Genomic DNA, 72,089 nt, shown 5'->3' with positions numbered 1-72,089 from the left:
TCTAAATCAAACTCTCTATTATTATTTTGTTAATTACGATTCTTCATTATATAAAAAAGGTAGATAGATTACTTTCCAGTATTACTACTTAGATAACTCTTACTTTAAAATCACAAGATTTTCAGATTTATACATAGATAATTTATTCTGAGCATTTACATCGTTATCTTTATTTGTTAACAATTTTTTGGCTTATTTGAGCAAAGTTTCTATTTCAAATAATAGAACAGAAAAAATTTTAAAAATACATGCGGATATAAAGCAAAGAAGGCACTCCACTTACTAAAATGAAATGCATTAAAATATTTTATAATAGAAGTACAATACTTAGTAAAAAATGCTTGATTATTTAAAAATAAATTCATAATCCTTAATAAGAGCATCCGCAATGACGCCCGTCCCGATGAACGTCCAATCGACGTGCCGGACGTCCGCCATTGTGCAAAGGTGACGCGGATACGGATTTCCGCTGCAGACACCGGAGTTCCGCGGCGTTCCCGGGACGTCCGTGGCGACGTCCATTGCGGACGTCCGACATTGCGTTGACCCCACAGAAGTCCGCGGGAACGTCCCGATTATTTATTATTATTTTTTCGAAAATTCTATAAATACGGCTCGTTGAATTTCATTTCATTCACCCCACTTGTATTAACGAGTATCTCTCTCTCTCTCTCTCTAAATACTTTTCTTTCGAAGATAAATGGAGCACCAGGATAATGATTCCCCCGCCACGAGCAAGTCACAGGGACTAATCTTTCCCGTTGGCGGAAGTACCCCAATGTCCGCCACGATGTCTGGAATGGCGGGGATGATGCCCGGGTACTACTACATGTACCCGCCTTGGTATGGGATGATGCCCCAAATGCCCGAGGTGAGTGCCGGAATGACCCCAATGTCGGGGTTGATGCCGCCCCAGATGCCCAGGATGATGATGCCGGGATGATGCAGGGCTCGCCTGTCGCTGCCGGGGGGAGTATGCAGGGGGTCCCCCAATCACCAGTGGACAATGTTTATCGCCCCTATATGGATTTACTGTCAACGGACAACCCCCCGAGTACTCCTCTCGAGACTCAGTTCACTGGCATCGAGACCTTCTCGATGGAGGAGTTGGGGCTATCTCCGATCCGGGATTCTCCCACAGACGCACCAATGGCGACAGGGAGGAGGGGGAGGACAAGGAGAGGGAGGGGCATGGGACGAGGCACTACCTCGCATGCGGCGGGGTACGATGGTGAGGCGGGGGCCGCTGTGTGGGGGAGAGATCCAGCGGAAAAAAGAAGACCGTCTGGAGCACAGAGGAGTGCATCGCGCTTGCGAAGGCGTGGATCAGTATAGTGGATGATCCATATATCGGGGCTAACCAGCATATCGACAGGATGTGGTGGCGCATTAGCCAAAGCTACCTCCAATTCAAACCGCCAGGGGGGAATCCTCACAACGGAGAGCAATGCCGGAAACAGTGGGAGCAGCTGAAGAGGCAGCTCAGCCGATTCGCCGACATTTACACAAACAACCTCCGCTCGGCAACCAACGGCATGTCTGCCGAGGATGTGAAGCTTTTGTCTCACCATCAGTTCAAAGACGTTGCGGCGGGCTTCGGGGAATTCAAATATTGGGATGTGTATCTTGTGGTGCAGACTTCGGCCAAGTTTACTGCGGGTGTTGAATCTGGCTGGCCGAAGCGGACGAATATCAGATCCTCCAGGGAGTACAGTAGCAGTGCTGGTTCCCACGAACTCCCCCCCCCCCCCCCGAGGCAGAGTTCCCGACACCTTCATCGTCGGCCCGCCGCCGTCGCCCGGTGGGGCAAAAGTCCGCGGCACGGATGGCGAGTGGAAGTGCCAGCGGGTCCGCTTAGGCCAATCGGCAGCTCCTACCCAAAACGATCCCGAGTTCCCCTCACTCGCTCGCGTCGCACAACATGAAACCCTGTTACGTGCAATGGTTGAATGGCGGACATCGACTGATCGCCATTACAGGTCGTCGCTGAAGGATATCATCAACAGTATGCGGCGCGATTTGGGGTTGGGAGACATGGCGGAGAGTGGCGACGAGGGGACTACCGGCGGGGACGACGAGGGTACTGGCGGCGGGGAATCCGATGAGTAACTATGTAATTTTTATTTAATAATTATGATGTTTTTTTGTACTATGTATGTTTTTTTTAAATAAAGTGGTTGCAATTTCTCCGTATTTGTGTCGCAATTTTAATTCCGTAAATTATTTAATTCCGTAAATTGTTTAATTTGGTGAATTTGTGAATTTTTATTATTGTGGGAAGTCCGTCGGGATGTCATTGGGGATGTCCGCCACTGTGCAGTGGGATGTCCTTATGACGTGGCTGTGCAGTGGGAAGTCCTTATGACGTGGCAGAAGATGTTTTTGGGAAGTCCGCGGGGATGTCCGCCGGGACATCCGCACCACTGCGGATGCCCTAAGAGAAGTAATGGATTGTAAGCTACTAAGCTGGTGAAACTTGGTAATCCTTTATTGTTAGATGCTCTTATACAAGTTTTTGTAAGAGGTGACTTTGGCTAAACTAGTTTTTGTTAGGATAATTAGGACTAAGTTTTCTTATGCGCTTGAATCTTTTAAACTGACCTCAGTTTAGTTCATTAATACTTTACCCATTAAAAAATTAATACTTGTATTATTCATTCTGAATCATATTATGAATATGATTTCTAATAATTAACTATTTGTAGTGTTTAAGATATCAAATACTAGCATCTACCAATTAATTTAGCAACTTTAAATATAACATATTTTATAAGTAAAATATTTCCAAACTGTATTATGTTACTGAAAATAAATTCAGTTTATCAGTTTTGTGTTATATAAGTACCAGTATATTTAATTTCCAAGTTTGTGTCCTTTTACATTCAAGAAGTATGTCTGGAAAGGACACAACAAATACTGATGCATCTTTCAATTGCTAATATATATATGCGAGCTTCATGTAGGAGAGTTCTTTAGGATGGTTATGAATGTTTCTGATGAATCACTTTTGCTCTATTTACTAATCATACTATGGCATGATGGTTTATAGAATTTATCCTTCACATATGAATGTTTCTGATGAATCACTTTTGCTCTATTTACTAAGGATACTATGGCATGACGGTTTATAGAATTTATCCTTCACATGAGAAAGATGTATTTAAATTGAAGTTTATCTTTCATTTATATAGGAATAAAATCATTTTGTATAGATAATTTTCTTAGTTTTCCATTTCTATTTGTAATGTTTGAATTGATGGTATGTTATCTAAAGATATTAATATCACATGTTTGGTTTGTTATTTAAAGCCACATTATAGTAGGAAATTCCAAACTCATGTGTATTTTTCTATATTTTCAAGGCTAAAGGTTATATTAGTAGATTTCACGTAATTTAAGATTGCTATAGTATTGTACATATTATTATCAATCAATTTTTCATGATAATAAAACACCATTTTTCACTCTTAATTCAACGGGTCCTTGCCCATTGAGCGAACCACATAGAAAATTTAACCAACATATCAAACACTAAATTGAACCATTAAATTCACTTTAAATGTGTACCAATTCAAAGAGTAAATACTTATGTCATGGCTAATAATTTATACTACTACTTGAATATATGCTCAAACTAAATTAATGAAGTTTAAGGGAGTCTCGATTGCCTCTTCTTAATCTAAGAGAATATTTGAATTTGTTTTCCCTTTTATCATTTACTTCTTTTGATTATAGAGTGAACTGCATAAAAGGTCCCTAACTTTTTGCCGTGTAACAGCAGAGACTCCTAACATTTAAAAATCTCATCACAGGTATCTAACAAAATATATAATCACAAACCTTGTATTTTTTGCCATATTCCGGACGAAAATGACCAAATGGGCTGAAGGGCAGTTTAGTCTCTTTACCTACCAAACCTGCACCCTATGTTGCACATCTAGTCTGCATGTGTAAGAGATGTCTTGTCAAACAGAATAGACACTATTTTTTCCATTCTCCTATTTTCTTTCATCTTTCCCTCTCTAAATGGTTTCATTCCCTTCATTTTGTTCGGCATCTTTCATCTTCGTCGGCTTTCATCTTTCCCTCTCTAAACATAATAGCCGATTTTATTTTGTTCGGCATCTGGAATTTAGGGGATTGCATTTGTTCGGCTTCTGTTCGGCATCTGGAAGTTAGAGGATTTCATTTGTTCGGCATCTGGAATTTAGGGGATTTCATCTGGATTTCGCTAAATTTAGGGTATCCGCAAGGGTTTAGGCGATTTCATCTGGAATTTTATTTTCAATTGTTGGTTGAATTTTATTGTTGTAGGGTTACTGTCGGGCATCTGAAAAACTATTTTACAATTCTTGGTCGAATTTTATGGTTGTAGGGTTACAGGCGGGGCATCTGGAAAATTTTGCAATTCTTGGTTGAAGTTTACAGTTGGGTATCTGGAATTATGATTTTAGTTTTTGTGCTATGTTTCGGCGAAATTGCATTGCTGATTTGAATTTTGTACTGTCGAATTGAATTCAGGTCGTGTTGCAATGTCTTCTTCTTCTCAATCTTTCGGTTCAAGCTTCAATTGGAATTGGCCTCGTCCCGAAATTGTGAATTGTAATCACGATGTTGAGGCTGAGCTTGTGACATCTAGGACGGCTGCTAACCCGGGTAGACGTTACTATCACTACCCAATATGGAAGGTTAAAATCATGTATTTTATTCGTTTTTCCATTAATTTTATTGGCAAAAAGATTAATGAGAAAGTATTATGCAAGAATATGATTGCAAGTTTTTTCGATGGGTTGATGCGAGTCTATCCCCAAGCCAAGACAGTTACTTTCAGAGAGTGAAACTTGAGCGAGACCAATTCGAATCTGAACTTCGAGCCAAATCGCTACTTGAAGGTGTTCTGCAAGAGAAATTGCGCATGAAAACTGTGGAGTTTGAAGCCTTGAAGTTACAACTGGGCATGAAAACTGAAGTGTGTGAAGCATTGACGCTAACAATTGCTACAACGACAACAACTTTCCGAAAGTTAAAAATCACAATCTTGTTCTTATGCATTGTAATTTTTCTACTTTTATAACAAAGCTATGTCTTGTTCACTCCGTCGTTATCTTCTGATGTTGATTGATTACGTTTTGTTTTCATCTATGCCTGAAATCACGAATGAAGTTACTCAACTATGAAATCACAAATGAAGTAACTATGTACTCATATGAAATCACAAATGAAGTTACGTTTTATAACAAAGCTATGCCTGAAATCACAAATGAAGTTACTCAACTATGACTGAAATCACAAACTATGTACACAAATGAATACAAACCGACGAAGTACTCTATCAAATGCCACCAAAATATATCATGATATCATTTCCACCAAAATACTAGAGTAATTTGTTACAAACTAGTCTGGCCAGTCAACCTAGTTTGTAACATACATATCATATCATCACTGCCACCAAAATATAACAACTCGTCGTTAACATACATATCATACGAACTGTGCATCCAACCTAGACAAACACAAAGTTTTTAGAGTAAGTAAGGCCTGTCAATCTTGATCACCGCGGTGGCCACATCTCTGAGGCTGAGTCCTGGTCCGAGTGCTTGGTCCCCGGATCTGAAACATTAGGCTGCAACAATTAATAGTATAGTAAGTATATATGAGAAAGCACAGTGTACAAGTAGAGAATATAGTAGCAGATGCATATTGCACAGTACCTCTTGGCGTCGGCGATTGTTTGACGATTCAGGCAAAGTAATCTCACCACGCTCACGCGACCCGTTGTGCTGCGACGTCTCCCCAACCTGAGAACGAGCATCTGTCCGAGGATCATTGATGCATGTCCTCCTATTATAACCTTCTTGACCGCACCGCCGACATTTTATCACGAACATTCGACGCAATGACTCACCTTCGTCCGCATGAATACGAATCTGGGGCTCCTCACATCTCAGTTTCTTCAGCCTACCACGCTGTCGCTTTGACCTAGGAGGCGCCAGTTCCACCACACCATCAGAAGTAGTCTTGGGCCAATTGTCCACCCCATTGATTGGGTAAAGGACATTCTCGTACAGCATGATCATTGTTGACTTCAAATAATAGCGGGAAACGTATCGCGTCACATCGTCGCCATTCTTGTTGGTTGTTGCGATAGCATGTATCCCTCCACGATGAAGCCCGCGCGTACCACTTATCCATAAGCTCCTTGATAACAGGAGGGACTGCGTGATCGTAGCTTTTGATCCACTAGCCTCTGATCTGAATCCTTTCCATTTGACTTGTTCGAATGTCCTCCAACATGCTGATAATTGCTTTCTCTCGAGCCAATGTAATCTTCGAATTGAATGTCTCACAAATGTTGTTGAGGAGCACATCACAACAAGTGTGTGGAGAGAAAAATGCCTTGACCCACTTTTCTTTGGGAGCAACTCCAGAAAGCCACTGATGTGCTTGGGGATACTCGGTCTGCAAAGCATCCATCTTGTCCACATAATATTCGAGTGCAGTACTCGCGGCAATCTCCCACAACCGGTCTTTGAAATTTTCTCCGACAAATCTCTTCTTGAAATTGTTGTATATGTGCTGAACACAGAAGCGATGCTCGCTCTGTGGGAATTTCTCAACAATCAACTTTGCAAGGTCCTGCTGCAACACAACAAAACAAAAATTACCACAAAATCACAGTTTCAGTACATAATGTATTGATCAAATCCCAGATAAAATTAAATCACATACCAAGAACATTATGTAATATTGAAATCACGACGGCCATACCTTTTGTTGGTCAGACATAAACACATATCGTGGGCCATTTGCATGCAAGTTAAGGTCATCAGACAAGTACTCCAAGAACCACTTCCACTGGACATAACTCTCGGCCTCAGTCACAGCCCAAGCAATCGGCCACCAGCCATTGTTGGGATCAATTCCCATTGCTGTCATGAGTTGTCCTTTGTACATTCCTCGCAAGAAACAAGCGTCGAAGAAGATAATTGGCCGACATAACTGCATCCATCCCTTTTTCAATGGTCCTAGACAGCAGTAGAACCTCAGGAATCTCGGACCCAGGCGCCACAATCCCTAGTATTCTCATAATGTATATGTATGCTGGAATCAGGGTGCGTCCGCTCCAATTCGGCTTTGTAGTAGAACAAGTTTCTGTATTGGTTTACCGCAGAGCCGAATACGTCGTCCAGTGCGTGCTCTCTGGCCCTATATGCCTTCATCCTACCTATCTTCAGCCCAAAATCTTCATCGACACACTGCCGTATGGCTGCAAGTGGAATGTGAGGGTTGGCTTTGATCTTCTCCATATAATGCTCACCTAGCCACTTTGTCGTCAGCCACTTCGAATCCAACACCTGAGAGCATGTGTGCGCGTGATCGCGTTGCATATTCATCACCACGGAATCCTGACCGTTGTGTATTTCGTGCTTCCTCAAGTACACATACCACTCACAGCCTTGCCCTTTACAAATCGCACGAAGTTTGTCGCCGTCATTTCTTTTCACGTGCACCCGCCTTCTGGTCATTATTGCGTACTGGCTCAACACGTCATAGAAGAAATGTCTATGCTTAAAAACATCACCAGGCTTCCACAACGGAAGCTCATTACTCATGAGCTTGAACGGGGTATATTTTATGCCTCTCTTCTTCAAACACTCCAAATCCTCAAGGTCATCAATATCTTCTAGCTCGTGCACAAATTCTTTCTTGAAAAGTGGGTTATCTGTCATGTTCCTCTTGTCCATATAAGGCAAATACGTCCTCTGTCGTTTATCCCCTGACCCCCCTGACCCCGGCTGGTCTTCGCCTTCACCCGGCTGGGCTACATTCTTTGGCTCCTGTCTCACATGTTGTTGTTGGAAAATGGATTCGTAATATGAGGTAAAAAGCTGCTCATCTCGGCACATGTGTGCCAACGAGATAAAATGGTCCATCTCATCATCTTCATCATTAGTCGGCGGTCCCTCGTTATGGAAATGGCAGCCGTCCGGAACGTACTCAAATGATGGAAAGTATACCTCCTCTTGAGGTTCTACTTCCGACCCCCATCATGTACTTTCGGTCCACCCTGTACTTCCGGTCTAGCTGCACTTCCGGTCCACCTTGCACTTCATGTCCAACATGTTCCACATCACGTTCAAGTCCGGACATTAGCAATTCATCCGGAATCTCCTCGATAATGGGAACTTCCGACTGCAGTTGACATTGAGGTTCGTCTGAAAAATCCAGGGTCGGGTTGTACACACTGTCTTCAACATGTTGAACATCTTGGCTATGAATAGATTGCCCCATCTGATTTAACATAAAATCACAAATGAACACCATACATACAAACATAAATCACAACTCTAGTACAAAGGTGTGCACTAACCTCTGCCACGCCATCAGGGTCTACAATTGTTTCATCTTCATGCTGTAATTCTTGGTGGTAGTGATCTGATTGCCCAATCTGACAAAAAGATGAATCACATATGAATACCAAACATAAATAACAAATCACAAACATAGTCCACAGTGGTGTACTAACCTCTGCGGGGTCTACAACTGCTTCAACCTCAACCTCAGGTTGTATAACTTGTTCACCATGTCTGACTTGTTCAACTTCATCTTCTACCTCAACCTCAGGTTGTATATCTATAACAGAGGGGTGAATTGGAGTAGGCAATGATTGCCCAGTAGGAGGTCTTGACATGGGGTGTATTGGGGTTGGGACATCTTGCACCACAACAGCTTCGCATGCATGGACCTCTCCTTGTCCAATAACTCCATCGACTGCATCATTCTCTTCAAGCTCCACCACAAACAGCATCAGCTTGTTCTGCACTACATGAAGCAAATGCATCCATCAAATTCTTACGTGTTGTCTCATCTTCCCTCTTCTATTCCCGACGTTTGTCTTCTAAACTTTTGGCCAAATACTCTTCAAACTCGACATCCCTAGGGTACCACTCAAGCATCAATAATGGTGCTGATGGTTTCCTCTGCTCATCGTGCTGATGTTTCTTCCTTTTCGGTTTACGCTTCGGCACAATTGGTTTCGGTTCGTCAATCTCTTCAATGACCACCGTGGTTTTTTTACAAGCTTTCACAAATTTTAGAAACTCCTCCGCTTCTTCCTTTCGCTTCTTGAGCAAGGCGGCCGCCTCTGTCATCTCCACGAGATAAATGTAAACTAGCTTTGTGCTAGTAGTCGCGACTTCGAGAAAAGGGGCCAGATGTGGATCGTCAGTAATGGGCAGCAATGGACCACCTATGTCCACGCCCATACAGCCATCACTGTACCTAGTATGAACGTAATAGAACTCACAGATGGTTTTGAAGGGGTTGGCAGCGGAAGCGTGCATAAATATCCGATCACATGAATTTGATCTATTTAGCAGATTATCCAGACAAATTCTATTCACGCAATTATCACATGTATCATGCTCATAACTTGAATTAAAACATGCTTTAGCATATAAAATCCCTAAAACATGCTTACTACGGAATTAGCCAATTTACCTCGTTGATTCAATCAAGAATCGATGATGGCTTGCTCCGTCTCCACGTGAAGATCTTCAATACAAGACCTCGGATCTTCTGACTGGTGTCCCGGACTATACGCTGATATTTGTGTGGGCAAATCTCACCAACGCACTAGGACTCGAATAATGGAAGACAGAAACTGCTCACGGAAGAGGCACAAATTTCGAACTCTCTCTCTCTAGAGGGGGATGAAATTTTTATGTAGAAAAAGGTGTTTTCTATCTCCTTTATTCTCCTATTTATATTAAGTAACAAATTGGGCCCAGTCAGGGATCTAAGGAAGAATTGGATCAGGCCTCACCCAATTAGCTTTTTACTAATTAAATTGAACCCACAATTTAATATAAGCTTATATTGGAATATTACAAGCAGCCACTACAGAAGTAATATTGCACTGCCTTTCCAAATCCGTCATTTATTTGCGTTCAATTCATTTCCCGCGCTTAAGATAGAAACATTCATTAATTAATTAATGTCTGCTATGGACTTAATTAATCAACATATTTAATCTCCAAGAGTGGACTTGGCAAGAAACTCTTATTTATTATTCATATAGTAATCAAACTCCAACTAGCTAGGTTCCGAATAATAAAACCTGGTTTCGAGCTCCTCTTGTGGATGTTATCAAACGAGACTCTCCTCGCGCACGATTCAACGTAATAGCAATCCTACCACCGCTAGATAATGATCACCACTATCCAATATACCTGCATCGTTGGGTTACGAAAAACCCGCACCTTTGGTAAGTCAAAGTAGTAGATACTCAATGCTAACGTACATTGATTAAGAAATTATTATCAAGACCTCGTCTTTCAGTAGATAGCATAAAGACTCGTCTTGTTGTTAGATCCATTCGGTGCTATACCACACCAACGTCATCTTATTTCAATAAGGCTTAGAAATAATCGGACTGACATTGCAACCTTTCACGATAGGTAGTCTAGGCCTATCTGGGTAGTGAAATTCTTCTTTTTCTTTGTTCAGAACTGACGGTGTTACCTTAAAGTGGACGACGCCCACAACCGGTCTACTAAAACAAAGACTTAGACTTTGTTACGTTCTTATACATTTAAATATGCAATAAACAACCATTAAATGTAAAACATAACAACATTATGACAAAAATAATCTGTTTTATTCATTGGAAAATAACAAGTAGAGTTTTACAGTATCCAATCACTCGAAAGGTGATTTCTAGTATACAAAACCCTAACAATCTCCCACTTATACTCAAAACAGCTTTCGAGTATACAAAAAAATAGTGCACACGTCTAAATTTCTCCCACTTATACTGAAAGCGAGTTGAGGTCTTGAATGAGTCGAACTCCCATCCCTTCAACGTGGCATTCAAACGGTTTCACCGCCAAAGCCTTTGTAAAAGGATCTGCCAGGTTGTTCTCTGACGCAATCTTGACCACTTGTATGTCTCCTCTCTGCACTATATCTCTAATGATATGATACTTCCGCTCTATGTGTTTGCTCGCTTTGTGAGCCTTGGTTCTTTCGAGTTTGCCACAGCACCAGAATTGTCACAATAAATGGTGATGCTCTTGGGCAGATTCGAAACCACACCTAAATCCATAAGGAAGTTCTTGAACCATACTGCCTCTTTTGCAGCCTCCGAAGCGGCCACATACTCGGCTTCCATGGTCGAGTCCGCGATGCATTTCTGCTTCACACTCTTCCAAATTACGGCTCCACCTCCTAAGGTGAACACATATCCTGAAGTAGATTTTCTCGAGTCCTGATCAGCTTGAAAGTCTGAGTCAGTATATCCCAAAGGACAGAGCTCGACTGCATTGTAAACTAGAGCATAGTCCTTAGTCCGTTTAAGGTACTTGAGTATGTTCTTTACGACAGTCCAATGTCCTTGGCCCGGATTTGACTGATATCTTGCCACCATGCCAACAACAAAGTAAATATCAGGTCTAGTACAAAGCATAGCATACATGAGACTTCCAACTGCGGAAGCATATGGAATCCTTCTCATTTCCTGTATCTCAGATGGCGTTTTAGGGCACATCTCTTGAGATAAATGGATGCCTTGTCTAAAAGGTAAGAAACCTTTCTTGGTGTCCTGCATGCTAAAACGACTAAGTACTATGTCGATGTAAGGTTCTTGAGATAAGCACAACATCTTCTTTTCTCGATTCCGAAGAACCTTGATCCCGAGGATGTGTCCCGCGTCTCCCATATCCTTCATCTCGAATTGGTTCGACAACCAAGTTCGTACTGATGACAACATATTTTTATTGTTTCCAATTAGAAGAATGTCATCTATATATAAAACTAAGAACACCACATTCCTCTTATCAACTTTCTTATACACACAGCTTTCACTTGGGCACTTTTTGAATCCAAACTTGCGAACAGTTTGATCGAAACATTGGTTCCACGATCTAGATGCTTGCTTGAGGCCATAAATGGCCTTCTTAAGCTTCCAAACCATGTGTTCTTTGCCCTTTATGGCATATCCTTCGGGTTGTTCCATGTAGATGGTCTCCTCAAGACCGCCGTTTAGAAACGCAGTCTTAACGTCTATCTGCCATACATCCCAATCCATATAAGCTGCAATAGACAATAGTATCCGGATCGATTTGAGCATGGCCACTGGGGAGAAGGTCTCATCATAATCGATGTCTTCCTTTTGGGTATACCCCTTGGCCACTAGTCTTGCCTTAAAGACTTTAACTCGCCCATCGGGTCCACGTTTACGTTTATATATCCACTTGCTCCCAATAGCAGTACAGCCTTCGGGTAGGACGGACAAATCGTAGACGTCTTTGTCTATCATAGATTGTAGTTCCGAATCCATTGCTTTCACCCATTCGCAATGATCGACATCTGCCAGCGCCTCCGCAAAGTTCCAGGGATCTAATACGTTGCTGTCCGAGGAGTGATCCATAGATTCCCCCAAACCAATGTATCTGTCGGACTCATGCGAGACCCTCCCACTGCGGCGCGACACTACAATATTTTGAGTAGAAGTTGAAGTTTCGGGAATTGATTGTACACTTGGTACTTGTTCTTGGTTAATGGAACTTGTGACAGAAGTCAGCTCATCGAGAGCCACTTCACTGCTGGGTTTATGATTCATTACATAGTCTTCCTCTAAGAATGTCGCGTGAGTACTCACAATGACTTTCTTATTTCGGAGACTAAAGAATTCATAACCTTTTGTGCCTTTGGGGTATCCTATAAACAAACACACCTCCGTCCTTGATCCTAGCTTAGATGGATCTTTTTCCAATACATGAGCCGGACAACCCCAAATCTTGAGATGTACTAGATTGGGCTTACGCTCAGTCCACAACTCATAAGGAGTAGTAGGTACGGATTTCGATGGTAAATTATCTAAAATATGGCTTGCAGAAAGCAAGGCATGTCCCCAAAAATGAAATAGGCAGACGTGCATAACTCATCATCGATCGAACCATGTTTAACAAGGTCATGTTCCTTCTTTCAGCCACGCCGTTCTGCTGGGGCGTGCCCGGCGCAGTCAGTTGGGATTCAATTCCCGACTCCGATAAGTAGTCCAAAAATTCGGCACTGAGGTATTCGCCTCCACGATCAGATCGTAGGCATTTGATATTCTTTCCATGATACTTCTCCACAAGAGTCTTAAAGTCTTTAAACTTGTCAAAAGACTCTGACTTGTGACGCATCAAATAGACATATCCAATTTTCGAGAATCATCAATAAAAGTGATGAAGTATCGAAAACCACCCCTTGCCTCTGTAGACATTGGTCCACATACATCGGAATGAACGAGCTCAAGTACTTCCTTGACCCTATTGCCATAAGCCTTAAAAGGCCTCTTAGTCATCTTGCCTTCTAAGCATGACTCACACTTATAAAAAGTTTCCTCCTCTAGACCTTTAATAAGATCTTGTTGAATAAGAGAATGGATCCTCCTTTCATTGGCATGACCAAGTCTAAGGTGCCATAAGTACGTTTCGTTCATTGAACTTGAAGGTTCCTTTCGTTTCTTTGAAATTTTCGATGTTGTATTGAGTTCTGATTTGCGATTATTAAATTGTGTAGAAGTGATTGTGTACAAATTGTTTTCCATGATACCACGACAGATATAAGAACCATCTTTCTTAATAACACAATTGTCATTAAAAGAAATCGAATATCCATCAAAAAACTAATTTAGAAACTGAAATTAAATTTCTTCTAAAAGAAGGTATCAACAAAACATTTTTTAAAATAAAAAATCTATCACTACTAAAAGGCAAATAAATGTCTCCCACTGCAACGACCGCCACTTTGGTAGCGTCGTCCAGCTGGACTTCGATCTCACGATCATGTAGCCGTCTTGTCACCTGCATTAAGTCAAGTTCAAAACAAATATGATCAGTAGCTCATGTGTCAGTAACCCAAGTGCAAGTAGATGTCGAAGCCAAACAAGACTCGACTACTAGAGCTTAGTGCATACCTGTAGCCTTGCCCCTTTTAGGACAGTCTGGCTTCCAATGCCCCTTCTCACCACACTTGAAACACTTACCCGAGGGCTTCTTATTTGCCCTTTTCTTCTTCTTTCCCTTAGCCACTTTGCCTGATTCTGAGTTCGGTGCCTTCCTTTTTCCTATGCTAGGCTTGAAGCCCGAGGAACGAGGTGCCGAAGTCATCATGGCAGCCTTAGCCTGGACCATAAGGTCCTCTGCTGACTGAAGTTCAGTCAATAGTTCTGCCAAGGTGTAATTCATTTTGTTCATCTCAAAGTTGAGCTTGAACTGCTGGAAGCTAGGGGGAAGACTTTGAAGGATGATTGTTACCTGGGACTCGGGATCGATCGTTCCTCCCAACACCTCAATCTGGTTGAGGTCGCCCATCATCTCGAGGACATGGTCCCTCACAGACGAGCCTTCCTTCATTGTCTTCGACATGATACTCCGAAACGTTCGATTCTGAGTACCAAAAAGATTCTTGAGATTCTGCATAATCTCGGCGACAATTTCCATGGCAGAATGCTGATGCTTGAGTACTGATGACATAGATGCCAACATGTAGCACTTAGTCATCTCATTCGCCTTATGCCACCGTCTATGTGCATCTCTGAGTCCTACCGCAGCGTTAGCCGCTGGCACTGGAGGTCACGGGGTTGTGAGCACAAAGTTGTACTCTTCAGCTGTAAGAACGATGTCCAAATTTTGTTTCCATTCTATGTAATTTTGGCCCTCGAGTTTGTTTTCTTTGAGAATTGCAGAAAGAGGATTGAACGACATATTGACGATTTGGTTTGCACTGCAAAACAGAATATTTACCATTTCTCATAAACTTATGTAAGAAGTTTGATTAGATTAACCATAAAACTTTTCAAAATCTTACAACTGTAAAATTAAAATTTTGTACCCTCCAGAGGAAGTCAATACGCATTAAAATCTTACAATTTTACTGGTCACAACACCGACGAATAGTCCAGAGACCACAAAGTGGCATGGCCGCCTAATGTTGCCTAAGCAAGACCATCTCTTTAGTATTACAGAGTCTCATTTCTACAACACACTCCCATAATAATGTTCATGTGCTGCTAACAAGATCAAGCTATCTCATAAATCCTGTGTGAACTTGTGAATCTCGTAGTTTCTTATGATTATTGTCCCCACAGAGCAGGTGTCGATAATATTGGAAATTACATTCTAGTTCATACTATTTATATTTGAGAAGCCCGCCCTCATGAACTTGCTATTTTCTTAGGATTATTGTCCCCACAGAGCAGGTGGCGATAATATTAGAAAAAGACTTCATAAATTGCAGACCAATTGATGGAGACCATATACAAAAGTTGAGTTCATAATTATAGCTTAGATATTTGGGTAATGGTTTTTCTTTAATTACCCTTAGCCTTAGGGCAGAGAAAGGCTTGATTAAATTTTGTTGGTATTTAATTTACTGGATAATTAAATCTTTATATTAATGTTGTTATCTTCCTTTAGGAAATTGTTGTTCTAGAATTTAATTCTTATTCATGTCTACTATAAGGTATATCTAAAATAAACAAATTATTTAATCCTTAATAAGACATGAAAAATGAATTCAAATTATTTCCTTGTTCAAGATTAGGAAGAGATATTTTATTATTTAATGTATTCATACATATCTATCCTTATTAGGATCTTAGATATAAAAATATTAGGAAACTATTAAATTATTCTTATCCATATCATCTAGGAATCAAAATAATATTATTTATTTCCATAGATATAGAAAATAATAAAAATATTCCTTAGATCTAGACTAATATTAGGAAACTATTAAATTATTCTCATCCATATCATCTAGGAATCAAAATAATATTATTTATTTCCATAGATATAGATAATAATAAAAATATTCCTAAAATCTAGGCAAATCTTCCATGAAGATTTTATTTCCATTAAATAATAATATTTTAATGATATCTTTTAATAAAATAATTAAATAATCATTAAAATAATCCTTCATCGTTATCTCATCGTACGAGGTTCGCACGAACGATGAACGACGAAAATCCGACGAGTTCTTCGTCGGACCACGACTCATGCAGCATCTCGGCCACCGGCACGCAGGTGGCGCGCCAGCATCTCGGCCTGCGGCTTCTTTTTGCGCCTTGAAGAACTACTGGCGGAGGACGCTCCAGCGGAACTTCGTCTCCGTTTTGGAGGCATTGATGAAAATGGCGTGAATGGCAGCGAAAATGATGAAGTGAAAGTGGATTGGAGGGAAATAGGAAAGAGAAACAACCGGCTAAGTGTTTTGTAATTCACATTATCTAAAATTTCAATGCATGTCTGAAGCGGCGTCTACAGTGGGTAGAGAAGAGAGAGAACAAAAGACATGATGTTTCTGTCACATCAATTGCTTTCGGCGTCTCGTCAACAGTACATGCAGCAGGTGGGATGCAGTGGCGGCCTTACAAAAGGTAGAGTTTGCCCTTTCAAGCCCTGAGGGTGTTATGGTCCGAAAAAACCAGGTTTATGATTATATATTTTGTTAGATACCTATGATGAGATTTTTAAATGTTAGGGGTCTCTGCTGTTATAAGTCGAAAAGTTAGGGATCTTTTGTGCAGTTCACTCTTGATTATATTGCCATCAAGATTTTTAAATTTTGTAGTAAGTATCATACTAGTGAATACCAGTATAAATTTTTTACCATCAGCATATTCGTTTTTTGCAAGTTTTAATTGAATACATGACAATATATATACACATTTCAATCTTTTGAAAAGCACAAAAAAAATATGAATATATTATTTTGGAGAAGAAATCAACATCAAGTTGCAGACTTTGTGGAAAATTTAGGTCACTAGATGTGAACATGCAACTTGGGCTAGTGGTGTTTGATGAGGCACCGAGTGAGACTATGAATTTATTACTGAATAACCGGCTGGGAATAACCAATGGCCGTATTACCCAAAGTAGGGATGGTGTTTGAACTTTAGGACAATGATCTCTTCTTTTTATATATATAAAAAGAATAATATATTTATATAAAAATAATTTACTTTTTATATATATAAAAAGAATAATATATTTATATAAAAATAATTTAATTTTAATACAGATATATTTATATAAAAAGAATAATATATTTATATAAAAAGAATTTAATTTTATATAAAAAGAATTCAATTCTATGTATAGAACTTGCAGTAAATACAAATATATTTATAAATATAAACCTTAAATAATTTTAATATACAGAGTACTAAAGAATAATAACAAGATTGAATACAATAAAATATACTTATAAATATAAACCTTAAATAATTTTAATATACAGAGTACTAAAGAATAATAACAAGATTGAATAAAATAAAATATACTTATATAAAAAGAATTTAATTTTAAACACATACTCCATAGTAGTATTATACAAATTTCAACAAATTAAAAGTATAGAACTTAACTAAAATATACCCGAAACTAATTAATTAATGTCTTAATTACCAATAATATATTCCCTCCATGTCCTAACTGTATAAATATAAAACCCTAATGAAAGAGCCTCTCTGTTTCATTCTCTCCCCTCCCCGCCAGTCTCCATTGCCGTCGCATTACCGCTCGCCTATGTTTATATATAAGCTCCACAAACCTAACTTTGCTTCCCCGACGAATTGAATTTTCATATTCAATCGTCGAATTTATTCCAAAATGGTAAGTTTATGTTTTCGTTTTTATACTCAATTCGAACCTCTCCACAGTATTGTAAAATTGAGTTTCTACGTTTCTATTGTTAATCAAGGCTGCAACTGAGATGGTGCGCTCGGTCCGTTTTGGCTTCATGACTGATAAAGAAGTGAGGAAGCAGAGTTTAGTGAAAATCACAAATCCTAATTTGCTTGATACGTTGGACAAGCCAATTCCTGGCGGACTGTATGATTTAGCTATGGGACCTCTCGTTGACGGCGCCGAGTAAGTTCAAAGTTTGTAGAAGGTGCATTTTTGTGTCTGGAATTCATGATTGTCCTGTGTTTTGCAGGTGTAAATCGTGCGGCCAGCAATCGTTTAATTGCTCCGGTCATTGTGGCCACATCGAGCTTGTTTCGCCAGCTTACAATCCATTGCTTGTGAAAATGCTGAGTAATATTCTCAATAAAGCATGCTTTTATTGTTTTCATTTTCGATCAAGCAAGGCGGAGGTGGGTTGGTGTATTTTTTTCGTTGCTCAAAATGTTGTGTTGTAATCACTATATTGAGAGTGTATGTTTATTAGCCTAACATTCTTTGTGCCTTGGTTTAGGCTGAGAACTGTGTTTCTCAATTGGAAAGGATAAAAGAAGGAAACATTGTTGCAGCGAAGAAGTTGAGTTTGCGACAGAAGGTGATAGACAAGAAAAAGATGGACTGGGCCGATGTAGACGATGTAGTTGATCCAGAGGATAGTCAAGGGAGTAATGTATCACATTCTGGAGTAGATTCTGATGTCGAAAATAACCACAAGCATGAGAAAGAGGCATTCTGGGACTCCACCTTGCTAACTGAATCTATGTCAGTTTTGAATGAATTTTTAAAGGCAAAAGAGAAGAAGTGCAAGAACTGCAAACGCAGTAACCCAAAGATCACCAAACCAACATTTGGATGGTTTCATGTGGTATGTTCAATCTGACTTACATTATTTTAACAGCCAGTTCTTTATCGATAGCTAGAATTACACATTTAAAGTTTCATTCTTGTTCTTTTCACCATCTCAAGCTTCCCCTTGTCTTGCTTTATTATAACATTTGCGATAACTCAGGTTTTTATGTGATAAAATAACTGAGGTTCATTACCCACTATAAAAGAATGATACAAATGAGGCTTAGGCAATTTTTATTTTTTTAATAATCTCCAACTCTTCATTACCCACTACATTATGCAGAAAGGAATTTCTAGTACCCAATTGAGAGCGAATGCCATACTAAGCAGTGGGTTGGACGTGACGCACAGCGGAGGTGGTGAGGATAGACCTTCCTCTGAGGTGTTAAATGCTAGTGATTGTTCATGGAAGGATGGCTCTGACACAGCTGAAGCCCATTCATATGCTGCCTCAGATAGCCTCAAAACACCCAGCAAAAAAAGGCAAAAGCAAACTAAAATTCGAAATCCAGGGTTTGAGGAGAAAGTTGATTTATTTTCAGGACCTCTCTTACCATCAGAGGTGGCTTCCTTAGTACTAATTTCATGGTTTCTTGCCTTTTGACAAATTATAGCTATTAAAATGTTTTTATGCCCCCTAATTGGCAGGTTAGAGGTATTCTGAGACGTTTGTGGGAAAATGAAGCTGAGCTTTGCTCATATATAAGTGATATTCAACACCAGCATGATACTATTTTTGAAAAAATAGCAGGCTACTCAATGTTTTTTCTAGAGACTGTTCTTGTCCCTCCTATTAAATTCAGACCTCCGGCCAAAGGTGGCAATTCTGTAAGTCAGACAAATTCTTTTCATGCATGCTTAATTTAACTACGTCAGTGGTCTCTTTACCTTCAAATTTCATATGTGCCATTGACACAATCTCTTGTTGACATTTACGTAAAGGATTTGCTCTTCACAAAATCTTGTGTTTTTTTCTCTGCATTAGCTTTTGTTCTTATTTGCCATTAAAATGTTGTTGCTACCAACTTATGCTTACATAAATTTTTATGATCTTCCCTTCAGGTGATGGAGCATCCACACACTGTTCTATTAGGGAAGGTGCTGCAGGCAAATATCGCTTTAGGAAATGCTCACACAAATAATTCTGAACGCTCAAGGATTATTAGTCGTTGGATGGATCTTCAGCAATCTATCAATGTATTAGTTGATAACAAAAATGCGAGTAGTGAGTCAATTTCTTCCTTCACCTGTGCTTGCTTCTTTTCAAACGACTTGCATTACAGGGGTGCCTTTTGAGTTTGAGAGCATCATCATTGTTGGTTATTATGGTTGCAGTAGTTAAGTACCTAGAGTATACTGAATATGAAATACCTTAGCAACTCCATAATTATCGAACTTAAATTTATTTGTATCTGTCCTGTGATTCAGATAGATAAAAGTGTTTTGCAAGCCATCTTCATCACCACGTTTTCATCCTGTGTGGACAGTTTTTGGTGCCGCGGTTAGCCCAGATGTGTGATATACTGATATGCATTCCTTAAACTTAGTGTGCCAGAACAGTAGATGATTTATCTTGTAATATTAACCTAAGATTGTAACCTCACATTTACGTCAGGTACGGCCCAGTATAAAAAGTACTCCCTCCATTTCCTAAAAATAGAAACTCTTTCCTTTTTGGTCCGTTTCCTAAAATAAAAAACTTTCCATTTTAGGAAATGGACCCCACAATCCACTAACCCTAATTCCACTTCTTTCTCTCTCCCACTCTCTTACTTTACCCATTTTTTCTCTTCCCCTCTCTTACTTTACCAATTTTGCACTAAAACCCATGCGGTTTCCAAAGTTCCTATTTTTAAGAAACGGTAGGAGTATTATTTCACTGTAAATCATGATCCCGTTGGCCCAAACATCCTGGACTTCAGATGCATCTTCATGTTTTTTGTGTTTCTCTTTTTCCAGTGTAGTGCCATTAGTGCTTGTTAAATTCAAACTGCTTCTATGGAGTGTAAAGTTCTATTATAACTATTTATCTTGTAATTTCATAAGTTGTTCTGTCTGCATCCGCAATGTAGGTCAATCTTTAAAAGACGGTGTTATGGGAATTTGTCAGTACCTTGAAAAGAAGGAGGGTTTATTCCGCCAGAAGATGATGGGCAAAAGGGTCAATTTCGCTTGCCGGTCTGTCATATCTCCAGACCCTTACTTGGCAGTTAATGAAATTGGAATTCCTCCATACTTTGCTTTGAGATTGACATATCCAGAGGTATGGGTGAAGGTTTTATTTAGTACTCCCTCCATCCCAAGGAAGATGACCCCTTCCTTGCGCGGCACGGGATTTTATGCAGTTTTATTTTGTGTATTAGGTGGAGAGAATAAAATAAGAGAGAGGGAATAAAGTAGAGATAAAGGAGTTTCCATTTCTAGTAATGAGTCATCTTGGATGGGACAAACTAAAAAGGAAAACGGTCATCTTCAATGGGACTTGGGGGAGTATGTTTTTGTAATACGTCAAGTCACTGTCTCTTGTTATTGTGCCGTGTGAGTGAAAGAAACGACATTGGGTACATGAGCATGTATGGAGATTGGAGAGGCAACATGGTAGTCAGCGATGCTCTTTTTTGTCTGATAAAATGATTGCAGTCTTTTGTGATTTCTCATGTCAGACTAGCATATATTACTTTCAAAACTCCTTCCTTTATTTAGTCCCTAATGTATTTCAGAGAGTGACTCCTTGGAATGCTGGAAAATTGAGGGATGCTGTCATTAATGGGCCTGATATCCATCCTGGAGCTACAACTTATGTGGATAGTGTATCCACTGTAAAACTACCTAAAGATAAAAAGATGCGTGTATCAATATCTAGAAAATTACCCTCGTCACGGGGTGTCGTAACCCAATCGGGGAAGATCGACGAGCATGAGTTTGAGGGCAAGACTGTCCTTCGCCACTTGCAAGATGGGGATATTGTGCTTGTAAATCGTCAGGTACTTGAAAGGATCCATTTAACCGATAATTTATTTGATATTCTACTTTTAAATATATGTAAAAGATACTTTTGTTTTATTTGTGTATATATATAGGGGTGTGTTAAAATCAAAACAGTCTTATATGAAAAACAACAAACCATGTACACTATATGCATCCGTAATTTTATGTATATAAAATGGACGGCCTCTTGTAATATTATATATATATATATATATATATATATATATATATATCAGGTAGAGTATTAGTGGTGTACCTTGTAAATGATAAGGCTTGAAATTTTATTTACTAGGAAAGGAGTAGATAGTATCACTTTCAAGTCCAGTTTTCCATTGAAAGTATCTTGTTGGATATTATATTGTCCAATCTCTTCTAGGGTTCATATATGCTTTAAGCTTTGTTTCGAATTTCTTTTCAGCCCACGCTCCACAAGCCAAGTATAATGGCTCATGTTGTTCGTGTATTGAAGGGAGAAAGAACTCTGCGCATGCATTATGCAAATTGCAGGTTGGCATATTTTTGTCTATTATATATACAGTCTTTTTCCTTGATAATCCATAGATTGACATCTTCATTTGAAATTGGCTTTAGCTCATACAATGCAGATTTTGATGGTGATGAAATCAATGTGCATTTTCCTCAAGATGAAATTTCTCGTGCAGAAGCGTACAACATTGTTAATGCTAATGAACAATATATTGTTCCAACAAAGGGCGACACTGTGAGAGGCTTGATTCAGGTTCCAGTATCAGGACAGCATGTTAATTGCTATCTTCTTTCCTAAAATTTGTTGGTGATTGCGATGTCCATTCCTTTTTTGTGCCTCCCACTTTATTTCTTGCTACATTTCTTCCTCCACCTGCGCGATTATCTAATTCAAGCTTGTGATTGTAATATTGCAGGATAATATTGTCGCTGCTGTGCTTATTACAATGAAGAATACATTTTTTAATCGGAGTGAATTTAGTCAGCTGCTTTATGGGTCTGGTGTATTTGCAGCTGGGCCTGGTTCGCGTCCAGGAGAACAGAAAGTTTCAGTATTAGATTCTGAAGGTCTGATGGAATCTGTCTTGCCTGCAGTGTGGAAACCAGAGCCTCTTTGGACTGGGAAACAGGTAAAAAATTTCAGATGCTTATATGCTTCCTGATATGCATGGCTTATTTTGCATATTACTCCCTCTGTCCTCAAAGAATTTGCACTTTGGGGTCGGCACGGGTTTTAATGTAAAATTGATGAAGTAAGAGAGAGGTAGAGAGAAAAAGTAAATAAAGTATTATTAGTGGAGAATGAGTCCCAACTCATTAGAGAGAAAAGACTTTCCAAAATTAGAAAGTGCATATTCTTCTGGGACGGACTAAAAAGGAAAGAGTGCATATTCTTGAGGGACGGAGGGAGTATTATATTACAGAAATTCTACATGATGACGAAGGAATACATTGATATCTAGAAGTATTTCTGTGATTTGTTAATTTTTTTTGGCCTTTCTAGGTCATTACAGCATTACTGAATCACATCACTAGAGGTTGTGCACCTTGTATTGTTGAAAATCAAGGGAAAATCCCGAAGAACTATTTTGCTAGCACCAATTACAAAAAAGGAGAGGAGGATCAAGATCACAATGCTGAACATGATTTATTAATTTGGAAGAATGAGCTAGTACGTGGTGTCATCGACAAAGCTCAATTTGGAAAGTTTGGCTTGGTTCACACAGTGCAAGAGCTTTATGGATCTAATAGTGCAGGAATTTTGCTTTCTGCATTAAGCCGGTTATTCACACTCTTCTTGCAGGTGCTTGTCATGCTGCTTTAAAGTGTTTTGATATATATGAGCGTCTCATCTGTCTACTCACAAATTGTTCTCTGTTCATGGCAGTTTCATGGGTTCACATGTGGGCTAGATGACCTTATCATATTACCCAATTACGATATCCAGAGAAAGGAGAAACTTGAAGGAGAAGATGTAGGTGAAGAGGTCCACTGTGATTTTGTCAAGTTCAAACCTGGGCAAATAGGTATGGTACCGGAATTTTTTTTGATTATGATGTACTTCTCCATGTTAAGATTTTATGATTCTTCTTCCATGTTTTGCCTGACATTTGTTCTTCAAGGGTTTGGCTTTTGTCTTTGATATAAATATTATGTATAGGGTAGTGATAAAAATATAACTAATTCCTAATGCATAACTAAATAACCAAACACGGAGGTCATTTTTAGATAATAATTAGGTGATTTTTTGATTGATTTAGTTCAGAACACGGAGGTCAGTTTAAGATCTTAATGACCATAGTGTTTTGAATCTCATCCTTCCATATTTTATCCATTAGTTGAGATTTGGTCTCTAGTTATGCATTATGATTTAGTTATTTTTTTTCATCACTACCCTATATATAGTTCTTTTCAAGTACAATCAACAAACACTGTAGGCTAGGTGTGCTGCTGTCTCTGTGGTCGTTTTCTATTCACTTCCAACCCAAATTAAATATGGAATTTAACTGATCAATTCATCCATTTCTAAGGTGTTGTCAAATCCTTTCCGAGTCACTGATTCAACCAACTACTACTTCTACATTCCTCTGTTCTCTGGCCTTCATTCATATCAAATATCCCACCGTATGCTGATACACTCACACAAACACACAGTATAAATATATAATTTTGTTATTTCTAACTTAATGCCAAACTGTGTACCCTAATAAAATTATTGTTTTTGCTTATCATGCTATTTGCACTAAATGCTTTTCAGATTTTGTTATTTTGGTTTACCTATTTGAATAAACCTAACTTTAAATGGTGAATTTTTTCTATTAAGCCAAATCCAGATGTAATCGTGCTGCACATTAGGTTTCGCTCTGAACATTTACAAATATATTCAGATCTTCTTAGCTGGTGTTTGCTCAAATTACTCAATGTGTGATGGTTAATGTTTTACATATTTAGTTTGTATTAATCTTGTTTTTGCTGGTGTACCATTACTTTTTAATGCTGAATTTGCTTCTTATCCTTTTTTGTTTTGTTATGGTAGGCCCTGAAGAGCTGCAGTTGGAAATTGAGAAAGTCATATCCAGTGATAGAGAATCTTCAACTGCAATATTGGACATGAAAATGAAAAATAAGTTGACAAATAGGCTAACTAGGGAAGGTTCTGATATACTCAAACATTTGCTGACTAAAGGGTTGTTGAAACCTTTTCCGAAGAACTGCATCTCCGTGATGACCACTACAGGCGCTAAGGGTAGTACGGTGAGTTAGAATATTTAATTAATTCCTGAATCTACTGTCCTGTTCTCCCAACGAATAGAATCTACCGTCCCTACTTTCTACATGCCAAACTTGGTCTTTTTAATTTGAAATGCACATACTATGCTGCTTTATTATAAACCGCTGTTGTCGAAGCGACTGAATCACCATTTCTGACTGAAATAGTTGTGGCATAAATAAATTCTCGTGGGAGAGTTGTAGTCATTAATTTAGTTCTGTCCTGTTTGTGTTCTGTTAATGGCCTTATTGACTTACTCTTACAAGTTCCCTTGTTTATCAAATATTCCCCTCTCTTTCCGGATGGCTTATTTATCTGTTTCAAATGTTTAATGAGAAATTGACACGGTAATTTCATTTATCTTGGATAGGTGAATTTCCAACAAATATCTGCCTATCTAGGACAACAGGAGTTGGAAGGTAAAAGAGTGCCTCGAATGGTTTCTGGGAAGACTTTGCCCTCCTTTCCTCCGTGGGATTACACTGCTAGAGCCGGAGGATTTATCACTGATCGCTTTCTTTCTGGCCTCCGACCACAGGAATATTACTTCCATTGTATGGCTGGCCGTGAAGGGTAATTTCTACTCTCCCATTTGTTTTGTCCATTGCATCAGCTTATTTTGTTCTCAGATTGAATTTTTTGGAATGTTTTCGATCTATTTTCTCTTTTTATAACCTTCTCAAACTTCTATCTTATATTCTGCAGGTTAGTTGACACAGCAGTAAAGACATCTCGTAGTGGATATCTACAGCGCTGTCTGATAAAAAATCTGGAGAGTCTCAAAGTTTGTTATGACTATACAGTTCGTGATTCTGATGGTTCGATCGTTCAATTTTACTATGGAGAAGATGGTGTTGATGTCCTCAAGACGAGCTTCCTTAAAAATTTTAAGGCACTACAAGATGTAAGCTATTATATTCATCTCCTCTAGTTCTAGACTGTTGAACTTTCTGATTGCATATGGATGCCTTCAAACAATGGTAAAAGAAAAGACTTAGATATATCTTTATTTTTTATGTTGTAGAATCGAGAAACTATCTGCGGGAAATTTCAGAACCAGCGTCAATTCAACAGTTACATTAACGAATTACCCAAGGGGCTTGAAGAACAAGCCAAGCGCTATATTCATGAAGTGCAAGAAAATTCATCAGAAAAACAAATTCTTCCAAGACACAAAGGTAAAAAGAAGGAACATGAGAAGGAAAAGGCATTAGCAGAAGAGCAAGCCTTTTTAGCGTTGGTGAAGCAGAAATATCTATCGAGTCTTGCAGAATCAGGAGAACCAGTTGGTGTCATTGCAGCTCAGTCAGTAGGTGAACCATCAACGCAGATGACGTAAGATTTCTTCCCTGATCTCTTGATTAATGCTATATGGAGAGGGATTCGTCAAATTCTGCTTATCTAGATTGTGTTTGTCAGTAATGTCTGGTGGCTGATATGATGCTCGTAATTTTTCAGACTCAACACTTTTCATCTGGCTGGCCGTGGAGAAATGAACGTGACCCTTGGTATTCCTCGTCTCCAGGAGATTTTGATGACTGCACCAAATATCATTAAGACTCCCGTTTTGACCTGCCCATTCGCTGATTTGAGATCCAAGTGAGTTATGACACTCCTTTATGATACACATCGAAAACTCACTATGATATTTGCTCAATTCAAATCTGTGATATACAGGCGTGACGTCGTGGCCCTAGTTTCAAAGGTGAAGAGAGTCTCAGTGGCGGATCTGGTGGAGAGTATGGAAATTGAACTCTCATTTGATCGGCATGACGTGGCTAGAATTTATAAGTTGATAATGAAACTCAAAGAGACTGAGTTTATGTCGTCAGAGGACATTAAGGATACGCTCGAAACTACTTTTCTATATGAATTGGAGGATGCAATCGAAAATCATATCATTTTCCTCTCCAGAATTAGTGGCATTAAAAACTTCGTGTCTAATTCAACAACAGCAGTACCAGGTGAAACTGATGAAGATGAATCAGGGGAAAAATCAACAGAAGTCGACAATGACGACGACGATGATGAAGATGATGAGAAGGGGGGAAATGACATCGATGCAGATGCTCAGAAGAGAAAGCAACAAGCTTCGGATGAAAGGGACTATAGTGATGAATCTGATGTCGACCATGGTGAAGCTGAGTTACCTCCAGATCCGGAGAAAAGCAAGAGCGAGGTAGAAGACCCCGAGGACATGGATACCAGCAAAGACGATGGAACCATACACTCAGATGAGAAAGACGAACAAAAGGCCGATGAGGGCGGAGGTACATCCGCAAGAGATTTTTATTCAGGAAAAGGTTTTTCCAGCAAGAAAATAAAACGTGCTGTGAAGTTGGAATGCAAAGGATTGTCGTATGAAGTCCACTTCAGATTTACCAACGAGCCTCATTTATTGCTTGATCAGGTAAATAAATATCTTCTTAATTACACAGAAAATAATACTAGTGAAATATTTTCTTGAATTATTTTTCTTATGAAACTAAATGGAGTATTGTTCAATCTGTTTCCCAGCTTGCCCAGAAAACAGCAAAGAAGGTATTCATCAAGGGGACTGGCAAGATGAGCCAATGCAGATTAGTACAATACGACCCTGACGAGAAAACAGTCATCTGGAACGACACCAAGAAGCCGAAGAGGGGCGAGAACAGACCGGAAGCAGGTGCAGACGACTCTTTGTATTGGGCAATGAAGGCGTCCGGTGTGGACTTCAAGTCGCTGTGGGAGATGCACGCGGATCTTGACGTGAATCGTCTCTATTCGAACAATGTGCACGCGGTGCTGAACACATATGGTGTGGAGGCCGCCCGAGAGACTCTGATAAGGGAGGTGAAGCAGGTGTTCGATATCTATGGCGTGAAGATAGACTACCGGCATTTGAGCTTGATCGCGGATTACATGACCCATACAGGTGGGTATAGGCCAATGAGTCGGCATGGGTGTATATCAGAGTCGATATCTCCGTTCCTTAAGATGTCGTTTGAGATGGCGTCCAAATTCATCGTTGAAGCAGCGTCTCTCGGGCTAAAAGATGACCTAGAGACCCCGTCGTCCAGGATCTGCTTAGGTCTGCCTGTCAAAGTCGGTACAGGCTGTTTTGACTTGATGCAGAAATTGGATTCTTGATGCCCTCTTTTATTTTTTTAGATTTTGTATTTTGGATTTGGTTGATCACCATGTTTGTATCATTATTTATTCTTCGACACACGCTCAAATTTTGATCCACAAAATCACCATACCATTTAATAGTGAATACTTCTTTCTGTTATCAATTGTGTATTAAAATTTGTGACTAGTTAAAAATGCATATTATTGTGACAGTGCGCCTTTAACAAATTGTGTTAGAAATTTTTTCCCAAAAAAGACTGATCCAACACAACTGGGCCGGATAGAGTGTGCATGTCTTTAAACAATTTTTTGTCTTGTAAATTAAACTTTGGCCACTCTAATAGAAATTCAAATACCCAAAGAAAGATTATACATAAAAAAAGTGAATACACATAGGATGACAATTTTTTTTACTACGACACATAGGAGTATTAAAGTTACAATGTAATTAATCAGTACTCCATCCGTCATACTTTAGCAGTCTCGGTTGACCATTTTTTGTAGTAGCACTTTAGGAGTCTCGGTTGAAATATGACATAAATGACAATAGGCCCCCCATTCAAATAACATTTTTCCACCGACATTTTATTATAAAACTAATATATGTAAAAGTAGGACCTACATTCCACTATTTTTTGTCAGCAGCTTTTCTTTATATTTCTTAAAACTCATGTCGAACTCAAATGAGACTCCCAAAGTGAGACAAAGGGTATTTTCTAAATTAGCAGCATTACCAAAAAAAGGACCAAATTTATTGTTTTTTTGGGTAATTTGACCTATAATTTGGTACTTCTTCCGTCCCAGTTAAGATGACACGTTTTTCCTTTTTAGTTTGTCCCAACTAAGATGACACATTTTCTTTTTTTGGAAACTTTCTCTCTCTACAATTAATATACCCAACTACTTTTTTACACTCCTATTAAAATAATCATCTCTCTATTTTAATACTCTCTCCGTCCCGGACTACTTGCACTTATTTCCTTTCTGGGCGTCCCAAGTTATTTGCACTCTTTCCATTTTTAGTAAAAATTATCACATACAGCCGCAATTGTTGACTTTGTTATACACTCATTCCTTAATCTCCGTGCCGAAAAGGAAATGTGCGAGTGGTCCGGGACGGAGGGAGTACTTACACCAACCTTTTCTTTCTCCAATTAAAAACATTAATCAATAACTCCTAAAATCCCATGCCGGCCAAGTAATGTGTCATTTTAGCTGGGACGGAGGGAGTACATCTTATAAAACTTGGGCCCGTGAGACGATGAACGAACCAATATAATAGGCCTAATAACTACGGAAATCCATGTTTTAGATAAAAAGCCTGATTGCTTCAGTTCGGCCCATTAATGAACAAAGGCGAGTGAGAGAGAACCCTCTTCCCTTCTGTTCTGGCTAGGGTTTTTGCAGCTAGAGAGAGAGAGAGAGAGAATTCTTGCAGCGATTCCACCACAAGCAGCAGCTATGGCCAGCACGAAAGTTCAGCGTATTATGACCCAACCGATTAACCTGATCTTCAGGTATCTTCAGAGCAAAGCGCGCATTCAGATTTGGCTGTTTGAGCAGAAGGATCTGAGGATCGAGGGCCGAATAATCGGATTCGACGAGTACATGAATTTGGTGCTGGATGAAGCTGAGGAGGTCAACATCAAGAAGAACAGCAGGAAGCAGCTCGGTAGGATTTTGCTGAAAGGGGATAACATCACCTTGATGATGAATACTGCCAAATGAAAAGGTACTCACTCTCAACCATTGCTTCTATTTGATGCTTTTTTTATCAGTTAATTGTGCTTTGAATCCGAATTGTTAGGGTTTTGTGCTGTTTTCGCGTTGTCTGTTACTCAAGTGTTCTATGAAATGCCCCAATTGTGAAATGCCCCGAATTGAGTTGTGCATACTGTAAACTTTTGTTGATTTTGCAGCTTCTTTGTTTTTTGAAAGAATGAACTGTTGTTGATGCCAATATTAGTGTTTTGCAATACAATTTGTGATTCATCCGCACTAGTTATGTTGATGCCAATGCCTTAGGGTTTCTCTCTATTGAATTTTGCAGGTTGAAAGAGTAACAAAGGGACTGGACTGGACTGGACTGGGTTCTTGTAGTTCTTTTAGAATGACATTGTCTGCTTTCTTCTTCTCTTTAGGATGCCCGTTTTCCTTTTACCTCGTTATCCACTGTGTTCGTCTGTGTTCATGTAAAGAAGATGATTTGCTTTAATTTGGCTATTGAAGAGTTGGAAGTATTCAGTCACATATTTGACCCTTTTCCACTTTGTTGTTCTTTCTCGTACTGTCATTGCATTCCCGAGATGTTCTTCGTGTTATGATTGTGTAGTTCCTCGATAATAACTTATTGAATATGTGACAGTTGCTACCCACTGCAGAAATTGTAAAGAAATGATACATTTTGAATGAGACAAACAGAGATCATCAAACAATATTCAATACACAGTCATAACTAATATAGTAGTGTTAGGCCATCTGCAACACTGTCTCTTATCCGTCCCTTAAATTACTATTCATGGGCCCCACTGTACTTTTTTACTCCATCTCTTAATTAAGGGACGGAACCTGCAACCCTCCATCTCTTATCCGTCCATTAACCGTCTCTTAAATTACTATTCATTCAATTTCATTTTTTATTTTTATTTCCAACCAAATTCAATTAATAAAAACACACTTCATTAAATAAAATAAAACTACAACATAAAATAAAAATACAACTTAAATTTCAAAAAAATAAAAAAAACACATAATTAAAATCCTAAAAAAATAAAAATTACATAATTTAAAATACAATTTTATAGAAAATAAAAAAAGTATTCCGTCGGCGAATCATCCCCCGAAGGCGGTGGAGGTGCACTGAAGCCACCTGGAGGCGGAATACCAAGTTGTCTTGCCATAAGCTCAATTCCAGCAAGATAGGCTTGGTATTGGGGATGCGTCATGCGGGAAGTGTCCGCCATTGTGGCGGTCATGTACATGGACATTAGGGAGTTTGAGGGTGCCCCCGAGCCTGCCTGGCTTGATTCGGCTCGGCCCCTCCTCCCTCTAGCCGCCTTCGCCGCATTTCTCCCTTGCGGCCGACGGCGCCCACGGGAGGACCCCCGGCATCGTCTGCCGTGCCCTCAACCTCATGCGATGCAAACTCTTGTGCGGCGCTGCTTGAACCGCCCTCACTAGACGAGTATTGGCCACCCGCCGTGTGCTTCGTGCGCTTCGAGGTCGAGCCCGAGCTGGACCGGACACCGCCGACCCACCTTTCCTCGTCTTTGACGACCTCCCAAACATCGACATGTTTGAATTGTTTGCCGGTGTCGTCGAAGTAGACTCGCAAAGCCGACCTCAGAATGTCGGCTCGCGTGGCTCCGCTTTGGTAATGAGTCGTTTCACTCTTGTAGATGACGCAGAATTTTTTGACCTCTCTGTCGACTCGGTCAAAGTGAGCGCGAAGCATCTTAAATGTGCGGCGGCGGGACCCCTTCGGCTTAATCTCGTGGTAGGCCTCGGTGACCTTTTCCAAGAAGCACTTCCAGGATTTTTGATTCCCGACGATGGGATCGTACGAGACGTTGTTCCAGGCGTTGTACACCGCCAGCGTTTCTTTTGGGCTGTTCGGATGCCGGCCTAGATCCTCATCCTCCTCGTCCGCCTCCGCCTCCGCCCTGGAGCTTCCACCGCCTCGGCCTTCTTCCGGAGTGGATTCAAAGGAATAATCCTCCCAAATCTGGGATAATCCCTACGAATACCTCGGGGCGGAGGGACGGGCCACGGGCGTATGCATCTACATCAAAATGAGGTGGTTGGTATCCCCGGTGTCGACGAACCCTGGGTGCCCGGCGTCGACGAACCGGAACCACCACCCAGGACATTGTACATGCCCCCCAGTCGCCGAACGCGTTGATGTCGAACCCGCCAGAGTTTCCGTCGCCGGACATTTTGTGATGAGAGGTTAGATGAAAATTGGAGAGGAAATGAAGATGATTTGGGAAGAATAAATGTGTATTTGTGTGTGAAATGAGGATTAATTAGGAGTATTTATAGAGTAAAAAAATAAAAAAAATAAAAAAACGGTAATACTAACGGTAATATTACCGTTTTTCATTTTTTAATTTTTTTTAAATTCGAATTTAAAAAAAATGATTTATTGTATCAGGGTGACGATGCCCACTCGCGGGCCGGTGAGTGGGCGTCACGCATGGCGCCGGAGCGCGCCACGTCGCGCTGGTGAGTGGCGAGATGTCTCGCCATCCGTCTCGGTGGGACGGAACGCTCGGCGGGCTGGGGATGAGACGGGGCGCTGCAACGCATCACGCCGCCGTCTCGTCCCGGCGTGACGGATTACGGGCCACCCGCGTGACGCGTTGCGGGTGGCCTTACAAGACTCATATGTCAACACTAGGTATTCAAATCACACGATTTTACTGAAGCAATGTAGCTGAAAAGAAAAATAAAATTGGGGAACATGTGAGTAAATAGGAAATTACAGTTTGAGAGGCGTTCCCTGCAACCTCCTCCGGTATCGGCGCCGGTGCGGCATCTTGCGCTGCCACCGCTGACAAAAAAATACAGTCACCACCACCAAAAACAGAGGGATGCAATGGAAAGTGGACTTACCAAATTTTGCCATTTTACTATAATGTGAAAGAGATGAAGGAAATTTTTTCTCTATGTATGAGCAATTGAACATGCTGTGTGGAATTGTCCCAATTTATATGGTGCTATTTAGCCATTTTTGTTAATACTCTCTCAATGCATTAATTTAATAGTAGTAGTAAAATACATGTACAATAATTAATTTAAATCCTAATGGCAAAAGAATTTGAGCATCCACAGCCGTGCTCTTGCCAACGGCACGGTTGTGGGCCCGGCCCCACTTTTTCTGCCTGCTCTCTGGCAAGAGCACAACACCCACAGCTGTGCTCTTCCGCAAGAACGAGCACAATTAATTTAAAATTCAATTAAACAAAAACATTTCAATAATACTAAAATTCATTAAAAAAACCTAAATAATATTACAAATGACAAATAACATAAAAACGACATAATTAAAATCCTAAAAATTAAAAATTACATAATTAAAATACTAAAAATTAAAAAAAACCACTAAGCGTTGCCGAATTTCGCCCACATGTGTTTGATTAGGTCTTCTTGTAGTTGATTGTGGATTCGGGTATCGCGCATTGTAGGCCTTGTCTCGATTCTCTGGCCAACCGTCGTATGCTCGCCTCGGCGTGGGGGAGACCTCGCTGTTGAGCTTCCGGCTTCGTCCTCGTCGTAGAAGCTAGCCGCCCTCGACCCTTCGTCGGCTATAATCATGTTGTGTAAGATAATACACGTGAACATGATGTCGGCGATATTTTCACGTACCATAGCCGAGCCGGGGACTTAACAATGTTGAATCGGGCTTGAAGGACCCCCCGAAAGCTCTTTTGACGTCTTTCCGTACGGACTCTTGACGCTGCGCAAAAAGAACCCGTCTCGGGTCGTGCGGGTTGTTGAACGTCTTCACGAAAGTCAACCACCGTGGGTAGATACCATCGGCGAGATAGTAACCCATGTGGTATCTATTTCCGTTGATGGTGAAGTCGATCGCCGGTGCTACACCATTCATCACATCATTGAAGAGTGGTGAAGAATATAGCACATTCAAGTCGTTGTTGGATCCAGCAACGCCGAAATATGCATGTCAAATCCATAGGCGGTAGTCGGCGACCGCCTCAAGGATAAGCGTTGGGCCGCCGCCTTTGTGACCGCTCAAGTGTTGCCCCCTCCAAGCAGTCGGGCAATTCTTTCACCTCCAATGCATGCAGTCAATGCTGCCAAGCATTCCGGGAAAGCCATGGACTGATTCGTGAAGACGAAGCAACCGTTGGCAACCGAAGGAATTCATCCCCGAAAGCTGAACGAACGCCCTCGCAAAAATTCTTTAGACAAAGGATTCCAGTGGGCTCACCGATATGCAAATACTCGTCGAAGATGTCGGTCGTTTGCCCAGTAGCGAGTTATCGGATGGCACACGTACACTTCTGCAACGGCGTGATACTTTGTCGGCCGGCTGCATCTGGACCTGTTTGGAAGAATTCAACACGTGCGGACAATGTGTTGACAATTCGCATGAACAAGCGCTTTGACATGCGAAAACGGCGCCTGAAGTAATCTGCCGGAAACCGCGGCTGGTCGGCAAAGTAGTCGGCAACGAGCCTTTCGTGGGCTCCTTCCCGGTCACGATGGATGTAGCGGCGATTTGATCTGGTTCGTTGAGGAGGAGGAGCGGGGGTATTCGCCGCGACGTATGCTTCGTAAGCGGCACGATGTTGTTCGTAGTATTCTTGTTCTTCGCGTTCTGCTTCCGCCATAATATGGGTGAAATCCATTTGAGATTTTGAGTGAGGGATGAATGTGTTGATAGTTTGTATGAGAATTATGAATGAGAGATGAATTAGAGATGATTTGATGTGATAAATGGATGATGAATGTGTGTATTTATAGATGATTTTGGGGGGAAAAAATTCAAAAAAATTCAAAAAAATGGGAAAAAACGGCCATATTTTTGGGATTTAGAAAATATATTTTTTAATTTTTTATCATTTTATATAATTAAAAATCGAATTTTAAAATAAAAATAATAATTCAATAGTCGTTGCCCAATCGTAAGTCGCCACGTCGCCTGCTCGCTGGCACGGTGCTGCTCGATGCATCGAGCAGCACCGTGCCAGCGGCGCGAGCGCAGCGGCGGCGGTATGCGTCCTCGCCGCTGGCACGGACGGATGCGGGGCCGCCGTCCACCGTTGTGGATGCTCTTAGAGATAGAATATGTTAGTTTCGGGATAAGACGTTTTGCCTTTTTCCTCTTTTTATTTTTTATTTTACCACAATTATACCGAATCCGCCCCCGGCGGAATCCGACTAATCCTGCTTGACCGGGATTGCGAATTAAGGCCACCACAGCTCCGCGGATGGTGGGGTTTGTACCCGTTACCTCAAGGTCGCCATAGTTCCGCGGCGCGCGCTGCCAATTGCGTTACAACCCGTTGATGACGTTTTGCCTTTTCATTATAGTAGTACTAGCGAAATGGTAAGACATCAAAATTTATATCTTATAATAAGAAATGATGCTGATAGCTTATCTAAGAAAAACTATTCATTATAATTCTCACCAGATATCAATCATCACATATTTCGATTATGAAATAATTTATGCTTACTTTTAACCTGTCGAAATTGGACTGGAAACATTTGACGTTATTATTTATTAATATTTACAAAAAAATCTTTGTACCGAACGATCTTTAGATTTGAGCCGTTCAGTCATAAGGTTAATACCAGTAATTATGTGAATACCTGAATTGACTATTTTTTTTTTATTTTGCATATCAATTTTAAAATTAGCCTAAATAGAACGGTGATAATATTAATTATGAGAATAGCGAACATCGTCTTTTCAAGCTGCAATTGCAAAGATTAATTTAGAGTGCATAACAAAAATATAAGAAAATAATTTAACTCTTAAGATATTAATTACAAAGGGATAACATGGGATAAAAGGGAATAGATAAAATAGTACTACAAATTACAAAGGAAACTCTCGTCAAAACTTGCAAACTAAAATACAAAGCTTCCTAGCATTTTCATGGTTTCCTATTTCAGTAACAGTCACATTGTATTAGTGGAATAAATGAAGAAAAAAGAAAATCAAACTAACTTTGTTTTCTCTACATATTCAACCTGCAAAACTCAATCACACTCTCCTTTTAGCAAACAAATTATAAATACACGCCAAAAAAAAGCACAAAAACTTGATCTTTACAATAATAAATCATGTCCAAATTCTTGAACTAGGAGTTCTCAGCCTGTTGTTGTTTATGGGCATCCATTAAGCTTTTAGTGAGCCAGATCGCCGTCTCGCGAGAAGAGACGGTGTCTTCCCCGAATGCCTTCAGCACACCCGAGAGCTCATCGAACTTATGCTCTTTGAGCAAGCAAGCGCACAGTTCAAGCAGCGATTCCAAAGCATGAGCTCTATGTTCGCCTGGATTTCCATGCTTCATGTCGCCACCATCGCTGCTCATTGCAGTCCGCGTATTCAACAGTAGATCGCTGCCCGTGGCATTCTTGTTTACTCTTGGTTTAGTTGAGATATCATCATCTCTGTCTCTCATTTCATTCGTCGTTTGCCTCAATTCAACTACGATATCATCTTTGATCTTCATGTGATCCTTATCCGAGGAAAGTCCAGAACATTCGGCCGTGCTTTCGTCTTCATGGGACGAGCTTCTTGGTTCTTCGTCAACTTCAGATCTCACCTTTTCATCGGTTGAGGGGCTGTTTTCATCAAGAGAACGTATCCCCGCCTTCGTTTTTATATTCCCACCTTCTCCGTTAGCTTCCCCCAACTTCGTATTCTTCCTGAGAGAATACTCCTCGTGCTCCTCCCACAACGCTTTTGCCAGTCTCTCCAAAGCATCCATCATGTAGATGCTCTCTTGGTGCGACGAAGACTTATGATTATCGTGATCAGTTGTCTCGATCGTGTCCCCACTTTTCGAGTCCTCGCTGTCGTGAGACATCTTCCCAGAGTAGCTCGTTGGGTCGACCCTCTTGGTCTCGAGTAGATCTTCGATCAAGGCATCCTCGTCTAGTAAAGACGGATGCTGGGTATCAATACTCTCCGAAAATAAAGGAAGCAGATCCCTTTGCTTCAGCTTCACCTCTCTCTCTCGGTGGCTTTTCCCACCATCGGAGCTACGGGGTGACGACCTATTTGATCTCCCATTCGCAGTGTTGAGAGAGGGAGACTTCACAGGGAGGAAAACAGTAGACAAGTTTTGACAACGAAGGAGAAACGGCTGCAAATGCGGGTGTCTTAACAGCTCTGCAGCCTATGACACGTATGTAAATCGGATTGGTATAATATTTACCACAACGAGCGAAAGAAGTAAGTGAAAAATGGTAATTTACCGTCGGCCTGTGTTCGGGACTTTTCCTCAGCATACTCTTTAAAATTTGTTTCCTGAGCGCGAGTAAGTATCTCGAATTTAGCACAGTAGAAATCTTATTGCGAATGCATAAATATTTTGAAATTTTGAGAAATACTTACAGAGTTGACGAGTATACGATGGGCATTGGTGAGATCAAAGATCGGTTGATCTTGTTGATGAGTCCATTCATATCCTATTTCATCAGTTTTTTGAATTCAGAATGCATTCTATATGTTGTTTGTGTGTGTAATTTGCTGCAATGCGAAACGACTTAAACTTACAGGTGCTTTGAACGCTTGTTGGTGTGCAGCAATCTCAAACATACAGCACCCTGTAACAAGAAACACGACCGCACTTTCAGAAAATGAAAAAAGGTGAAATGAACTTAACGATTCTCGTGGCTTAACTCATTTACCTAGAGACCATATGTCTGATTTATAGCCATACGGTGTATTGGCGAGAAGCTCTGGACACATATAGTTGGGAGTTCCGACAACCTAGTATAGTAGTATGGCCCGAAGAAATCATTAGCCAATATTGCACATAATAAAGTGATAGTTAAATCTTTAAATTTGTGGTGCCATCGTACCGATGAGGCTAAGCTTTCCCCGTTGAGAAGTTTAGCTAATCCAAAATCACCTGTGAATTATTTATCAGTTGAAACATATGTATATTGCATCATTGAAACGAACAAAGGATGGTTCTATGCGGGAATACGACTTGCTTAATTTGGCCTTCTTACCGAGACAAATGTTATTGTCCTTTGTCACGAATATGTTTGATAACTGAAACGAGAAAACCATTCTTGTAAGAAATCAATCAAGACAATGCACGCCAACTGAAAATAACGGGCATGTGTCAAACCTTGAGATTCCTATGAAGAACACGATTGGAATGAAGATAGTCGATAGCTAATAACAACTGAGTCATCCATTTGCAAATTTTCTGTAAGCAAGAAAAACATAAACTCAGCCTGAATTAGCTAAAGTAGATAAAGGAGAAACTTCTAACGATGTGATCAATCAGATTACCTCCTCGGGGAAATACGCCCGTCTTGCCTTCCTTATCACATCAGATCTGCAAACCGAATTCATAAAGATAAGAGAACACCGAGAAAGATTCAACAATTCCCTTTTCTCCTATTCTCCTTCCTATCCGGGAAGGACTAAGTTCGAGTTCAGCTAAAGCACTTACATATTTCCTGATTCAAAATAGTTAGTCAGGGTGCAGATACAGTTTCCCTGTGAAGAACAATTACAATGGGTCATCGTTAGCATCGGTTTTCAGCTCAGTACATCAGACATTTACATCATACCTTTTCCACCCAAGCATCTTTGTATTCAACTAGATACGGATGGCTTAGTTTTGCCATCAATTCCATCTGCAATAGACACACGAGCATACATTATAATATGTTGTTCAAGTTGGTAAAACTCACTGATCTCTTCACAGTTATTCAACAATCCAGTTGGCCTAAAATCATCGATACTGGAGCCAGAAGGCTTCACCACATCATATAGATTAATTCACATTCTAAACTAAAACAGTTACATGACTTAGGGAAAGAGTAGATAAGAATTCCAACAGCTAGGACGACTTTTATCAATGATAATCACAATCGATGCTCATGTAGAAACGAGCAAGATGGGGAACTGCGTTTCTAATTCCTAGAGGTAGTAAAAAAGATAAGGAGATTCAACAAATTCTACTTACCTCATGGAATGATTTGCTCTTGACCTTATCCGACTGCTTCGAGAGACGAATTTTCTTTAGAACATACCTGAGAGGCATAGTAATTACATCACAACGCCAGCCTTTAATTTTTTCATGGCTAAAACACCATATATATATGAGAAAGCATCATCAAATTATTTCTGTTCAAGAATACTTGACAATTCAGAAGCTAATTTACACTATGAAATAGGATTAGTACTTATAAAAATTCAGCAACTTCTTCAATACCTCTAATCAAACAAGAAGTCAATAATGAACTAAAGCAATAAACACCATATATTAAGCCTGATTTCCTCCTAATCTTCTTCATACTGATACATTACAAAAATTTGTCAAATTTTTAAGCCAAGGTATATATAGCATCTGAATTCCTACAACAATTAGAGAAATATTGAAATGCAGCATAAAAAAATTCTTACTTTTTATTCTCAGTTTTATGCAGCATAAGAAATGCAGCTCCAAAAGCACCCTTCCCAATCTGCTGTATTGCTTCATAATCTTCCATCTTCGGCTTGGAAACGACGTCGTTGTCTCTCTCCATCAAGCCCTTCGAAAGCCAGAGTCTTTCACCCTATTTTCAGCTAAAGATTCAATTTTGAAGCAGAATTCATCGGTTAATAAACTAACCAAGCTCTAAATCAGAAGAAACTCTTACGATTCTTCACTGTGAGCAACCAAGAAAACAGCAGCCTTCCACAAAATTGGTTCTTGAATTTATTAGGTGTAAATGTAATTATAGCTAATTCAGAGAAGAAGTTGTGTGTGTGTGTATGAGAGAGAGAAGAAAATTAGAGGCGCGAATATAGAGAATCAAAGAATTTATTGTGTGGAAAAAGAGTGATTCAAGAAGAAAAGTAGAATCAAAGAATTTATTACGAGGAAAGGGGCTTAATTAAATTAAATTAAATTAAATAGGAGTAAATAACATGGTGTGAATGTGGAGAAGTTGATCTACCTTTGAATAAAGTAGACGAATGAGATTAAAAAGAAGGGTCAGAATGTGTAGATCAACATCTTAAAAAGAAGGGGGGGAAAAGGAGTGAAAAGATAGTCAAAAGTTTATTTCGGATTTCTTTTGCTATATTATATGGAGTGCTATTCTTTTGCTATTTTTTCTAATTATTTCACTGTAGAGTTTAACATTCAAAGTTCAACGTAAATGATAAATAAATAAAGTAAAAGTATTTCCAAAGTAAAGGGGATAACTTTACAAATATATATTGATATTATATGATTTGTTAGATTGCATTCGAAATATTTTACGGTGACATTCAATGTTAATGATGAACAAATTAAGAATAGTATATTTTTTGAAAATAAAAATAAAACTGTGAAATTATTTATCAATTACCTATAAATTGCATTAAAATTACAGCAATTACATACTAAATACATTTTAAATTACATGAACAACATACAAATTGCATCAAAATTACTGATGTCTCAAGAGGGTAAGCACTTTGCTGAGCACAAGTGAAGGTGCTCGCTATTTTCCGATCACGTTTAACTATGCTCGGTATTGTTGGTCGATAAACAATGATTTTTTTGTAATGAGAGTATAAAACTATAAATAAGTGATTTTTTTAGTGAAAGTATAAAACTATAAATACATAATGGATGGATAATTGATAATCCAAACAATAAATTTTACATGAAATTTAGGTTGTTGTTAGTCCATGCATTTGATCAACCACTTGTTATTATAATGCAGGTTAGGGAATAATAGGATAACCTGCACGTAATGAGTTTGGTCGATTCCAACATCATATAAATATGATTGTTTTTATTGACTAGCATGATATATAAAAAAGTTTTAGATTATAAATAAATTATCTCTTCAAGATTAATTTATAATAATATTTTTGGCCATCCAGTAGGTTATAGTATTTTTTTTTTAGGTTATAGTATTTGTTCACCGACATAACTTTAACTTTTATTTTTGATAATTATTATCATACCTATAATGCATATTCTTGAAGCCATTCTGGATAAGCCTACTGTTTCGAATATACTAGTATTATTTTCTAATTATCTAAAATTTAATAGTAAGACCAAAATTTCTTTAAAATCGTGCAATGGTAAATAATAATGCTTATTTTTTATTGGAAGTTCAAATTTGTTAAATTATACAACGTCGGAAAAATATAATAACCAAGTAAAGTTAATGTATTATTATATTTTCTCTGTTTAACAAAAATAAAATTACTTTTTTTTCTCTAATATTTTATTAATTGTATATTAATATTTCTATTTGTGTCAAAATAGTATGCTAATTTTATGAGATAGAGGAGTGCAAGTTTTCGTCAATTAATATGTACACAATTTCCTTAAATAATGTATTGTACACCTCACGTGCGTGTAAGAAGAGAGAAGAACAAACTCATAGAATCATATGAAGAATGATCATGTCTATGTAATGCTAAATAATATGGGGTTCCATATACATTTATGATGTCACCATCCCACCTAATTCTTTTTCACACATTAGCCAATTTTTTACATTAGTGTCTTGCTATATTAATGCCATCACGCTATTCTCATTTTCATCTACTAGTATATCTTTTTCATTTTTAAATAAATAAACAGAAATTTAAAAGTTACACATTGAATTCGATTATAATATTCTTAACCTTAGACATTAACCAGGTAAATCTATAAGATAAATCCACACTATTTAGTACTCACTTCGTCCCACTGAAAATGACCCATTTTATTTTTTAGTTTATTTTATCTAAAATGACTTATTACTAAGAATAGAAACTCTTTTATCTCTACTTTATTCTCTCTCTTAATTTATTTTCTCCAGCTAAGGTATAAAATAAAACTGCATAAAATTTCGTGTCGCCCAAGGAGGGGGTCATCTTTCTTGAGACGGGGGGAGTGCTTATGTAAATTTTGGACACGGAGATTAAGAAATTATATTGAATAAGATTAAATAAAAGTATAAGAAAAAAGTAGGAGAGATAAGAGAGAATAAGTAGGTGAAGAAGTAAAGTAAGAGTGATGGCATGTTTTGTTTTTTTTTGTCAAAAAAAGAAATGACTCAACTTTGTTGAGACGTCTCGAAAAGTAATAGACTCAGCTTAGTTGGGACAGAGAGAAGTATATATTATAGAGTGAACTACGCAAATGATCCATAAACTATGCGTTTTACACGCAAATGGTATCTAAACTTTAAAAATATCGTGGGTAGTCCCTGAACTAAGGTGAAATCACATTTATAATACTTTTTCACTATTCATCACAATTTTGCACCAAAAATACCCCCAAGGCATGAATGACATTTATTATATCTAGGTACTAGATTTCATATTTTCTTTATCTCTGTAGTACTGAATATAATATTTCCTTATAGTTTAAGTACCTAAAATGATATTATTCACTTTAGTTTTTTAATCATTTTATATTGAATATTCTCTCTTTCTCTGATTCTTTTAGAAATTAAAACAAAAAACATTAACTTGGCTTTGGCTTGTAGTAGTAGAACATATGGCCCACTACATAACCTCATATAATAAAAATATGTATGAAAATATATTGTAACAATTTAAAAAATGTTTCATAAAAATATGTATGAAAATATATTGTAACAATTTAAAAAATGTTTCACGCACACACCATGCCTAACCCCACAAAGATTATAAAAGGTCGTGAATTATCGTCCACAAAAAGTATCTTAGAATTTACATAATCAACAAGATTACACATGCAAAATGGAGATTATCTGAACACAATAAAATGATGTAGATATGTTGCCGTAGTCTAACTTAGCCAAATCAAACTATTGATTTAGTCAGCGTGGAAAATTTAGGATATGAAATTGAAGGCATATTCTAAATGGCCCAAATATTTAATAAGGCAAATTCTACTAGTACTACTAATTTGTTGACTGCACGTCTTAACTAAGTACTTGTACTTAATTTTCGTCTTAACTAAGTACATAACCCTATTTATAACAATTATAATTAAATAATGCTTAATTGAGATTTAGTAATAAAGTCAGATTAATATAAATATTGTACAATTATCAATTACTCTCTCGGTGGGTTGACATTTTTGGAATTAATTGATTATATAAAGAGATGAATTATTGTATAAAAATGTGTTTTTAATAAGTAGAGTACTAAGGCCATCCACAACGCTATTCCCCTACCGTTCCTAAACCGTTCCTTAAACTACTATTTGCGGGCCTCGCTGTACTTTTTTACTCCATTCCTTAACTAAGGAACGAAACCTGCAACCCTCCGTTTCTTATCCGTTTCTTAACCGTTCCTTAAATTACTATTCATTCAATTTCATTTTTTATTTTTATTTCCAACCCAATTCAATTAAAACAAACACACTTCATTAAAATTAAAATAACATTACAACTTAAAATTCAAAAAAATAGAAAAAGACATAATTAAAATCCTAAAAAAATAAAAAATGACATAATTTAAAATACAATTTTATAGAGACAACCAAGAATGAGTTTGTCCCACATCGAAAGTGGAACATAAAACATTCAAGGATGTCTCTATAAAATAGAGACAACCAAGAATGAGTTTGTCCCACATCGAAAGTGGAACATAAAACATTCAAGGATGTCTCTAATAGAGACAACCAAGAATGAGTTTGTCCCACATCGAAAGTGGAACATAAAACATTCAAGGATGTCTCTATAAAATAGAGATAACCAAGAATGAGTTTGTCCCACATCGAAAGTTGAACATAAAACATTCAAGGATATCTCTATAAAATAGAGACAACCAAGAATGAGTTTGTCCCACATCGAAAGTAGAACATAAAACATTCAAGGATGTCTCTATAAAATAGAGACAACCAAGAATGAGTTTCATAAATTCGTAAGCCCATCAAATATATACGGGCTAATACGAATTTCTAGTATTCATTTATTTGTAAAAATTATTTTTAAATATAAAAAACAATTTTTATAAATAAAAAATATTTTTTTAAAAATTCATTTTTAAAAAAATGAATTTATTGCGTCAGCGTGACGACGCCCACTCGCGGGCCGGCGAGTGGGCGTCACGCACGAAGCAGGGCGAGCCACGTCGCCGAAGCGCCTGGCGGCACGGACCGTGCCGCGGGTCGTGCCGTCGGCACCCGGCACGGCTTGGGAACGACACGGTGATGGAACGCACCTCCGCAACGCGTCGCGCGCCGGTTCCGTTCCGCCGGCACGAAACGCGGTGTCAAACCTTACCAAAATCAGAGGAGATGAATTAAGGAAGATTGCATTACCAAAATCAAGGGAGTAATTACAAGGAAAAGATACATAAATCATAGGGAATACTTTGTCTTAGAATAGATTTATATACTACCTAAAATAAAGTGTATCTCTCCCTATATAAAGGAGATGAATTAGTTGTATCAAAAAACAAGAAAAATACAAGAAATAAACGTTCCTTTTCACCCTAAAGCTCCCGATATGTGTAGCCATTCCAACTCTCTCGATTACCATCGTTAAGATGGTATCAGAGCAGGTTTTCTCGAGCTTGAGACTCAGAAAACTATCATCACTGTCTCAAATACCTTTCCCGACCTTTTGAAACCTGAAAAAACACATCCAAAAACCATGTCAGACTCTGAATCCGAAGATCCACCAAAAACTCCACCAAAAACCAACCAATCAGTAACCCTCTCAGCCGAACAGTTTGCTGAGTTCATGAGATTAAACCTATCTCAGAAAGACCACCCATATCAGCCTTCATTTATGGAATCATTAGGCGAAATACGCCTAGCCGAGAAGCTTAATGGCGATAACTACCCTCTGTGGGTGAAATTGATGCGAAGGGGGATTCGTGGGAAGGGTCTGGCCTCTCACATTACTGGAGTTACAGACCCTCCCCTACCGACGGATCTGAATTACAACCGATGGCAACAGCGGGATGATTGTTGCTTTAATTGGATTATAAGCAACATCGACGCCAGCCTCATAAACGAGGTCTCCCAATACGAAACGACCTTCGACTTATGGGATAGTCTGGCCACAACGTATGGAAGCGGTGCCGACCAGTTCCAAATTTCAGACCTGCGCAGGCAAGCATACACCATCAAACAAGGAGAACTGACATTAGAAAGTCTATGGCAGAAACTTCAAGACCTCTGGATATCAATCGATACCAGGGATCCAAACCCGATGGATACACCGTCAAGCATCGAGAAATATAACCAATACACCCAGAGGCACAAGTTGTACCAATTTGTCTGGGCGTTGGACGATCACCGATACAGCAAGATCAAGAGGGAGATACTGAACATGGACCCAATTCCGTCAGCAAGGAAAGCCTACAGCCTAGTCAGACGGGAATCTGTAAATGAAAAATTGCTCAACCCAGAACCGGGAATCGGTGCCGGCCTTGCAGTGTTTGACAGAAATAGAACCACACCAACACCACAACATAATCAATCACAGAGGAATCCAAGCCATCAGAAAGACGAGGACAAGAGCAAATTAGTGTGCACCCATTGTGGAGGAAAGAGACATACCAAGGATACATGCTTCCATATTCATGGATTCCCTGAATGGTGGGAAGAGATGAAACGGGCGAGACAAGCCCGGAATCAAGGCCGAAACGGCGGAGGCAGAGGAGGCGGGAGAGCCTCAGCGGCCGTTGCTCTTGACCGCGTCGCCTACACCGAGAATCCAGCGGGCAACAGCGAAGGCAGCGAACGGCGGCGGCGAGACCAGACCCAACACAAGTTCTCCGATTGCATCCGTCGCCATGACCAGGACGTGGTCGGAAGGTAACAAGTCACTAATAGGAGAATTCGCCGATAGGGACGGCGAGGTTGGGGTAGCCGGGGGCGCCAGGGTCCCCACGGGCCAGGATTCGGGATCGGCTAGGGTTTCCAGAAAGGGGGAGACGGCTAGGACGGCTAGGGTTCCCCATTTAAGTGACAAATTTTCCAAAATCACAACCCCACCCCAGAAAACTGCCTTATCCCAGATCGACCCCCGCCACCACTCAATCTCTCAAACCCTCTCCCCCCCCGAACTTTCCGAATTCTCAAATTAAACTCCATCCGAAAACTATCCTTCCAATTCCACCACAACATTCCCAGAAATTTCAAACTCATCCCCACAGAACACTTTCCTTACAAAACCAACCCCACACTTCCGCTAATTTCCAATTAGACCCCTCAATAGACAAAACATTGCAAATTGCACCCCAACCTTCCATACTCGACCAAATTCAGCCCAACATACAATGTCGAAACTCCTTTGATGCCTTAGCCTTTTCATCTGCAACCACTTCTGGATCCAAAGACCCTCACTGGATTTTCGACTGCGGTGCAACAGATACAATTTTGTTTGCAGCCTCAGACTTTGTTTCTATTGTCCCTTCGAAAAAATCATATGTTCAAACTGCCAGTGGGGACCTAGCACGAGTTATGGGGGCGGGCACTATAAACATTTCGCCCACTCTTTGCCTACCTAATTGCCTTTTTGTTCCCACGTTATCTCACAAGTTGTTATCAATCAGTCATGTCACTAGAGAACTGAATTGTAAATTACTAATGCAACCTCAATTTTGCATGTTACAGGATATCAAGACGGGGACGATAGTTGGGCGTGGCACTGAGCGAAACGGACTGTATTACGTGGACGAGATAGCCCAACAGAGTGCTGCAATGATACTAACTCCAGGACCGACAGAAAGACAGGCTTAGCTTTGGCATCGTCGGTTAGGGCACCCATCTTTAGGATATTTTCGTATGCTTTTTCCTAAATTAGCTAGTTCATTAAGCTCTTTCCATTGTGATACTTGTGTGTTGGCCAAAAACCATAGACATTCTTTCAAGTTAAACAATACACGAGTGAAGTCTCCTTTTGCTTTAGTACATTCAGATGTTTGGGGCCCTACTCCTATTACTGGGGGGCAAGTTTTTCGCTATTTTGTGCTCTTTATCGATGATTACTCCCGCATGACCTGGATCTATTTTTTGAAAAATAAAAATGAAGTGTTTGATAAGTTCGTAGATTTCTATAACCTTATTCAAACTCAGTATAAACAGTCAATCCAAACTCTTAGATCAGACAATGGGGGGAATTCGTCAACCATAAAATGAAAGAGTTTTTTAGGATAAAGGGGCTAATCCATCAAACCTCGTGTGCATACAATCCGGAACAAAATGGGGTCGCCGAGCGAAAAAACCGTTGCATCCTTGAAATTACCCGAGCCCTCCTAATTGAATCCAAAGTACCCAAATCCTTTTGGCCAGAAGCCATAGCTACCGCGGTCTATCTCATAAACCGTCTCCCCGCAGGCATACTTCACTTCAAAACTCCCTTGGACACCTTTTCCCAACACTTCGACATCCCTTCGTCCCTGTCCCTTGAACCCAGAATTTTTGGGTGCTCGGTCTTTGTCCACATCCCGAAACACTAACGCACCAAGTTTGATCCTTGCGCCCTAAAATGTGTCTTCCTTGGCTATGGAAAAAATCAGAAAGGTTACCGCTGCTATGACCCACACACCCGTAAGATCCACACCACCATGAATTGTGACTTTGTGGAAGGGGAGTATTTCTACAACCAATCCAGTAGTCAAGGGGAGACATCAGACAATAGTCTAAACAATGACCTCCTAGATTGGCTTCCAGATATCAGAAACCACCAGTTAGGGGGAGAACAACACTCAGGGGAACATCAGACAGGGGGAGAGTCACAGCCAAACTCTGTCACAGACGTTGGTCTACCTGAGGAAGTTAGCAACACCACCGGGCCGTCTCCTCCCGTAATACAGAACGAAGAACAAAGTGACACTGACCAGCCGTCAGCCCCGTCTTCGATTCCTGAGGTAAACAATTCAGAATTTGATAATATACCCTTGGAATGCACTAATAATGATAGGGGCACTACTGAGGAATGTGGAGTAAATGGAGATACTAGAGATTCATATGAGTTGCCTCCGAGAAGAACAAGAGGAGTCCCTCCGCGACGGTACTCACCAGACTGGAAAGGAAAGAAGGCAAGATATGCAGTATCCAACATTGCTAATAGTCACCTGTCAGAAATGGCCAGGGCCTTCGAGGCTGCCCTATATGAGGAAGAAGATATCCCACAGTCCTTTGAGGAGGCCAGCAAACACAAACACTGGAGAGAAGCCATGAAAAAGGAGATAGATGCCCTAGTGAGCAATGGCACTTGGGAGAAATGTACACTACCAAAAGGGAAGAAACCAGTTGGATGTCGGTGGATCTTCACCATAAAGAGAAGAGCAGATGGTTCAATCGAGAGATACAAGGCAAGGCTCGTAGCTAAAGGATACACACAAGTATATGGAGTGGACTATGAAGAGACATTCTCCCCAGTTGCTAAGATGGAAACCGTGAGAACACTACTATCAGTAGCAGCGTGCAAAGACTGGGCTCGCCACCAGTTCGATGTGACCAACGCATTTCTTCATGGAGAGCTAGAACAGAATAAGGAGGTATATATGGAGGTTCCACCAGGTTTCTCCGAAGAATTTGGAGAAGGAGGGGTGTGCAGATTGCGAAAAACTTTGTACGGTTTGAAGCAGTCCCCACGAGTTTGGTTTGGAAGATTCTGCCAGGCTATGATTAAACAAGGATTTCAACAGAGTCATTCTGATCACACACTCTTCACAAAAAGGAGAGACGACAAGGTAACATGTCTGATTATTTATGTTGATGACATGATTATCACTGGAGATGATATAGGGGAAATTCAGAGGCCGAAGGATCTAGGAGCAATGAAGTACTTCTTGGGAATAGAAGTGTTAAGATCCCGACACGGGATATTCCTTAGACAAAAGAAGTATGTGTTAGACCTATTGGCAGAAACAGGTCTCCTCGACTGCAAGCCCGTAAACACTCCAATGGTTCCAAACCATGGGCTGAAAATAGAGGAAGGAGCAGAATTGACAGATAGAGGAAGATATCAACGTCTTGTCGGAAAACTTATCTATCTCTCCCACACGAGACCCGACATAGCATATGCTGTGAGTATTGTGAGTCAGTTCATGCACCAACCTCAGGCTAATCACATGGAGGCCGCCTTGAGAATCGTACGTTACTTGAAAGGCACTGTAAGCTATGGAATATTCCTAGCTAAAAGGGAAGACTTGGAGGTTGATGGATACACAGATGCTGACTGGGCAAGCAATCCAGTGGACAGGAAATCTACAGGAGGCTACTTTACGTTCATCGGGGGAAACTTGGTTACCTGGAGGAGTAAGAAGCAAAAGGTTGTAGCTCTATCTAGTGCTGAAGCCGAGTTCCGAGGAATGAAAAGTGGACTCATGGAAATCCTATGGCTAAGAAGATTACTCACGGAGATTGGCTTCCCACCTACTCGAAAGAGTCAGTTGTTCTGTGACAACAAGGCCGCCATTAGCATCTCAGAGAACCCAGTGCAACACGATCGAACCAAACATGTGGAAGTAGATCGGCACGTCATCAAAGAAAAACTGGAAGGAGGTATCATTGAATTCCCTTTTGTCCGTTCTGAAGAACAACTTGCAGACATATTAACCAAGGCGGTTCACCCGAAGATATTCAAAGAGATATTGGGCAAGTTAAGCATCAGAGATACCATTGCTCAACTTGAAAGGGAGTGTCAAACCTTACCAAAATCAGAGGAGATGAATTAAGGAAGATTGCATTACCAAAAAATCAAGGGAGTAATTACAAGGAAAAGATACATAAATCATAGGGAATACTTTGTCTTAGAATAGATTTATATACTACCTAAAATAAAGTGTATCTCTCCCTATATAAAGGAGATGAATTAGTTGTATCAAAAAACAAGAAAAATACAAGAAATAAACGTTCCTTTTCTCCCTAAAGCTTCCGATATGTGTAGCCATTCCAACTCTCTCGATTACCATCGTTAAGACGCGGAACGCGGGCGGCCCGCGTTGCGGGTGCTCTAAGAAGAGTATTTATAAGTTTAGATATGAAATAGAATATGAAGTTACATGCAAGGAGGGCGGGCCCGCACAAGGGCAACGTAAGCAAATGCCCCTCCTCACTCCACTTACTCTTTCTTACTTCTTCTGTTTCATAATAAAATCAAATTTAATATGCACTCAGGTTTTGAAAATGTTCAAAATAGCGAGTTGGAGTACGAAATAAAATCCACTTTTTTATATTAATTTTCTAATAGAATATGAATGAAGTGAGTTTGTTAAATTTGAGACCTATTTACCATTTATGGAATGAGACGAGGGAATATATATTTATGTCCAAAATTTCTAGTCCATGTACTTTCTTTGTCAAATCAAAGAGGATCCAATTTTTATTTTTTAATCTTAATTAAGATGATTTATTATTAAAAATAAAAACAACTTTATATCTATTTTATTTTATCATTCTTACTTTATTATCTCCACTCAACATATAAAATTAATTTGCATAAAATAATGTGCTATTCAAGGAAGGAGTTAAACTTCTTGAAACTGAGGAAGTATAAGCTACACTAAATATCTCTTCTCAAATACTCCTTCCCTCCACCAATAGGAATCTCATTTTTTGGCGGCACGAATTTTAAGAAATATTAAGAAAAGTGGGTAGAAAAAAATTAATGAAATATTAATCTCACTTGTATATATTAATTTTAAATAAAATGTGAGTGGAATGAGTTAATGGAATATGGGCTATTACCATTTATGGTAAAAGTGAACCAGAATCCTTATTTGCGGACGAACTAAAATAGAAAAACAAAACTGTTATTCACATACGGAGGAAATAGTACATAAATTTTTTCCATATACTGAAATAATATTTATATATAAACCATGAATCAATAGTTTTATCAGTTAATTCATCAATGCAGTTTTTAAAACATTGATTATTACATAAGGAGTGGATAAGGAATGAAGTCCAGTCCTCCTACCATATCAATTAAGGTAAAATGTCCATTCTTGTGAAAACATATTATCTAAAATTAATGGTAAGTGGGCCACATCACAGCTTGGTGGTGAACAACTAGATTCCACGTAAACACATATTCAAAGCTGTCGGTAGAACATTTTGACAATTCCTGCCGCCGCCATTTTATTTCATTCTCTCCTTTTTCCACCGACATTCCTAAACCTTTTTTGAGAGAAAAAAAAAACTAGCTGTTGTTAATAACAAAAAGGCAATTCAAGTCCCAATTCCCAAGTGTATTTTGATGCAAATCAATATCTTATTGAATAAATACATAGCTGACTGGAGACAGAGAAGAGCACATTTTAACCAGTGAGATGGAATCTGGTCGTTATTCAATTTGTCCAAAATTGTGTATGTGGCTATATTACCTTTTGATGTCCCATTCAGACTTATTCAAATTGGCTAATTCTGAAATGCATGTTTTCTGTAGAGGAAAATCTTCAAAATTCTGTTACAATTTACATAGATAGATTTGTCTTTCGATGGTCCAAAACCCAAATAAATGGACAATGCTACCCACCAATACTCTTTTTTTTATGTATACAAATATTTATCTAAATATTTGCCTACTTCCACAATGGTAACAATGTAACACAAAGATGCTGTAGACAAACACAACTTTGCAACATATATAAAACAGGTGCCTTCTGCAGTCATATTCATCAATACTTTGCTTCATAAAGCAACGCTCGAAATTCTAGTTCACAAAAATATGGCAAGCAAAAGGAAAACCTGGTTTAGTTATTTTCTTTTGGAAATTCTTCGGCTTTCAAGTTTTTGCCGAGCAGCTTCAAATTCTTCTTCACTTGGCTCTGGAACTGGCTCACCTCCACCATATCTTTGAACAAGAGATGAGAACATGGAATCGACCTTGCCCCGCCTCTCATTTTGTCGTTGAGCAATTATTGCATACAGATCATCTGAGCCTTTCTTTGATCTGCGAGTGTTTTTTAACAAGCACTTGATATTTACACCTTGTTTCAAAACTAGGAAATTTTGAACCAATGAAAAAAAAAAAGAAAAGCAACTGACTTCTTTCTTTGTCTTAATGGATTTGTGGGAGGTTTTGTTTTAGATACTTTCTTCGTCCATTTCTCGTATGCTTTGGTTGACTTCAAGTCTCCTACGAGCAAAGAAAAGAAGTATGAATAATATGACTCCATTGAATTAAAAACATCAAAGTCACAGTGACTTGGAGCACTTAGAAAAGAGGGCTAAACCTGCAGATATAGCCTCATCAATGATGTCCTTGAAGCGATGGGAATCAAGCAATGGATCTGAGCAAATCATGCAGCAGAAAAGCCTGAACAGATCCATAGACCATAGATACAGTGAATGGGTAAACCTTGGAGAAGACAATGAATAAGCAAGTAAAAATTTAGTTGACAAAGAACACAGTAGGAGAGATTTACTTATCCATGTTGCCCTTCACTTTTTTGAAAAGATCAAGCAAGTCCTTTTGCTCAGTGTCAGAACCCCTGTAGTTTGCTTCGAACTCTTCAATATCAGACTCCGTGACCTGCAATTGATATCCAAGTGCTTGGTATGCTGACTAGAGAATGATCAACTAGTTACTAGGATAGTTGAAAAGATGACAGCAGACTGACCTTTTTGTACATGGCTCGGAAAAATGTCTGCAAGTTCTGGATGACATCACCTGCTAGATCCTGTTAATCAGTGGATAAGCATTGAGTATTCAAGGGCTTAAGAGAGAATTATCTTGAACTTTTTTCTTGGCTGCGTGCATTAACGCATAACAGCAATGTAGAGCTAAATCTCAGAATGTCCAAAGACGAAGGAAAGCTTTAAGGAGAATACAAGCTGGGATATACATATATAATGCATAACAAGAATTTTTCATATAATTTTGGAATTTTATTGAATTAAATAAGTGAAATATCAGATCTGACTTTAAAAAATGTGTATAATTAAGATCAAATTGGGCAGTAAACTGAATTTTGGGTCTCAATATTAGCTACAGATGGGATCATCACTTACAGCATCATCAACACAACCAGTTTGGTCATACACAGCTCGTTTCTCCTCATCAGCAAGGATAGATATGACCTTCTGCAGCTGCTGAAATTTTTCCTTGGCCTCCTAAACAAAGATACTGAATAATTACAATCCACACAGCACAAGAGGTATCAATCATCAAGGGAAACATATACCAGCCTGAAATAGAAGAAACTAGTACCTCGTTACCAGGGTTCTTATCAGGATGCAGCCGCAGAGCCAACTTGTAATAAGCTTTCTTTATCTCTTGCTGCGACGCATGTTTCTCCACACCAAGAATCTACAAGGCACAATGTAATCGCTCACTAATTTTGAAAACAACACTAACCAAATAGGAGAAACTTAATACTGCTAGAATGCACATTGAAAATGGCATCTCAAATCCACAGAAGAACCTTAAATCCATCACAAATCATTTATGCTTAGTGTGAAACAGATGAAACCAGCACTTCCAAAGAGCAATATACAAAACTATTCTACCATCATATTGCTATAAAATTTCAATTGATGTAGTTATAACTCAGATGGCAACTGAAACACGTTTTTGATACCACTGATTGAGAAAAATCGGTGGTATTGTCAGATATACATAAGAAAAACTTGATCAGACCTCACACAATACACAATTTAGGGCAAAAACCACAAAACCCCTAAAAAGAGAATACATATGCTATGTGTATTTTTCGGTACCTCATACAGGCTCTTCTGGTTGGACGAAGACGACGCACTGTGAAATTCCTGTTCTTCGTTCATCTCTTCATCTTCTAGCTCTACATGCTCCTCAGAAACCCTAGCGCTTCTCCTCTTGACCATTTCGAGTAACCTAAACAAGGATGTGTAGATATTTCTGTGTCTCTGCGTGCAGAAATGAAATGACGGAAGATTTCGAAAGGAGGAGATTCGCGTAGTGTATTTAAAGGGGATGCAATTTGGGGGCGATTCTTTCCCGCCACATCGCGCCCTAATTTTTTCGTCGAGGATTTGGATTTGTTTTCGAATATCAAAATAAGAGCATCCATAATAGGGACGGATGTCCCCCGCGGACATCCATCATAAGGACATCCGATAGTACTGTCACGTCATAAGGATATCTCACTCCATAATAACGGACATCCTCAAGGATATTTTGGCGGACATCCACAATAATCAAAATTCACAAATATGCAATTGTACAGAATTAAAATTTCGACACGAATACGGAAAAATGCCACCATTTTATTTCAAAAAAAAAAGCATGCATATTTAAATTAAAAAAAATACATAGATCACAAAAAAACATCACAAACCAAAATACTATTCAAACAAAGTACATGTTATGCATTGAATCTGTATAATTTGCCGCTAGCCGAACGGGGTCTCGCTGCCCGGTCAGCGAGTCAGGGGGTCCAGGGGCGCGGAGTGCCCCGGCCCAACGGTATGATATGTTTTTATTTTAGGCCTTCATTTTCGACGATAATACATGCGTTAGAGTTTTTTAAAAATCGTATATATAGAGTGTGCAACGAGCCGTATATATAAAGTTTAAAAGAATAAAAATAAAAAATTTGGACGTCCGCGTCCGTCATTTTTGACGCAATAGCGGACGTTCGCCCCAACGTCTGCTATTGCGGATGCTCTAAGGCGGGCGCACGTGATTGTTGACGTGGAAAAAGTATATTCATGTGATCAAGGTTAATAAACTCTTATTTCGGAAAATCATTCGATACAGGATTTTTAAACGTTTGGTTTTACTTGTAGTTTTGGTAAGAGAGTAAATTAGAATGCTAAGTCTTCTTTTATTTTTTTTAATGTATTTTATCCGTTTCATAAAATAATTTTCTTTTTTCATTTTAGTTTGTCTCATAAAAATAACATCTTTCTATTTTTAGTTAGTCTTTTCTTTCTTATAAACTAAGTTTCATTCTCCACTAACAATACTTCAAATATTTTTTCTTTTAACATCTCTCATACTTTACTAACTAGTGTTACCACTCGTACTATGCACGGGCCAAATGATTTTAGAAAAATATATTTAAAATGAATTAAATCAAAATAAAGAATATATAGAAGAAATGTAAAAAATTATTGCAAATCAAGAATAGAAACTATTTAAATATTGTATTCATAAGATTATACTCCCTCCGTCCCACAAAGAATTATACAAACTATTTAAATATTGTATTCATAAGATTATACTCCCTCCCTTTGTGGGACGGAGGGAGTAAAGATTTAAAAAACATACTTCTATTTCTACATCTGTCAATCTATCAATTCACTGTAACGAAAGGATATGAGGGAAAGAAATAGAAATAGAAATAGAATAGGATATACAAACAAAGGATTGAGAAATACTAAATAACAAAGTAAATAAATAAAATTATTTTAAAAAATAAATAGTTCATTATAAATTCGATGAACAAAACATAGAATTCAAACATCTTCTCAACAAAATCGTTACAAACTTCTCTCTGACTCCAGTAATTCATACATTTTGAAAGACTTCTTTGTAAACAACATTAAGAGTAGAATCACTTCTACTGTCATTCTCATCCCCAAAACTAAAATCTTAAAACCTTCACGACTTGTGACTCTTGATACAACAATATAGAGTTGTCCATAACTAAAGACAGGTTTTCTCATAAACAGTTCAACATGAGAAATCATTTGAAATTGGCTCTTATTAATCGTCACTGCATACAACGCAGACAAAAGAATCTGCCACCATTGAAAATATAATATTAAATAAGTTAAACATTGAAATAAAAATGAAAATGGGCAAAATAACCTCACCTTGAATCAAATTCGACAAATCCAAATTGCTTTCACTCAAATTACACAAACTATGTTACTTAACAACGTCTCCATTTATAATTAGGGGACTCTCAATAAATCCACCCACATCAGCTAAAAAATTAAAACTTAATATTAATAGAATAGAAATAAATTACAAATACTTAAATTGTTATATTTGAATAATAGAAACAAATCGAAAATAGGGAAAAATTAGAAATTTACAAAGCAATTATATTTAGACAAAATTACGTCACCAAAGAATATAATTTTTTAGATATAACAATAATGGGCTGCAAATAAAATGAAAATTTGGCCCAATGTATACGTATATTAATATTTAATACAGGCATCCAAATTTCATTGCCACATTAAAATGACCCAAAACAAATAAATGTAAGCCCAATGAATAGATGATTTAAATTAGTTCAATACAACAATTAAATGAAATATGATTATAACTTATGACCTAGACTATTTCTCTTAATTAAATATGATAATTAAATTACATTAGGAATACTTAAATATAAAATAGACCATATAAATACCAAATTCTCTCATTTGGTGCGCCGCCCACCGACGAAACCCTAATCTCTCTGCCTTCACCAAATGTTAACGGCGATGCGACGACTCCTCACCACTCTCAGTCACCGCTGACGCGATATGAGACACGATGGGTAAGGTGGCGAAACGGTGGATGAGTCGGCGAGTAACACCGTTTCGATTTGGTCAAACCCTAGCTCTCTATCTGCTCCATCCTACTCCGAAACGACAACAGCTAGCCAACAACTCCACCCACTCCAAAACGGTGAGGACACTACCACCTAGATAACATAACCTCCATTCCAAACCATGAATACAACAGACACACCTATTAAATTTCTACAAACCCTGCCCAAAAGGTAACGCTCCAAGCGGCCTCCGTGACTCTTTCGTCTCCTGATGCGAAGGCTGATTCGCCCCTTTGGCTTTTAAATTTCTGAATTAGCTATTTCAAAACCCTCATCGAACCCTCTGCCTAGCTCCTCCTTACACCGTCTGCCTTCTTCGCCATCTCCAAGACTCCAACAGCAAGAAGATGTTTTCAAAAACTTTTTGCCGCCAGTAATGGATGTTCCATCTCTATATCTTGTCCGGTCAATCCAAAACTAAGTTTAAGCAGTCAGATTTTCGTCGATGGATACTGATTTCGCAGATTGGTAAATGAATTTTTTTATGGTGATTTTTTCATTTACGCAGTAGTATGCTACTAACGTTTCTTTGTAATTGGTATTTATAATGAACCTACACTTCCTTGGAAAGTCATTTTGAACATTGTTTTTGCTAATTTTTAAAACAATTATGAACCATTTTAGTGGCTTGACACTTCTTTTGACATTGGTTTTACAAATTTTTAAAATCAACTCTTTTACTACATAATTGAATTCATTTTCAAAATCTGAGCCATTTCAGATACTTCTTTTGAGAAGTTGCCTATGTGCTATCTTTGTTATTTTTTTGGCATATTTTAGTTGTGTTGCATTTCTTATTTCAATTGAATTTCAGTTGTGTTGCATTACTTTTTAAATTCTTTATTCACTCTCTAGTATTTATATAAGTTTGTATAAATATTTTGTCATTTATACCAACACTGTTTTATATTGTTTCAAAAAATTTAAATATTTCATGTCTAATTTACATTTTTAGGAAATATTTCAGTTTCAATAAATTATCTTCGTTTTGCTCAAAATTTACTGTTTGCTGCATAATTTCGATGGACTCAATCTTCACATTATTTGAAAGAGCTTTTGGCAATCTGCACAGGATTTGAAAAAGCTTTTGATATTTGGAATCAAGATTTACTCTTTTTTGTTGGAGGTTTCTAACAACTTTAGATGGAGTACTTTATAGTAGGTTTTTAATAACACCCGTGCTATGCACGGCCGAATAAAATTTTCGGATAATAGATATAAATAATAGAAACAAAAAACGAACAAAATCATATATTTCCAAAAATAAAAAAAGTTCATTAGTTCTGGGGACTAAAACCAAATATTTTCAAAAACAGGTGCAAAACTAAGAATTAAACACGTAAAAGAAGGATAACCAATACCCCAAAATTATGCAAACAAAAATAAATGGATAAATTATTTTAAAAAAATATGTATAAAACATAAAAAATCATGTAGTAAAAAATAACAACCAACTATAAAAATAAAAAAAGAATAAGCAAATAATTTAATAACTAAAACATGTACAAATAAAAATGTACAACCTGATTACATAAATATGAATTGAGCCAAACTAAATAAAACCACATTGGGCTACAAAAATAACATGGCTCGAATCCTGAATTGAAACTCAGCCGAAAAGCAAATAACATAAGCCCAACTCTCAAATAAAATTTAAAACTAACATAAGCTCAATTCATAATAAAAGCAGATTAACTAATTAACTAAATCACGTAATAATAAAAAATTTAACTATAATTAACATCACTAATTAAAGGTACATAAGCTTATCTCCTTCCCAAACACGCCGCCACTCAACCACCGTTTCCAAACCCTAACCAACCAAAACTCAATTTGAGCGCAGCCGGCGATTACGAAGACAAAGTCTCCACCGCTTGAATAAATGGCGACACCGAGTAATCATCAAGCTGCTGACTGCGGTTGCTCCAATTTTTCACGGCGGCAACAACGCAGCGACGAAATACGCAACAATACAAAAAATACACATCGAAGGAAATCCAACATAACCATCAAAAAGATGTCTAAACCAACAACATCAAATATAAAAAAACCATATTCATAAGTACAAAATAGAAAGCTAACAATAAATAGAAATAAAAACATTGACTGAAACACAAAATAAATATCACATTGGTTATCCACAATCTCTTTCTTCTTGTTAGACTGAACATATTGACATCATCACGTGAATCAAACTCTTTAACACCTTTTGACGGTTCCTTCAACTATCCATTCAGCATGAGTATCATTGGTAATTGATGTCAAATTAGGTGTAACAAAGCTTGCTCGAGACATCTGTAAAAATGAAAGGAACAGTGTGATTCCATATCTTCAGGCAAATAATTGTCCACAGTTTCTGGAATGTTGCATACTTTATTAACAGTGTATAGATAGATCATAAAGAATTCCAAACTATATCTTAATTGTACTTTAAACAAATTCTTCTGTCCCTAAAGTTTTCCTCAATCTCCTTAGGTATAATAACATCTTGTTGATTAGCCCTGCCAAAAGTATGACATTTACTCTAATCGACAAAACATAATTCTACAGTTTTATACATCACTCTCAGCCACTATAACTTCTAAGATTCTCCCCAATTAGCTGGCCAATCTCTATAACAAATCTGTACCTATAAACCCAATAATTTGAAAAAAACAAACTGAAATTATGTTTTGTGAATAATAATTGGAAATAAACTCTAATTCACAATGTAGAGAACTCACTTCAGATTGAAAATATAGAAAAATATAATAATACATTCAAAATCTGAAATTTAAACCTCTAGGCAGTGAACATCTTCTAAAGATTTAGTTGTATTAAGTTGTATGGAACAACAGCCCCTGCTGTGGAGGACAACACAACAGGGGATTCAAATCCCTTTATTTAACTGGAAACTGACAAAACTGTAAAACATAAATGATTAGTACATGGAGAAAAATACAGAACATGATTCCTAAATGCAGAACATGATTCCAAAGATATAGCTAATCAGTTTTGAATAAACTATTGAATATAATGATTAGTACATTGAGAAAATTGCTTCACTAACAGATTGCTTAATAAATCAAAACATGATTCCTAAATTAGACTAAAACCAAAATACCAAAATGGGTATCAGATAAGATTAAATAAACATTTGTCCTCGCTTTCTACACTGAAAAATTTTCAACAAACTGAAATGAACATAAAGTATTTCTGATAATCATAAAAGAAATTTAAACACAATAACATGTTTTCTCATTCAAAACATACCGTAGTAACTGTTACCAGATTTGTCTGCAGGATTTGACTCAAAAACCAGGACACAACGGACCTTAATGATAGAGTTAGAGAATCTGGGATGAAGGTATCAAGCAATCTAATGAAAGGTGACATCTTTGATCTTCAGAATTCTGTTCAGAAGATAATAAGAACTCATATTTCACTTGCTCAAGATGCTGATTGTGTAGAATGAGGATATCTACAAATGATGGTACAAATCTATATGCAACTTAAGGTATTTATAGGACTAAACACTGTAAGCACGCAGTCTAAAAAAAATAATCATTGTTCCAAAAAAGACACAATGATGAAAAAGACCTTCCAAATAACAAAGACAAAAAAATAAAATCCATTTATAAACTGTTTTACAGGTATCAGCCGCCACCCTATGCAAAAAAGAAGAGCCACTTTCTGCAGCAAAAAAGAGAGAAGAAGATCAAAATAAAAAATAGGGAACACAATCGTTACAAAGAGAATACATGTAACATGGAATGCGTGGGAAGCTGGAGCAACTCCATCTCAACAACAAATATTGGAAGATCTCCTTAGATAAACACAAAAGGTATAATATTCATTAAGACTAATAAAAACAATTAATTAAGTTTCTATTAATCACTCCTATATAACACCTACTCAAACCTAAATTAATGTTATAGAAGATTTATAAACATAAAGTAAAATATTATAATCAGTTCGAAAATAGGAAATAGACTGAATAATTAACATAAACTCTTTAACTTTAGGTTTCTATATTCCATTTCTGCATAGCAACTTCATAAATCTAAGTGAAATTCATTAGCTTTATCAACTTTATTAAGTAAATATCTCATTCTATGGTTGTGATTATATTACTAACTTGTTGTAAAATAGATTTATATTTTCAGATTGAAGCTGCCAAAGAAAGAGAAAAATATAAATACCAGCATTGGAAAAAGGCAACATACATATTTCCAAGACAACACCATCAACACACATATTTTCAAGACAACATCATTAATGGCAGAGCAATTTTCAAAGCATAAATGTAGAATACCAAAATCAGTAACAAAAATGCATGAAAAAAGCCAAAGAAAAATTAAAAATAAAAATAAAACAACCTCATTTCCCCGCCAAAACCAGTGCGGCAGGCAAAAAAACTGGCACTTTATATATATAGATTTCACATTAAAACATGTGACGTCTCCAAAATTTCTATTTTTATCGGACAGTCCCTAAATCCTCCATTTTTACACATTTTTCAAGATTCTAAGTTAGTAAAAAAAGCAAAAATAACATAAATTTAAAAATACAGTATCAAAACATAGTAATAATATTAAAAGCATAAAAAAGTACAAGAAGAAACAAACTAGGAAAAAAAGGTATAGTTAAAAGACCCTTATTTCGTCTATCATGAATATGGGGCATTTATAGAGTAAAAATTAATAGATAAAATTTAAAAAGAAAATTAAAATTCGGAGGCATATTTTGCAGCATAATGCCGCGCCCATGGGCGCACGACCTGATGCCCCTCTCAACCTCGACTCTGCAATAGCGCCGCAAAACCCGCCGAGTTGAGCGGGGCTATTGCACATGCTCAAAGTCTTCAAAATTGTAATTTAGTGGATTTTCTCTGGCCCATCACTTTTTGTGGCTTCGTATCTCACTCCCCTTTTTCTTTCGTTCTTTCCGTGTTCTATCTCTGAGTTGCCTTATTCGATCACTTTGTAGCAAGAATTGAGTGATTCTTTGACACATATGTATAGGGTGCGTGTGAATTGTAGAATGCATCTCCTCGAGCTCTCCCTAAATCCATGCATTATTTCTACACTTCTGACTTTAGAAAGAAAGACATAATGATGATTGTGAATTCCATATAATATTTCATTTCCAATTTTTAACATCACGTAACATACCACTCATATCCATGTAATATAATTCGATGATTGGAGTATTCATTGATGATTTTAGGATGAGTTTGAAAGATTAAAAAAAATAAAAATTTAGGAAAAAACGGTTATATTTGAAGTGAATTTTTTTTTTCCAATTTTTTAAAAATATTTTCAACGTCAAATTACGACGCTCACTTGCTCACTCACGGGCCAACAAGTAGGCATCACTGCTAAACGCCAGCGGACATCATGTTTTTTTTTGGGGGGGGGGGGGGGAAGAGAGGCGTGTTGGGTCGCCAATTTGCTCGCCCTCCCAATCCACTCCGCGCAACGAGAGCGGGCTCGCTGGTGGCTCGTTGCGGATGCTCTAAAAAAATTTAACAAGTGGTCCACCATTTCCAACAATAACTAAGAATGATCCAGATTAAAAACAAACATATTCTACAGTGTAAAACACAATTCAATTTAACGAGAGGAATAGAGAATTATACCAACAATAGTTAATACTGATACATATATTGATTGAGAGGCTAATTATAATGAAGACGTGCTCTGACAACTCTTTTTGATCTTCATCTTCACAATATCAGATATGCCTCTAAACTGACAATGCATTGAATCTAATACGAATCTAATTATATAGAAACCAAATCCCATCACAGTGAATGACATTTGTTCAGTTAGAAAGATTATATATCAGGATTAAATTTGTATTGTATTTGGTTCACGATATTAAATCTCACAACTCAATTTAGATAGATAATCATGGGATAAGTCATAACCACCCCCTCTAACTAAAATAATATCAACTCAATCCTATACTACATCTCATGATTATTTGATCTAACAAACCGAACAGCCACTTAGATGCAATATGTTAAACCCAAGCAACTGTTGAACAACTGATGCTAACATCTCCCCAGAGAGTCTATGCAGAGAGTCTAACTTTCCAAATTGAGACCTACCTAACTCTCATTAAGCAGAAATACCATATTCTTCACTAGCTTCATTAAGTAGAAAAGTAAAAAACAGAGACATCACTATTTCAAGCCAGGCTTAACATTATAGGCTGATATCATCCTATTCTTGAGATCCTAAAACTAATCTCTCTATATCTAACACAATCCTCCAAGATTTCCTCTGAACTATGTTCTACTCATGTGGAAGCTCTAATTTTCGACAGCCAGAAAACTAGACTCCCGTCTTCTATATTTCTCTCAAATCAATTTGCCTGGCATCAAATAATCATAACACCCTAACCTTAGGCCTGATTTCTTCTATATTTCTCTCAAATCAATTTGCCTGACACCATATTTCTCTCAAATATGGTGTCGTGAGCCAATTAGTGGCCATCAATGCCGAGAATGACCTAATTGGTATCCCCTCTACACAGAAACACTCAACATTTGATAGGACCCTCCAAACTCAAATCAAACATTTTGTCATTTACATTAATATGTAGTAAGTATGTAATTTCTAAGTTAAAGTATGCATGAAATTGCAAAAGATAAGAAATTCAGTTAAAATTGCTAATTGCACCATTATTTGTGTATTATATTTACTAATTAATCCATCTTTCAATTGTTACTATATAGCATTTGTTAGATTCACAAAATAAAAGTTGCTTTGTTATTATAATTTAGCATTGGGAGTTCTTAACTTTCATTCAAAATTGTAATTATTATAAGTCTACAATATAACATCGAAGCACCAATATATATGCATATATGTGTGTATGGGTGTCTGTATACATAAGAATTCTTTTGTAAAAAGTATGCTAATAAAGGTCGCAATACTCGATTCTCATAAATATAGAGTTCAAAAAATGTATTTCCAAAAGTTTGGACACTAATAACATCATTATCATGTCCAGCTTTGTTTAAGATATCAAACAGTTCCAGGTCACTGGACAGGGATACCACAACAAAGAATCAAGATATATGTGCAGAGGCACACCTAGGATCCTACCCAGTGCTAGCCTAATGGTGAAAAATAAACCAACTTCCTTATTTAAATTTAAAGTTTAACCTAACTCACTCTGGTTATTCAGTTTTCGTCATTCCACAGTCCACACAACAACAATACCAGTAGTAACAAATAGAAACAATCTTTGAACAAAGACAACGACTGTCCAAAAAATGAATCACAAATGAAGATGCTACTGACCAAGCTCAAGCAACCTAGAGATGAATGCATGGCCATACACAATTTTGAGAAAAAAAGATCTAGCAGGTCACCTAGAAACACCCGAATCTAGATAAACCACTGCAAAACCCAAAAAAATGGGTTCTTTTCTTTTGCTCAAGTTTGGGACCTTGGGTAGAAGGCTCAGCCTTAGTATGATTATTAATAGTAGTACAATACATTGCAAGCTGATGGCTCAATGATGCTAAATATCTCAAAATAACCAGAGAGTAGCATTCATAAATGACAAGAAACCCTTCGGTGTGCCTTTCCCAATAGTAATCAGATTTCTCAGAGAAATTCACATCACTAGAAATTAAAATCAAATGCAAGGATTGATTGATCCATTCTAAGTTACGAGGACTGAATCAAACATTATTCACATTCGGAAATAAAATGATGCAACCCAACCAACAGTATCACTATAGCCAGAAACAAACTTAGGCAAAATAAAATCATAATCACATCCAATCAGCAATAGAATGAAAATAATTGAGAAGATAGCAACCCAGAAACTTCAATTTCATATTAATCATCAATCAATTTCATAATTTTCATGTAATTCAAGCGGAAGTAAGATTATAACCCAGAAAATCCGGTATTATTGATAGGATCCGAGTCTAAAACACCGACATCAAATAGAAGATACCTTCTTCTTCTTCTTCTTCTTCAATCAGAATCAGCGCGCTGCGAGGCTTCCAATTCGAGGCGTTCTAGGGCTTTGTGATGGGCCCAGGTCTCGATCGTGAGATCGGGCTTAGCGCTGAGGCCCACTCCGAGAATGACGATGGTGAGGAAGCTGGTGAGGTAGCACGGAAGCTCCCAGTCCTCCCATTTCCGCGATTGCCCCGCCGGCTCCGGCGTACGGTTGAAGGCAAAACCCTTAGGCCTCTCCTCGTGTCCAGGAGTGGTCCAGCGGCTCGGCCCGCCTCCTCCGCCGCGGGTACGAAGCGAATGGGTCAGGCGAGATCGGAGAGTGCTTGCGGCGGTCGCGAATGGCTTCAACGGCGGCATTATGGTAGGGAGAGGGACAGACAGAGAGAGTGGTGTTTTGTGCCCGCTTCAATTGTTTCGTTACGACGTCGTATGCGGCCTTTTATACTCTTTCCATGTGATGTGAGTATATCCTATAAAAATTAGTACTCCATCCGTCTCACCGTAGATGTCAAACTTGGGAGATGTTATTTTATGTGTTAAGTGGTGAGAGAAAATATAATTTTATAATTGAGGTGAGAAAGAACTTTTTCTAGAGGAAATGTGATATCTTTGTGGGACAAACTAAAATGAAAAGTGTGACATCTACTATAAGACGGAGGGAGTAGTAATTCACTTATATTTTTGATTATTTATTTCTATAGATAAATCTCATTTTTATAAATTGAAAATCATGTTGTCTAAAAATGTCTATTTTTATGAGACGGAAGAAGTATTTTATTCCTTCCCCCACTAAATCTTCTCACTAAAAATATTCTACATAATCTATAACGGAGTTCTTATGGTGGATCGATGGATCGACCCACAATGAAACATGGGAATATAAAGAGATGATTGAGAAGCCACTTTCTTCTCTTCACCTTGATTAGTTCCCGTCCACGTAACCTCGACTCTGCCTCCATCTCGAACGTGCCAAAATATTGATACTCCAAAGCGTTTAATGGACTATAGTATTTACTTAAAAAATTAGTATTTATTTAACAATATATAGTTTAATTATTGAGCTGAACGTAATTACAAGTTATTTTCGGGTTTTCTTTGACGGTTATTTCCTGGATCGCAACTAGGGTTCCGTCGTTGCTACTCCCGAGAACTGCCGCTTAATTGCTACTCTCGCACATTGCAAGTCTTCTTCTGCTGATACCTCTTGGTATCATAAACAAAATAGTACATCAACATCACATATCATTTCATCCGAGAAGTCACTGAAAAACAAGAAGTTCAAAGTCACAATTTGCAAGTATAAAGATCGAAGCGTTGGACATCTTCATCAAAGCACTTACAGAGGGAAAAAAAAATCCAAGTTTAGAGAACTTCTTGGCGTTTTGAAGCAACAAATTGAGACAAAGACTGTGGTAGCTAGGTGCAGTGGTGCACCAAAGTTTAATTAAATTTATATTTAAAGTGTCATTTAGTAGGTTGATTATGAAAGTGGTCATTAATAGTGTAGAATGTATTTTTGTTTCTTAAAATCGTTATCTAGCATGCCTATATTTTTAAGTAGTAGAGTTAAAAACTCATTTTGTAAATTGAACCAATTTCAATTAATAAAAACTTTCTACCATCAAACACATCTCCAAAACAGATTCTAGAAGCAGAAAATTACAGAACCATGTTGAGAATGTTGATATGAAATAAATTTGTGATTCACAAACCATGCCTTGCAGTGGCGAATTCAGGATTTTTAATTCGGGGTACGAAAAATAGTTATATAAGTTTTAAAATCCAAACAATCCTTTTTGTTCTCTTAAATATAAATGTCTTATATGTCGACAAGTGATCAATGTTTAACTAATGTTAAGTGTATAACTGGAGAACAAATCTCAGCTACTCATTATCTTAATCTAATGACTAAATTAAGTATTCATTTTCTATTAATAAAAATTGCATGGGGGTATTTTGGGAAATACATTGTTCCATATTTTGACATACACACCACATTCATGCATACTCTCTCTCTACGAAGGAGGTGGAGGAGCACAAATCAGCCTCCTCTCAGGCGACGCCCTCCTCCACCGGCTGCCTCTCGCAGCTGCTTCCCCCTGTCATCTCTGTGGCCCACTGGCTGTGCCCCAGTCTCTTCCTGCTCCCCTTCAACCTCCTACCGCTTCGTCTTCATCTCCGACGTGATGTAGTAGGTTCCAAATAATATTCCACCCAGCTGGAGGCGTCGATCACAACTTGTAATTGTCGACGCACCTAAAGGCGAGGCTGAAATCACCTAACCTAGTTTTCATATTTCGGCCGTCAGTTTGAGATCTACGTGTTTATGGTGTCGTCTTGCTTGTCGATTGTGGAAATTGTTTGGAACTAAAAATTAGAATTTAAATAGCGAAATCAAGGATCACATTCGATCAATCCAACACTTAATCTGTATTTTCACTCGTCTATTACGTCTGCAATGGACTTTATAGCAAAAACATACGAAAATTACTTTGATCTTAGGCATAATCGTTGGGGAAGATGCGAAGCCTGAAGCTGAAGATCAGATAATCGTAGAGGGTTCGCATTAAAACATAATTAGATCACATTTAGGAAGCTGGAATTGCTACTTACCAGACGCTGCCAAATCCTTTAGGTAAAATAGAGTCGATTTCTTGGGATTTACCACCAGTCCGGACCAATCAGAATATGAGAATATACATCACTACATGCTCAATATACTTCACTGAAATGAAAAAATGATACATTATAAGGCATGCAGAATATACTTCACTATAATCACAATATACATCACTATATGCACAATATACTTCACCGAAATGAAAAAAAGGGTACATTATAAGGCATGCAGAATATATTTCACTATAAGCACAATATACATCACAATATACATATTTTTAGTTCACTTCTTACTCATTTTTAGTTCACCGTGTACATGTTTTAGTCCACTAAACGTGAGTTTTATTTCATTGTCAGCTTATTTTTAGTTCAATTTTTACTGGTGTTTAGTTCAATACGTATATGTTAAGTGAGTTTTATTTTGTTGCAAACGTGTTTTTAGTTCACTTCTTACATATGTATAGTTCACTGCGTACTTGTTTTAGTTCACTACTATAATTGTTCACTTCATACCAAAACTTATTAGATCACAATTTTAAGTTGTGAACTATATTTTGTTAAATAATTAACAAGTATTCATATGAGAACTAAATAGATTGAACATAATGTGAAGTATATTGTGCAATATAGTGAAGTATATTAAGCATAAAGTGAAGTATATTGTGCATGTCTTATAGTCTACTGTTTTTTTCATTTTCAGTGAAGTATATTGTGCATATAGTGATGTAAATTGAACATGCCTTATAGTTTACTATTTTTTCACTACAGTGAAGTATATTGTGCATATAGTGAAGTATAATAACTTTACAGTGAATTACAGTGAAGTAAATATGTTCTATAGTGAAGCAAATATGCTCTGTAGTGAAGTAAATAGACACATAGTATTGAATTTAATTGAAATGGATGAGCTTCATATTGAACTAAATGACACATATTATGAACCATATCAGTTTCTTATTAATGGTCATGAACGCCTGAAGTTTACAATCATTTTTCCACACCTATCTCCATGTTGTTGCTACATTCATGATAATGTTTTGATGTAGTCGCCAAGTTAGTCAATGACTCATGGTTTGATTCCGACAACATTAATGCGTTGCAATTCTTTGCTCTTAGCCTTTGGAGTATTCCCTTGCTGCTTCTTTTAGGCAATACATTTCCAATCTTGTTCCCGCTCACCATAGCTCACCATAGTAACAATCATCATATACTTCACTCTAAGGTCTATACACTTCACTGAAATCAGAAAATACAAAACACTATAAGACATACAACGTATACTTCACTCTAAGCATAAACTGATTCACTGCAAAGGTAAAACACTTCACTCCTAACATTTATTAGTTCACTTTAAGCTCTATACAGTCCAACCATTGAATACATTACTCTAAGCACGATATACTTCAATGAGATGAAAAAACAGATCACTATAAGCGTGCATCACAAACACTTCACTCTACCCATGGAGTAGTTCACTCTAAGCACGTTTTACTTCACTGAAATGAAAAAAATAGTGCACTATAAGTATAGATTACAAACACTTCACTCTAACCATGAAATACTTCACTTTAAACACATTTTACTTCACTGAACCGAAAAAATAGTGCACTATAAGCAAGGATCACAAACACTTCACTCTAAGCATGAAACATTTCACTCTAAGCACGTTTTACTTCACTGAGATGAAAAAACAGATCACTATAAGCATGCATCACAAACACATCACTCTAACCATGGAATACTTCACTCTATGCACATTTTACTTCGCTGGGATGAAAAAATAGTACACTATAAACAAGGATAAAAAACACTTCACTCCAACCATGGAATACTTCACTCTAAGCACGTTTTACTTCACTAAAATCTTTCTATTTGTCCTCTTTACTCTAATTAACCCACTCTAAGCATCATTATCTCCTCTTTGTCCTCTTTATTCTCTGTTTCTGAAAGATCATGTGAAGTACAATGAAATGTTAATAAAAAATGAATTTAAAATTGGTAGGACAACTTACATTTTGAAAAATCTTTCTGATTTGAACCCATTATTCGACGACGGAATGAGAGAATTGGATGTTGAGGAAAACGGAATGAGGCGGCGACGACGGTGGAGTGAATCGGCGTTGAATGAGAATTTGAGGTTTAGAGAAGAGGAGAAGAGCGGTGGCGGGCAAAAGGAGAATTTGGAAATGAGAGATGAATTCAAGTTTTACCCAATTTCATTTGTTAAATGACTATTTTAGCCCCACCTTCTTATAGTGAACCAATTCATTCTTATAGTGAAGTAAAATCTGGATCAATAAATTACATGACTAAAAATCAGCCATTGATTTTCTTAATCTTGTGGCTGAGATTTGTTCTCTATTTATACACTTAATGGATACTTGCCACATATCACTACTCTATAGACAGTTTTTAGAACAAAACCTTATGGATATAATACTTTAAGGAAACTGTCAATTATTTTTAAAAAATTATAGATATTTTATGAGTTGCAAATGTTTTGTATAGATGTGCACATAATTGCTGTAAAATAGATAAAATAGGTTTATAGTAATTTTTTTTATTATTTGAGAATATAATCAAGAAGTATATAAATATATTTTTTCAATTGTTTTAACAAATAAAAAAAGATAATACATCTATTCTTTCAATTGTTTGAATAAAAGTGAACAACAAAACTAAATTCATTATTCTAATAAAAAAGATAGAGAAAGAAGAAAAAGGCTATAGAACTTTTAATTCTCTGAATAAATAAAACATGAAATAAGTAAACAAATTGTCTTAACAAAACTAAAACAAAAAATAATTGAAATAAGTAATACGGAGTACTATATGATATACAATAGAACTTTTATATGTTAGAATAAAATTAAACAAGGTAAAGAAATCAAAATATGCACAAAGGAGGGTTCAATCTCTAAACGTCAGCTACAAAGACGGGTAGCAGAACCACTAGACCATAAAGGTTTCTTGCAAATTCATCTCAATACACAGTACTAGTATTATATTTTGGGGTATAGCTGTACCCCTTGTTCTAAGGTGGATACGCCACTGATGCCTTGTTTATGTCGCACCATATACTCATATAGATAAGGTTATTAGTAAGGGCATCCGCAATGGTGCGGATGTCCCGTGGGAATTCCTCGCGGAATTCCCAAAAACACCTCCTGCCACGTCATAAGGACTTCCCACTGCACTACCACGTCATACGGACTTCCCACTGCACAGTGACGGAATTCCCCTGCGGAATTCCCGACGGAATTTCCACATTAAAAAAATCACATATTCACAAATTAAACAATTTCCGAAAGTAAACAATTTACGTAATTAAAATTTCGACGAAAATAAGGAAAAAATTTCATTAAAATAAGAAAAGTACATTTCACCAAATAAAAAAAATACATTTCAACAATTAAAAACTACATCAACGACGACCCCTACGCTGCCACACTTCTTCAATAATATCGTTCTGGAGTCGAACGTGGGCTTGTTTTTTGCGCAAGTCGGCAAATGCACGGACTCGATCGACGTCGTCGTGGGGAATCCCCATGCTACATTGCTAGTGGCCACGCCGTGGCTTGGACCCACAGCATCAGCATCATCATTGGCCCAATCGGTCAGTGCTAGACCTTCATCTTTGACGATCATGTTGTTCATGATAATACATGCGTACATGATGTCGGCGACGCTGTCAACGTACCACAACCGTGATGCACCCTTCACTGCCGCCCATCGAGCCTGGAGCACACCAAATGCCTGCTCCACATCCTTGCGCGCTGACTCCTGACGTTGCTCAAAGTATACCTTCTTCGCACCCGTTGGGCATCTGATCGTCTTCACAAAGACAGGCCACATCGGGTATATCCCATCCGCCAAATAATAGCCAATGTTGTGCTGGTTGCCGTTGGCGACGAAGTTGACGGCCGGACCGACGCCCATGCACTGGTCGTTGAAAAGGGGCGACGACTGGAGGACGTTGATGTCGTTGTTCGACCCGACTACTCCAAAATAGGCATGCCATATCCACAACCGGTAGTCAGCTACTGCTTCAAGGATCATCGTGGGATTCTTGGCCTTGAAACCGGTAGTGTACTTCCATTTCCATGCAGCGGGGCAGTTCTTCTTCTTCCATTCCCAATGCATACAATCTATGCTGCCCAGCATCCCCGGGAAGCCGTGCTGAGCCCCGTGCATATCCAGCAGAGTCTGACAATCTTCGGGGGTAGGCTTCCGAAGATACTTATCCCCGAATATCTCCCTAACGTCCTGATAAAAATACTTCAGGCAGTCGCGGGCTGTCGACTCGCCGATGTGGAAGTGGGGCAAAAATACTCGTCGATGTTGACAAAAATACTCGTCGAACATGTCCGCCACACCTCCGTATGCCAACTGCCTGAGTGCGGCAGTGCACTTCTGAATCGGTGTGTAGCCGGGTTTACCCGCTGCATCCTCCCGCACCTTGAAATACCCGTATTGACGCTCCAAAGCGCCAACGATACGCATAAACAGCGGCCGCTGCATCCTAAACCGTCGCCGGAATAGGGTTTCCCCAAACCGTGGCTCCGGTGCAACGTAGTCCTCGTACAACCAACGGTGGGCAGCAAGGTGGTCGCGGGGTACTATAGTGCGACGGTGGATGGGTCGAGGCACCGCCGGCGCTGAGGCCTCTTGTTCCTCCCTCTACGCGGCCACCCGCACACGTGCCCAAATCGGAGCCATTACGTCTTCATGATGGCTACTACCACTACCACTACCACTACCACTACCAGCCATTACTATTATATAAAAGAAATTTAGAGAGGGAGAAACTTGTTAAAACAAGTGGTGCGAAATGAAACGAAGTTCAACAAGCGGTATATATAGACATTACAAATAAAAACGAAATAAAGCGGAATTCCGCGGGAGTCGACGCAATGGCGGACGTCCGCGCGGAATTCCGCTTAACGCCGCGGACCTACGACGTCCTCATCCCAATTCCGTATCCGTGGCGGGCACGCCTAATGGCGGACGTCCGCGACGGAATTCCGGGACGTCCGTGGGAATTCCGCGAAGAAGTCCGCCATTGCGGATGCTCTAAACAACAACTACAACTTTTGCATACAATACTTGAATAGCACACAAACAGACAAAAAATACAGTCGATAGTAATAAGCCATGGTTTCTGCATGGGAACATGTTTTTTTATTTATTTTGACATTACCTATTGCACACATCTCATTATTCTTCCGAAGCCTGCAGACATAAAAAAAGTTAGTTACATGAGTTGGTCAAAGTCAATCATAAATCATAGGAGTACTTCATTTGTCATAAAGTGTAAAAGAAAATTACTCCGTTAGCAGACCTCAGAGTGTTTTAGTCTGGGGCAAGCCCAAATCACATCACTTCCATTTTTGGGCAGCTTAGCTTCAACTTTCTCTAGC

General features: G+C 38.3%; 4 protein-coding genes and 1 long non-coding RNA gene across 7 annotated transcripts; 1 reads left to right on the top strand and 4 right to left on the bottom strand.

Moving 5' to 3' along the window:
• The first annotated feature begins 17,526 nt into the window (after positions 1-17,526).
• On the top strand, positions 17,527-28,108 carry LOC121751869 (DNA-directed RNA polymerase I subunit 1-like). Its single transcript, XM_042146660.1, has 21 exons — positions 17,527-17,672; positions 17,761-17,930; positions 17,998-18,157; positions 18,259-18,609; positions 18,877-19,155; positions 19,242-19,421; positions 19,656-19,818; positions 20,666-20,856; positions 21,314-21,577; positions 22,000-22,088; positions 22,173-22,320; positions 22,484-22,696; positions 23,071-23,370; positions 23,455-23,593; positions 24,604-24,821; positions 25,208-25,410; positions 25,543-25,741; positions 25,862-26,172; positions 26,296-26,436; positions 26,515-27,247; positions 27,355-28,108. The coding sequence occupies exons 1-21, from the start codon at positions 17,670-17,672 to the stop codon at positions 27,964-27,966; spliced, it is 5,067 nt and encodes a 1,688-aa protein (XP_042002594.1). The 5' UTR covers positions 17,527-17,669; the 3' UTR covers positions 27,967-28,108.
• Positions 28,109-35,462: 7,354 nt separating this feature from the next.
• On the bottom strand, positions 35,463-39,583 carry LOC121753354 (serine/threonine-protein kinase Nek6-like). 2 transcript variants are annotated; one of them, XM_042148637.1, is made up of 14 exons: positions 39,316-39,583; positions 39,080-39,241; positions 38,640-38,706; positions 38,242-38,307; positions 38,121-38,167; positions 37,958-38,003; positions 37,791-37,871; positions 37,669-37,711; positions 37,516-37,565; positions 37,342-37,423; positions 37,208-37,257; positions 37,046-37,119; positions 36,907-36,958; positions 35,463-36,827 (listed from the first exon to the last, which is right to left on the bottom strand). In XM_042148637.1, the coding sequence occupies exons 2-14, from the start codon at positions 39,199-39,201 to the stop codon at positions 35,784-35,786; spliced, it is 1,824 nt and encodes a 607-aa protein (XP_042004571.1). In that variant the 5' UTR covers positions 39,202-39,241; positions 39,316-39,583; the 3' UTR covers positions 35,463-35,783. The 2 variants fall into 2 exon arrangements, with proteins under 2 accessions (XP_042004571.1, XP_042004570.1); XM_042148636.1 differs by having other exon boundaries at positions 39,080-39,231.
• Positions 39,584-50,414: 10,831 nt separating this feature from the next.
• LOC121753329 (chaperone protein dnaJ 6-like) lies at positions 50,415-53,566 on the bottom strand. Of its 2 annotated transcripts, XM_042148589.1 has the most exons (9): positions 53,271-53,566; positions 52,762-52,860; positions 52,563-52,664; positions 52,172-52,231; positions 51,977-52,083; positions 51,785-51,867; positions 51,597-51,687; positions 51,297-51,501; positions 50,415-50,726 (listed from the first exon to the last, which is right to left on the bottom strand). In XM_042148589.1, exons 1-8 carry the CDS (start codon positions 53,391-53,393, stop codon positions 51,306-51,308), a joined length of 861 nt encoding a protein of 286 aa, XP_042004523.1. In that variant the 5' UTR covers positions 53,394-53,566; the 3' UTR covers positions 50,415-50,726; positions 51,297-51,305. The 2 variants fall into 2 exon arrangements, with proteins under 2 accessions (XP_042004523.1, XP_042004522.1); XM_042148588.1 differs by lacking the exon at positions 50,415-50,726 and having other exon boundaries at positions 51,068-51,501.
• Positions 53,567-58,141: 4,575 nt separating this feature from the next.
• Positions 58,142-59,467, bottom strand: LOC121750750. The gene is made up of 2 exons (XR_006039934.1): positions 59,333-59,467; positions 58,142-58,375 (listed from the first exon to the last, which is right to left on the bottom strand). It is a non-coding gene; the product is annotated as an uncharacterized LOC121750750 (long non-coding RNA).
• A 4,595-nt stretch (positions 59,468-64,062) lies between these two features.
• Positions 64,063-64,407, bottom strand: LOC121752758. Its single transcript, XM_042147854.1, has one exon. The coding sequence runs from the start codon at positions 64,405-64,407 to the stop codon at positions 64,063-64,065; it is 345 nt and encodes a 114-aa protein (XP_042003788.1).
• Between the last annotated feature and the right edge of the window lie 7,682 nt (positions 64,408-72,089).

Source organism: Salvia splendens, chromosome 10, assembly GCF_004379255.2.
Source record: "Salvia splendens isolate huo1 chromosome 10, SspV2, whole genome shotgun sequence".
Classification (NCBI taxonomy): Eukaryota; Viridiplantae; Streptophyta; class Magnoliopsida; order Lamiales; family Lamiaceae; genus Salvia; species Salvia splendens.
Note: the sequence above shows the minus strand (reverse complement) of the source record. Positions and strands in the feature narration are given on the sequence as shown.

Coding starts and splice junctions, on each gene's coding strand:
- LOC121752758 (XM_042147854.1), bottom strand. CDS start 64,407: ATGCCGCCGTTGAAGCCATTCGCGACCGCCGCAAGCACTCTCCGATCT.
- LOC121753329 (XM_042148589.1), bottom strand. CDS start 53,393: ATGGTCAAGAGGAGAAGCGCTAGGGTTTCTGAGGAGCATGTAGAGCTA. Junction 52,861..53,270: donor ACCAGAAGAGCCTGTATGAG/GTACCGAAAAAT, acceptor TGTGCCTTGTAG/ATTCTTGGTGTGGAGAAACA. Junction 52,084..52,171: donor TCCGAGCCATGTACAAAAAG/GTCAGTCTGCTG, acceptor TATCAATTGCAG/GTCACGGAGTCTGATATTGA.
- LOC121751869 (XM_042146660.1), top strand. Junction 18,158..18,258: donor TTCGATCAAGCAAGGCGGAG/GTGGGTTGGTGT, acceptor GCCTTGGTTTAG/GCTGAGAACTGTGTTTCTCA. Junction 24,822..25,207: donor CAGGCGCTAAGGGTAGTACG/GTGAGTTAGAAT, acceptor TATCTTGGATAG/GTGAATTTCCAACAAATATC.
- LOC121753354 (XM_042148637.1), bottom strand. CDS start 39,201: ATGGAGAGAGACAACGACGTCGTTTCCAAGCCGAAGATGGAAGATTAT. Junction 38,004..38,120: donor TATTTTGAATCAGGAAATAT/GTAAGTGCTTTA, acceptor TTCGGTTTGCAG/ATCTGATGTGATAAGGAAGG. Junction 36,959..37,045: donor ATCGTATACTCGTCAACTCT/GTAAGTATTTCT, acceptor ACTCGCGCTCAG/GAAACAAATTTTAAAGAGTA.